The sequence below is a fragment of the Mustela putorius genome, unplaced genomic scaffold (assembly GCF_011764305.1).
Source record: "Mustela putorius furo isolate JIRA1106 unplaced genomic scaffold, ASM1176430v1.1 tig00000179_pilon_pilon_pilon, whole genome shotgun sequence".
Classification (NCBI taxonomy): domain Eukaryota; kingdom Metazoa; phylum Chordata; class Mammalia; order Carnivora; family Mustelidae; genus Mustela; species Mustela putorius.
The window spans coordinates 9,344,268-9,416,356 of NW_025421305.1; the positions used below are offsets into that span (position 1 = coordinate 9,344,268).

Here is a 72,089-nt window from a genome sequence, read left to right on the forward strand (position 1 = left end):
CCTTTTGGCAAAGGAATGAGCTAGAAGTTACTTACTCCATTGGTAGCATCCAGAACTAAGAACCTGGAGATCAGGGCTGGCTTCAGAGACAGTAATTTCTTTTTCAAAAACAAAAACAACAAAAAACAAAAAACAAACATATTTTAAGCTTTATTATGAGGGTCCTAAAATCATGGTATGTCACCATCTTGGGAAAACCCATATTTCCCCCTTTTCTATGAATTCTGCACAAGCTTCATTTTCTAAAAGATCTGATCTTAATCATCTTATGTTGGTAGGGCAGGGGGTGCCTGGATGGCTCAGTTGGTTAAGCAGCCAACTCCTGATCTTAGCTCAGGTCTCGATCTCAGGGTCATGAGTTCAAGCCCCACATTGGGCTTCACTTAAAAAAAATCTTCTGTTGATGGGATGAAATCTCCTCATGAAATGTACACATCTTTTGGAAGACAGATTACAAATCTGGGTGTCAGCTAGATCCAGGATTGGAGTTTGAGCTCTGCTGCCTGGTAACCTTGGGCAGGTGGCCCCTATTTGGATTTTGGTTTCCTACCTTATGAAGCAGGAGTCAATTACCTGCACTGACAGGTTGTGAAGATGGCACATGGGAGGGGCTCGACAAATTGGAGCCACTATTATTATCTCCCCATCCCATTTGCTACACCCTAACTCCCCAGAGTCAATCACATATTTTTATCTTTTTGTCTATATCTGCCATGCACGGTCATATTGAGCAAGGCACTTACATTACATTACACTGAGCAAGGCACTCTTATATTATAAGAGAACTAGGGTGGATATTAAATTAATTTCCTAGGGCTGGATTTGCAACAATTACACAGACTGAGTGGCTTTGAACAACAGAAATTTGCTCTCTCACAGTTCAGGAGGCTGGATATCTGAAATCAAGGAGTTGATAAGATCATGCTCTTCCTGAAGGTTTTAGGGAAGAATCCTTCCCAAGGATTCTGATGGGTTCAGCAGTCTTGTTCCTTGACGTGTGGGTACATTCTCTGCTTCTATTGTCATATGAACCTACTTACCCATATGCCTGTTTGTCTCCAAATCATCCTCTCTTCGTAAGGACACCAGTCATTGGATTCAGATAGTACCCTAAGACAGTGTGACCTCATCTTACCTTGACGACATGCGCAAATACTCTGTTTCCATATAAGGTCACATTCACAGTTTCTGGGTGAACATGAGATTTTAGGCAAACGTATTCAACCCATACATTATCGAGGGACCTAGAGTTCAAGAATGAAATAATATCTGGAAACCAAACCATAACTAAACTGAAGTAAATGAATGCCATAATAGAAGCATGAGCAATGGTGGTGTTGAATGTATCTAACACAGTGACGGGTTGTTTCTTTGAAAAGGGAAGGAAATCATACTTGGATTCGAGTAAGTATGAAGTGTTTGTATTAGCTATTGATTTTTTACGAGACCATGTTGGGATTAGAACAGGGTGCTCTGTGCCTGCTTGCACCTCTCCTTCCTGTGATGTCTGTCCCTCTCTGCTCCCCACCCTGCACCAGAGCATCTTGGTTCTGCTGATAGCCACAACAGGATTTGCATTTACTTCTTCCTTCCAATGGAAAATATGGTTTTGTTTAGGGATTAGGAATTAAATGGGACATGGAGCCAGATAGAGAAAACATTATTTTCCCAGTGTTTCAGAGCTCAGAGGGAGGCAGCCCAGCTTCATGGAGCCTTGCTCAGGGAAGCATGCAGGGCTGATGTTTAGTAAGAAGATCGGTCTGCATGCTGGGGGTGGGGGGATTCTGCTGGGGGCAGTCACATGGGTGATGGCAGGAAGGGCAGCAGGGATGAGAGATCAGAACCATATCCATGACCCTGAATTCTTTGCTAAAATGACCAGCATCCTTAGAAGTCTGTTTTCATTGCCTTTCTGCTGGAAGCCAGTGGAAAGGCAGCATCTGCCCAAACACAGTGAAATACAGAATGGAGGAGCCTACAGAAGCAAGAGCAGAGGTAGGCATGGGGTCTCAGTCACGATCTCAGGGTGAAGGTGCTGATACTTGGATTTGGCATCCTTAAAACTTCTCTGGGCAGGGAAGCCTGCACTGAGGACACAGAGGTCAGGTTTAAAGTAGTATGGTACTCAACAAAAAACAGGCTCAGATCTATAGAGGCAGAGAACAAACTGATGGTTGCCAGAGGCGAGGGAGATAGGAGATAAGCAAAATGCGTGAAAGGGAGTGGGAGACACAGGCTTCCAGCTCTGGAATGAATAAGTTACTAGAAGAAGAGGCACAGCACAGGGAATATAGTCAATGATACTGTGATAGTGCCATATGGCGACAGGAGGGAGCTACACTTTTGGTGAGCAGAGCAGAACGGTATATATTGGTCAAAGCACTATCTTACACAGCTGAAACTAACGTAACATTGTGATATTGTATGCCAACTACATTTTTTTAAAAGGGTGAAAAGACTTGTTAAAAAAAAATAAAAGATAAATAACTTGGGGGGCACCTGGACGGCTCAGTTGGTTAAGTGTCTGACTCCTGATTTCGGCTCAGGTCATGGTCTCAGGGTTGTGAGTTTGAGCCCTGTGCTGGGTAGGGAGTCTGCTTGAGACCCCCCCCCCATTTATCCCTCTGCCCTTCCCCCCAACCCCCATGTCTCTCATTCTCTAAAAAAATAAAAAATAACTTGGAATCTTCAAAAAAAAGAAAAAGTAGTGTGTTCAAATTTAGAAGGAAAACATCCTAGACCCTAATAGGTAAGAAAGACAAGCTTACATATAACTCTAGGGGAAGGACAAATAATGAGTGAGACTTAACAAAAATGCCTAAATGAGGATAAGTCATGAAATAGGGGAGGGGTCTCTAGAGGACTTTACCTAAATCCCCAAGTTCAGGGAGACATTATCTCTAACAGCGAAAAAGGAGATAACCATAGAGCATCAGCTATACCCTGGGGACAGAGGTAACACCTTCCATCCCCTTCTCTCCTACAAAATCACCAACACAAGTGGCCCATGATCCAAAAGACAAATCCCACCCAAGTTCAGGCACAGGTCAGTGATGCATGAGGGGTGAGGAGTATCTGGCCCATGGGAATGAAAGGGTAATGCACCCAGGGGTCAGACTCCAAGTCAGTTCAGAGATGGGATTTAGTGTGTGACCAGGGGCTCAAGCAGGATTCAGCTCTGAAAGAAAACTGGCAGGACCCCCAGAAGAGGGTCAGATCCCAGCTGCCTGGGAGGGGAGGTAGGCAGTGCCAAGGCACTGGGAAGCCCCAGGATGGGAAGAAGCTCTAAAGGCCCACGTTTCCCAGGCAGCATGGATCTGACAGGCAGATGAGCTCCCTTTGCGGGGAAGAGTTGGGAAGCTGCCATCTTCCCCTGACATCCTGTCAGGGACACGATGACATGACATGCCATGTCGCCCTGTCCCTGACAGTATGAAAGACCGATATACTGAACTGATGTCCTATAGGTGCTGTAACAAATGACCACAGACTTGATGGCTTAAAACAACAAAAACTTATTCTTACTTATTTCTGGAATCAGAAATCTAAAATCTAGGGATGGCTGGGTGGTTCAGTCAGTTAAGCATCTGCCTTCAGCTCAGGGCATGATCTCAGGGTCCTGGGACTGAGCCATGTGTTGGGCTCTTTGCCCAGTGGGGAGCCTGCTTCCCCCTCTCTCTGCCTGATGCCCCTCCTGCTTGTACTCTCTCTTTCACTCTCTCTCTCTCTCTCTCTCTCAAATAAATAAATAATCTTAAAAAAAAAATCTAAAAATCTAGGCACAAGCAGGGCTCTAAGGAAGAATCCTTCCTTGCCTTTTCTAGCCTCTGATGGCTCTGTGAGTTCCTGTTTTCAGAAGACAAGATGAGGAATCAGGACAGTTTCAAAGAAGGAGAATGTTTTCCTGAATGCCTTAAACCCCAGAGGTTCAGAGCTAATTTTTTTAAAGATGACTTGACAACTTGTTCACCTTGGTTTCTGCCCTCGACAAGGGAGTAAACTTGACAGACAGAGACAGGTTAATTGAAATGTTCCCTCAGCCTGCAAGCTGCTTGGGCAAAGATGGTATCCTTATAAACCGCAGGGATGTTTAATAAGTTTTGTGTTTTGGGTTTTTTGTTGTTGTTGTTGTTTTTGTATTCCTCCACTGTCAAAAGGAACTCAAAGCTGAATGTTCTTATTTGTGATATAAGGGCTGGTGATAAAGGCTCTCTTTTAGAATAAACACTATTGTTTTGAATCCTAGGAATTCTATTTTTCTTTTTTTTTTTTTTAAGATTTTATTTATTTATTTGACAGACAGAGATCACAAGTAGACGGAGAGGCAGGCAGAGAGAGAGGAGGAAGCAGGTTCCCTGCTGAGCATAGAGCCCGATGCGGGGCTCGATTCCAGGACCCTGAGATCATGACCTGAGCCGAAGGCAGAGGCTTTAACCCACTGAGCCACCCAGGCGCTCCGGAATTTTATTTTTCTAAATATTTATTTATATAAGAGAGAGGAAGAGCAGTGGGAGGGGCAAAGGGACAGGGGGACAAACAGGCTCCTGGCTGAGCAGGGAGCCTGACACAGGGCTTCATCTCATGACTCTGAGATCAATACCTGAGCTGAAATCAAGAGTCAGACACTTAACCGACAGTCACCCAGGCACCCCTAGGAATTTTTATTTAAGTCTCATATACTGGCCCATAGAAATCCATTTATACAAGTTATAATGGCAACAGCATCTCCTGGACTGAAAAGAGGAGTAGGCTTCTGGCCTAACACCATGGCTAAAGGGAGGAAAACAGGGAAACATGGCTAGAAAACATTTCTTATGTGTACGTTACAATCAAATCCCTCAGAATTTGTTGTGCATGGTTAATATTAATGTCTATAGCCTTTAAATTATTTTTTAAAAGTCCTATATGACATAATCTTGTTTTTATAAAGGACTTAGAGAGATCTGTGGGATCATTAGTGCACCTGCAAGGAACGAGTCGTTCAATACCTTGGTTTTACTAGATTGTATGTCCCACACCACAGGGGTTAGACAAATTTACCCCACTTTAAAAGAATATTTAAAAACATCTGTTCAAGTTTTGTTTAGGAAAGGAGAATGACGTATGTGACTGGGCAGAGGAGGGGCTGCTGGTGGCAGCATTAAGCCTTCTCTGGGCCATCCTGAACAGTTCTGATCTGGCCCAAACTTGCATAAAAGGATTCTTCAAGCTCATCACAATCCCTCCCAAATAGCTGTTAGAGTCAGACACTTAACCGACAGTCACCCAGCTGTTTTTTTGTTAGAAGAACCTGCCCATTGGGGCCAAAATGAATTCCTTCCTGGCATACAGAGAAGTAAATATATTCTTTCTATCTCTGTCTTCTTACATTTCAACTTTCTCCAGCACCTGCCCCTCCAGCCTAACCAATCTGGCTCTGTAAAACACAGCACTGTAGTCTTTAGTCTTCCCACAGTTAATACTGATGGATTGTATTACATCAAATTGTCAAAGATTATCAATAGTCTATTAATGCAGTTTCATGCATTTTTCTTTGCCTGGATTGATGGTTAAGAAATATCTAGATTTGTTTCTTCTCTTTTACAAAATCAATGCCAACATTCATCTCATGATTAAAAATCACATATGGGGCCATAGCAAGTCAAGTTTTTTAACCCTTCAGGTTTAGCCGGAAGGTTTGAGAACCTCCTATATATTGAGCATTATGCTAGGGCTGTATCCACATGTAATCTCTTTAATGCTTTTCCTTGGGAGCTCCTCTTGTTCCTTGTATTTTTTTTTTTTTTTTAGATTTTATTTATTTATTGGACAGAGAGAGAGAGATCACAAGTAGGCAGAGAGGCAGGCAGAGAGAGGAGGAAGCAGGCTCCCCGCTGAGCAGAAAGCCTGATGTGGGGCTCGATCCCAGCACCCTGGGACCATGACCCGAGCCGAAGGCAGAGGGTTAACCCACTGAGCCATCCAGGCACCCCTTGTTCCTTGTATTTTAATCACAGAATCTATGACCCAATTTCTCTTATCTCTTATCACCTTTAGACTACTTCCTAGGTCTTGGTCTTGCCTTCTAAGAGGAGTATGTGCCTTTCAGTATAAGAATAGTGTGTTCTGTGTGCCTCTATTCTATTCCCAAAGGTGCCTAGCAGATGATGGAGGAAAAGAAGAACTCAATACAGGCTTATTGAACACTCGACCAATGAATTTACCTGTGTCTTCTGTCAACTGTGAGCACCCACAGCCCAGTATTTGTAATGCAGATCTTAATTTTCACCTCCTTGAATTTTTGTCCCCATTCTCGTTGGGGTTACATAAAATTGGGTGAGAGGTAGAAAGGGCCAAAAAAGCCACTTGTGCATGATGAGTTTTCTCAGGTATAGTGTCTTCCTTACATAGAATCCCAAGGCAGGGAAGTATGACAAGGTGGAAATGTTAGCCAATTTGATGTTGGGAGAATAGAGATCTAGACTTGCCTCTTCAACAATTGTTCCATAACTTAATCTTTCTCCACCTCTTTATTCACAAAATTCAAATAATCATAGCACATCACCTGTCTTGTGTTCTTGAGATCTCAAGTAAAACAGATGTGCAAACATGTCAGGAAGAATAAACTGTAATATGGATCGGATAGGACCATTGTTCTTGAGGTTACTCAGACCAATTACACAATTTGACCTGATTGGCATCTAGTATCTTCCTTGAAGCTACTTTCCTCCTCCAGCTCATGCATACCCCTTTCTGTGCTACCCCCCACACCAACAAGCACGTCTGGGCAAGATTTTAGTGGTCATGGGCTCAGTGCATTCCCCGTTCTCAGTGGTAACACATTAGTCTTTAAATTAATTCTACTTGGATTTAATATTTCAATTTTTTTCTCCTATTGAACTCTGGTTTCACATTCTAGAGATTGAATTTATCTCTTCCAATCGCTTCTCGACCTTTTGGCTAAGATCAAGTGAATTTATCTCTTCCAACCTTTCCCTTTTCTAAAGTGAAAGAGAAAGGAGGAAGGCAAAAAAAGTACACCTTAATCACAGTTGGTAGTGGATCACTTTCTCTTTCTTGCAGGCAAGTAGCAATGAATTAGAGTCTCAGGGCTAAACCCACCTTGTTCTCCTAATCCACTGGGTACTTCTCTGCTTTCTTCACTCCTCTTGGTGGAGTCAATCAGCCTGTGGTGAGCCTAGTGGTGAAAGTGAGAGGAGTCCAAGAAGACCGTGGTCTAGATAATTCTTCATTTTTTGAAAGCAAGTCTTTAAAGACCAGCCCCATCCACTGGCCCCTTCCCTTAACCTCAAATCCTCACAGCCCCAAGGGTCTAGCATTTGGTAAAGACTCAATAAAATAGTAAGCAACATTTAAACTAATTTTTAGAAAAATGAAAATATTTAAAGAGGATCTTGCAGAGATATGCAAATATTGTAGAGAGAAAATTCCCCAGTGAAAAAAAGGGTCAGGAGAAGCATTTCAGACAGCGAGGGTTGGTTAGGGAGGAGATATTTTGTGTGTGTTGCCTATGTGTATTTGATGGGTATAACTTCGGATGCTTTTAGCTATAAAAAACAGATAACCTGAACTCAAAGTGGCTTGAATAATCAGGAGATCAGGAAGTTTGTTTCCTTGCATAATAAGAAATCCAGCAGTGAATCAGTCTCCAAATCTGCTTCTTATGGTTCCCTCTGATCTGGTCTCCTTTGTGTGTTGACTTCATCCTCTTGGCATTAGCAAAACGGTCACAGCAGGTCCAGGCGTCAAATTCCAATGAACAATGCTAAGGGAAGAAATAATAAGCATAATCGGGCCAGGCTCTGCTGGTGCCCTTGCGGGGCTCCCAAGGGCACAGAAAGTAAGTTTTCCAATTCCCACAAACCGCCTTCTAGACAGAAGTCAGACGAGAGCAGAGAGAGAGCTATAGGCTTAGCTTATGGAAAACCATATTGTTAAGGATTTTTATGCCACTTTCGTGTGCAGAACTCAAACTGGAAGATTTCTCTGCGCAAACTCCACTGGGCATTACCCACAGACAGCTGTGTGACCTTCACCTAAACCTTTGCCATTCTGCTGACTTGCCTTACAAGTACCACTTTGGGGCTGGGCTTCTCACATGCACACACGTTTCTGAAATCTGAAATCCTCTTTAAATTTTCTACTCAAGCCAAAACTGAGGATCCAGTATAAAAGCTTTCTATTCTCTTAACACAAGCCCTATTGAGGACTTGTTCTTCCAAATTGTTTGTCTACTTATGAGATCAGCAGCCACATTGTGTTCCTACATGACTTAACCACTTTGCATCAGCTGCACAACTGGCCCCAATGACTGCAAAAGCTGGTCATTAATAGGCTAAGAAACAATTTCAATGGGACAACTGTCAATTTTGGGTCAGCAGGTGCATGTGGCCAAGCCCTTGTCTGTTCTTCCCAAGCAATCTCCACCTCCGTGCTTTTCTCCTCCATGGTGTTGGGCAGAACAATTTTCTAAAACACAGTTACAGTCACATCATTCACTCATCCCAAAGCCTTATGTCACTTCTCTGCACCAACGGATTAAGTACAAAATAGCTACTGGCATTACCCTCTTTTTGCTAGTTTTCCCCCTGAAATCTCTGCCCTGTGCCATCTCCACACTGTGCCCCAGTCACACCAAAGCAGCAGCTGTTGCTCTGAGGGGTATGCAGGTGCATCCACACCTCTGCGTGTGCGCGCTGCTCTGGCCAGATATTCCCCCATCCGCATCTCAGATCTGCTCCTTATCCTTGAGGCAACAGTTCTGAAGCTTTCTGTATTCTCAAGGCCATCAACCCATCAGCCCCTTTCCTGGGCCCCTGTGGGACTTTCAGGGACTCAAAGCCTGAACCATAGTTATTTATGTACATGTGTGTTCCCCTCACGACTATAGCGACTGTTGTGTCTTATTCACCATTGTGGGCATAGGACCCAGCACAGTGACCAGCGATGAGGAGCTGCCCAAAAAATATTTAATAAGAAAAAGAAGGAATGAGGACGGGAGGAAGGGAAGGAGAATGAAGGAATCTTCATTCATGTCAAGTCAACGTGCTCTCCTAGACCCTAGTACTCTGTATCTTCCTCTCAAATCTTATCTTTGACCCAGAGTAAAAATTAAGGCTAAAGGTACTGAGGGTCGCCTGGGTGACTCAGTCGGTTAAGGGTCTGAGTCTTGTTTTCAGCTCAGGTCATGATCTCAGGGTCATGAGACTGAGCCCCTCATAGGGCACCCTACTCACCAGGGAGTCTGCTTAGGATTCTCTCTCTTCTTCTCCCTCTGCTCCTTCCCCGTTCATGCTCTTTCTCTCTCTAAAATAAATAAATAAATAAAATCTTGGGAAAAAAAAAGTCTAAAGGTAAAGAGACAACCCAAAAGGCAGCATCTGGAGGGTGTCTAGCTGTCCCAGGAAGCTCTTTCAAAGCCAGCCTAAAGACAAGCAAGAGCCTTATCTTCTCTGTGGAACAGAAGCTTCTTACTCAGTAAATGTTTTACTGAGAATCTCTTCTCAGGCGCCAAGGGTCACTGATATTTTTTAAAAGATGAAGTCGACCCAGTCCTCAGTAGTCTCAGTCAAGTTCGGTTATCTCAGTCTTCTCCTCTGGATCCCTCAGACGCCAGATTCTTTCCTCACGTCGTTAACTCCCCCTGCTTGTTAGCTCTCGGTTGTTTCTGAGCTCTGGATGTCACTGCTCAAGGTCTGGAGAACACCCCTGTTTTCACACCACGCTGAACCTGAATACAGAAGTCAAATGATCAGCCCCTTGTGAGGGTTCTTTTTGTTTATCCTCCCAAGCCTGCTTCTTCACGTGTTCTCTCTCTCTCTCTCTCTCTCTGCCCTTTCTCAGATGCCAGTTGTAGGTTTATTAGACCTTTTTACTGGTCCCACACCAAATGCACCCCCAGGCTCTTCCGTACTTTCCCATCCTTTCTGGTCCCACACGTCAGTCTGGATGTTTCCTCCTGACCTGTTGCCTAGCTCGCTCATCTTAGCCCCCACAGCATCCTACCTGCAGCTCACCCTTTTAATACACACATTTCAGTGATTTATTTTTGAGTTCAAGAATTTTTATGTGATTCCTTTTCATAAGTTCTAGTTTTTTGGCTGAACTTCTCCCCTCCCCTCTCCCCATTCTCTACTTTTTACACGGCTTAATCTGTGTTTGATAACTTCAAAATCGACACCACTGTTCTGGTTATCACTGCTACATAACAACCCCCCCCCCAAAAAAAAAAGTAGTTGCACAAAGCATCCCCTTGGCTGGAATCATTTAGAAATATCTTCACTTGTGTCTGGCAATGGATGCTGGCTGTTGGCTAGAGCATCTTCAAATACTTTCTCAAAATGGCCTAGGCTTCCTGATGGTATGGCCATTCCAAGGCCTTACACTTCTTACATGGTAGCGATACCATGCTACCAGATGATACTTAGATGCTAAGCAGAGATCCAGGGTGGGCAGGGGGGGAGGGGAAGAGTGTGGGGAGAGCAAGCAGAAGGTTACTGCGGCAAAGTGAAATTTCAGCATCTGAAATGCCAATGTTTAAACGTGGTAAGGACATATGGGAATTCATACACCCCCGCCAAGCTGCAAAATAGCAGAAGATCGTATTATAATGATAATTACATATTATGATACCATGATAATTAACATGTTTGAGAGATTTGTTGAGTGCCAACAAGTCTAACGTTTCTTCAAAATATCTACTATCATTACCCTCACCTTATAGATGGGAAAACTGAGGCCAGAAAGGTTCAGCAGCTTGGCCAAGGGCACCCAGCAAGTGGCAGAGCCTGAATTCAAACCCGGGCGGTTATACACTGGAGGCCACTCCTCAAAACTCTGTTATGTAAGACACAATGGCCAGATGTACTCGGTCTCCCATTTTCTGTGCATATCCTGGCTAAACGCCAATGGCAGAAGTTAATGAGAGCAAAATGCAGTCATTATGTTTAGACAGGAGAGGTCGGATGGAAGCCAGGCTTCAGCATCATTTATCAACATCAAGGGCCTCAGCAGATGTTGCAGTGGGAAGAGACGGGGTTTGAATTTGGATTACTCACAAGATCTGGTTTAGGTCTAGGCTCCATCATTGCTTCTGCGTGAGCCTCAACACACCATTTAACCTCTAGGTACAGTTTTTGCATTCTAAAATGAAGATCCTAGCACTTTAACTGAATGACGGACTTATCTTCAAGGCTGTGGGGTTAGAGGGATAGAGAGTGAGCGAACAGACAGGTCCGTCACTGCTGGGACAGACAAGAGAGGTGGCAGCAACCAGTCAGAGGAAGACAACATTCAGACCAGACCTCTCTGACCACGGACGATACCAAAATAGGAAATTTAGTGACTTGTATGAGAAGAGGGTGCAAGAGCCACAAGAACCTCCCACACAGGGGTCAAGGACAAAATGACAATGGGGCATGTTAGCCTGCTCTTCCCCTTCCAGGGCCAAGGGCCAAAAGTGGGCTTCCCCTCCTCCCACGACCTGGTCCTCAGGGTGGGGGTTGCAGCAGTCCCCGGTGGAGAGTGGGAGAGAATGAAGCAGCCAGAAGGGACAGGAGAGGGGAGGCAGAGGCAGGTGGGACCCTGGCTCAGCAGACACTCCAGGCTCCAGTGCAGGCTCCGATGATCCACCAACTGTCAGCTGTAAAACAAAATAATTGATCCCCAAGCCCAGGCAGGCTGAGGGCAGGGCCCCATGAGACCATGCTGCTCTCGGGTGCCCTGCAAGACTGGCTTGGCTGCTGGGGTTGGGCTTGGTGCAGCCCCCGACCTGTTCTAAAGCAGCATTCAAGCCAAGTCTCAGTGTACAAACAACGTTGATTAGGTTACCAGCCTCCCAACTTCTGTTCAGCCTCCTTGTCCCTCCCTTTGTAGGGAGACCTGGATATTCTTTCCATGCCTTGCTTTTTGCTGACCACTACCCTTTTGGCGCTGATGTTCTAAGGCTGAAGGCATTATGCTAAATGAAAATAAACACTGATAAATCCTGCCTTAGGCACTGGGGTCACATGCTGGCTTTAGGGAGCCATTTACAATCTGTCTGTTTTTTCTACCGAGGGTTGCAGTGGCAAAGTAACATTATTCAGGTGCCACTGTGTTTGATGTGCGTTTTATTAGACACAGGATGGCTGAAAAACAATAGCCTCTAGTCAGCTTTAACTCCTGTGCTGCCATCCAGCTGTTGGTAACTTCCCCTTCAGGGAGTGCCTCGTTTAGACAGGTCCATTTTTTAATTAAAAAAACATTTTTAGTCCTGATTTATTGTTAAAAATGGTTCCTCAAAATAAATTTCCATAGAAGTGGGTTGCATTTTTCCAGTCATAAGAAGAAACTTGTGTTTGACTGTAGGTGCAGCAAATGAGACATAATATAGTTTAGAAGCACAGACACATTGTATCTTGCATGAAACTGCGTGGTTACCTTTAACAGAACTGTGAGCTTCCACAGTTTAAATTCTGTAAATATTGCCTACGAGTAATTTCTTATGCATTGTATATTTTATCTAAAATTACAAAGTTGGCTATGAGCTATATTATATAAATTCTTAATTAATAGAACTGGGGAGGTTCATTTTATTTTTTTCTTTGTTGATATTATTAACATAGAACATATGTAAGCTTTAGGTACACAATATGATGATTTCATACAGATGCATATTGTGATTTGATTACTAAGACTATTTTAATTAATAAAATTACTTGGATAATTCAAATATGTTTTAAAAATTACACAGTCAAGGAGTGCCTGCGTGGCTCAGTCAGTTGAGTGACCAACTCTTGGTTTTGGCTCAGGTCATGATCTCAGCATCCTAGGATGTAGCCCTGCCTTGGGTTCTGTGCTCAGCATGGAGTCTGCTGGATATTATCTCCCTCTCCCTGTGTTCCCCCCACCCACCACCCCCAAGCAGCTCATGCTCTCTCTGTCTCTTTCTAAAATAAAAATAAATAAAATCTTTTAAAACAAACTGAGGGTTGCCGGGGGGAGGGGGTTTGGGAGAAGGGGGTGGGATTATGGACATTGGGGAGGGTATGTGATTTGGTGAGTGCTGTGAAGTGTGTAAACCTGGTGATTCACAGACCTGTACCCCTGGGGATAAAAATATATGTTTATAAAAATAAAAAATTAAAAAAAAAAATATTATTAAAAAAATTACTCCATCAAAATACATAAAGTTCTTTAAAAAGTCAATATCCTTTGACAGAGAGATTCTAGCCTGGAGTAATCAAAAGGGAAGATAAACATACATGTAAAAAAAAGATGGTTACCAAAGAATCATTATTTACAAAAAAAGAAAAGAAAAGAAAAGAAAGAATCGTTATTTACAACTGCAAAACACAGGAAATAACTTAGTTATCCAACAGAAGAATGATTATGGTATAATCATTATACTGATTGATTATGGTATTGATTGATTATGGTATAATCATAATAATGATGGTATTAGAAAAACAATATAGTCTCAAGGTTAAGAATAGGCTTTGGAGACAACTAGATCTGAGTGTGAAATGGGGCTGGCTTGCTTAATTTTGTGACCTGGAGTAATCAGTTTTCTCATCTAATGTGTTATTTAGCTATTGCTAAATAAAAAACTGCCCCCAAACTCAGTCGCTTAAAACAGCACTCATTAATTATCATAGCTCCCATGAGTGCAGGTTGGCTGGAGTTGGCTCTGTGAAGACCAGAGTGGGGGTGGGCTGGGCTGGGTGCCTCTGCTCCTCCCTGGAGATCCGTGTGCCCAGTGGTGGCCCCGCCCCAGGAGTCTCTCATCCTTGCTTATCCTAGTGGGAGAGACAAGCTGGTACTTTATGTGGTGCTAGAAGAGTCCCAAGAGGGAAACATGAAAACTCATAAGACAAGGTTGCACTGTAATTTCCACCTCACTCTTTTGTCTAAAGCGAATCACACTGACCAAATCTCAAATCAAGATGTAAAAAAATACCACACAGCTAAGATTAGGATTCCACAGCAGGGATTCTCAACCTTTGCACTACTGACCTTTTGGACCAGATAGTTCTTTCTTAGGAGGGGCTGGCCTATGAATTGTTAGATGTTTAGCAGTGAGCAACCCTGGCCTCTACAACCTAGCTGTTAGCAACCCATCCATAACTATGACAGCTGAAAATGTCTCCAGACTGCCAAATGTTCCCTAGGGGGCAAAATTGGTCCCTGGTTGAGAACCACTACTCTATAGGGAGGGATGAAGAGTTGGGTATAGTAATTAAGTCTGTCACTTTGAGGGTTATAATACTGCTGACCTTATTTGATTTTTCAAATGATTAGGTTTTTCAGTGATTAGGTTCAATTGCTGCTACTTTCATAAGTACTTAAAAATACAACTTCTGCTCATTTATAGCCCATATAATGTGGTCATTTGAAGATTTTTGAAGGATTTCTAATATCATAAAAAAAATGTTTAAAAGTTTTTAAGTAAAAAAGAAAGGATCTAAAACGATATAGGCATCGAGAAAATAAGTGTGTGGGGATGCCTGGGTGGCTCAGTTGTTAAGTGTCTACCTTCCCCTGAGGTCATGTTCTCAGGGTCCGGGGATCCAGTCCCACATTGGGCTCCCTGCTCAGCAGGAAGTCTGCTACTCCCTTTCCCACTCCCCCTGCTTGTATTCCCTTTCTCACTGTATCTTTCTCTGTCAAATAAATAAATAAAATCTTAAAAGAAAGAAAGAAAGAAAGAAAGTGTGTAAATAATATGAATATGAATGTAAGTATAAATACTCAGGAAGAAGAACAGTTGGACAATAAACCATTAAAAGGTGATTTTTCTATTGTGGTGTAATTTGGAGTGATTTCTCATTTTATTTATATTTGGTTTTTTTCCACCTAAATTTCTCATAATGAGATTGTATTTATTTTTTAAATCAGAGAACAAGTTTGCACACGGACATACACAGCATAAATTTATTTAAGATTCTCCAACCTGACTCTTCTCTCCTCCCAAAACATTTCCTTTGAAGAAGAAGAGCTCTTCAAAAAATCACTCTATTTGGCTTGGTCTTTCAGTGAAAGTATTATACATAGATGGTCAGTAAATATGTGTAGTTCAGGATTTCATTTTTTGTAGTAAAAAATCTCTTCTGAAAGCAAGAACATGTTAAATTGGGGAAGATTTTTAAAATATAAAAGTATTAGGTATTGGGGCACCTGGGTGGCTCAGTGGGTTAAAGCCTCTGCCTTCAGCTTGGGTCATGATCCCAGGGTCCTGGGATCGAGCCCCGAGTCAGGCTCTCTGCTCCGCAGGGAGCCTGCTTCCTTCCCTTTCTCTCTCTGCCTGCCTCTCTGTTTACTTGTGATCTCTCTCTGTCAAATAAATAAATAAAATCTTTAAAAAAAATTAGGTATTAGAAGTTATGTGGGGAGGCAGATTTATATCCTGCAGCTGGAATTACAAACTCCTGCAATCTTTCTAGAGGGCAATTAGTCCTTTAAAGTGTTCACATATAACATTTCCATTTCTAAGTATATCTCTCTTAATTAAATTATCCAGAGATGTATATGAAAATTGTTCAATAAAGATGTTCTCAATCTGTTTTGTAATGCTATATTTTGGGGTCTTTTGTAATAGTAGCTTAGTCTGAATCATAACAAAACATAATTTGGTATCAGAAGTAGTATCCTGCAGGGGTAACAAAAATGTAAATTCTATCACTTTAATAAGTATGTGATTTTTTAACAATTGTATTAGAATCAATTGTGCTTAAAATTGATCCTTTAACAGTCATGGGATAGGCAGCAAGGAAACGTTTGAGAAGCTGGAGACTTTTATCAAATCCCAGCACATTTGGCAAAACTGGTCTCTGTGAGGGGCGCCTGGGTGGCTCAGTCGGTTAAGCGTCTGCCTTTGACTCAGGTCATGATCCCAGGATCCTGGGATAGAGTCCCCCATCAGGATCCCTGCTCAGTGGAGAGCCCGTGTCTCCCTCTCCCTCTGCCCTTCCCTCTGGCCATGCTCTCTTTCTCTCTCTCTCAAATAAATTTAAAAAAAAAATCTTAAAACAAAACAAAACTGGTGCCTGTAATACTTTGAAGGTAGTTTACACACTTACCAGGCCTCAAGCTCTGGAGGAAACAGTGACACAAAATTAGTATATTGATTTCTGTCAGCTGCTCCTTGGTGCTTTTAGTAGGCAATGAAAAAGAGAGAGGTGAAGTCTAGTAAGAATTTTGTCAGCTTCTCGATGGAGACGAAAGGGAAAAGGGCTCAGATGGGGATGTCCCCTGTATGGGGGGACCACAGTCTGAACTGACTAGCAGTCCCTTAGACCTCATGGAGCTGGGAAACTGAACTGTTTCAGTACCATAAACAGAAAGCAATAATACTGGGTCTACGACCTTTCTCCAGGGCTTGCTGTTATTGGAACCCTAGGAGGCAATCCTCAGGCAAATACAGAATTAGGCATATTGTCTACTCATCCAACCCTGTTATTTTCAATGGCCTCCAAGTTGCTACTGAGTTAGAGAGGAAATAGTCCTAGTCGAGAGATGAGTAAACAAATGAGTGCTCATACACTTAAGATTTATGCAGAAAATATCTTTGGTTATCCTGACATGTTTATGGAAATGACTGGTAGCAAGTAGTCCAGAAAATGGCTAAGAACTTTGAAAGTACTATGTGATCAAAGAAACCACAAACCTGGCCTGCAAAAGCTTGTAATTTTCTGATCCCCAAAGCAACCCCCCGGGGAAAGTCGTGCATCCCCAAGGAAGACAGGCTCTCCCACACTCGCTGTAGCTGTGGCCACAGAACTTAATAGACAAGCAGAGTCTCTGAGAGGTCACTGGACAAAGGAACTTCTCCCAGAGAGGGGAACCGGTTGGTGTCTGTCGGCCAATGAATTTTTGTCATTCGCCGTGGCAGACTTGTCATAGTTCCTTCCCAGTGAGATGTCATCACTCTTAAGGACGATAACCATTCTGCGTCCCATTCACCCTTTTTTCCAAAAGAGGAGTTTTTATAGCAGCTCTGTTTCTTTGACTGAAGAGTAATTATGCAGAAGGAGGCGGAAAACCTGCCTGTTAGTTTAAATGTCTCCAGACCGGGGCACCTTCAACCCTGATGGAAAAGACTTGAGGTCACCCAGAACTCTTAAACTTTGAGTTGGATTTAATAACTGGAAGCCTGTTTAGGCTGTTTCCTTGGGGGCAGGAGTATATTCTTAGGGCACAGATTTGTAGCTGGGGGACTTGAGACAGAGGCTGGAACTGTCCTCAGTATTCAGTCCTCCTGGCACTCAGTAAAATCTCTCCCATGTTGTGGTTTTGCAAGCGCTGTGGCTGGGCAATGGGTGACCAGCATTTCCCAGCCTACCTTCTAACTAAGCGTAGCCATGTGGTTAAATTTTGGCAAATGACATGTGGACAGAAGAGAAGTGAGCCATTCCTGGGGCCTTCCATCCACTCTGTCTCTCCTTCCCTTTGGCTGGAATGGGATGGGGGCTGTCAGGCCTGCCTCACCCACCTGGACTAGGGAGCAGTTTCCCTAGGGCTGGGCACAGCCTGGCTCCCCAAGAATGTCTGTCCACCTCTGCATTTATCCATGAGGGAGAAGAAAGCTTATATCTTGATGGAACCACTATAGTTCGGGGTCTTTTTGTACAGTACTTTCAAACTACCCTAAAAACTCAATTGCTCAGGGGGCGCCTGGGTGGCTCAGTGGGTTAAGCCGCTGCCTTCGGCTCAGGTCATGATCTCAGGGTCCTGGGATCGAGCCCCACATCGGGCTCTCTGCTCAGCGGGGAGCCTGCTTCCTCCTCTCTCTCTCTCTGCCTGCCTCTCTGCCTACTTGTGATCTCTCTCTGTCAAATAAATAAATAAAATCTTAAAAATAAAACAAAACTCAATTGCTCAGGTAAAAACACAACAAAACAAAATAATAAGCACATAGTGAACTCGAAAAAAATTATTTAGGTATATTTTTTAAAAGTTATTTATTTGACAGAGAGAGATCACACGGAGGCAGAGAGGCAGGCTGAGAGAGATGGGGAAGCAGGCTCCCAGATGAGCAAAAAGCATGATGCAGGTCTTGATCCCAGGACCCTGAGATCATGACCTGAGCCAAAGGCAAAGGCTTAACCCACTGAGTCACCCAGGTACCCCACGAACTCAAAAGTTTTTAAGAGGCATGTGTGCATAGAAAAAACCTGAAAAGCTGAGTACTGAAACATGTATTTCTGAATAGTGTTATTATGAATAGTTGTATTTTCTTCTTTGTGTCTTTCCATATTTTCCACTTTTTTACTTTGCATATATATGATTTTTATAATGAAGGCACCAATATGTACTATTTTCTTTTAAAGATAAATAAGCATAGATTCCTCATTTTTCTTCCTCACATTTAACTGTTAATATGTTGCCTAATAGCCACAGTTTTTTTCAAAGCCAAGAGCATTAGACCACATAAATGCCTGAGGAAGCTCTAACTGCTTTTTCTTATCTTTAAATGCCATAAGACCTGTTCAACATGCGCTGGACATCTATCAAAATACTTCACATTTCATGGAAAACTAGAAGAATAATTACCAGGGGAGGCCTTCTTACAGCTGCTAAAGCACACCAAGACCAACCACGTGGGCAGTTAGAGGAGGAGAAATGGCCTCTTGAAGAACTTGCTTACATTTTCTCCCTCTCTAAGAAGCTTCTTTGGCAAGCATGCTTTTTACATTTTATATGAGGCTGTTATGATTAATTTTAAAAACAGTTACCATAATCTGCTCAAAATCCTCTTCTTCTCTCCCTATATCCAACCATCCAAAGGATAAATCTTGCTTTCTAGGCCAAGTCTAATGACTCACAGACCCTTCATGATCTGAAAAATGCCTATATTCCCAATCTCCTCTCCAGATATGATTCCCTACCCCTTCCACCCCTGCAAACACACCCTTTCTGGCACTCCGTAATTCAGCTCACTGAATGTCTTTTTTCATGAATAGACCTTAATTTTTAGAGCAATTGTAGGTTTACAGAAAAATTGAGCAGAGTTCCCATATACCCCTAACTGCTACCCCAACACATAGTTTCTCCTGTTATTAACATTTTGCCTTATTGTGGTTCACTTTTGTGATTGATGAGCCAATTTTGATATGTTGTCATTAATTAAAGTCTACAGTTTACATTAGGGTTTGCTGTTCATGTTGTATATTCTATGGGTTTTGGAAAATGTACAAAAACATGTATCCACCATTAAATTACCATATGAAATAGATTCACTGACCCAAGAGTCCTCTCATTCAACCTTCCCCTCCCTTAAGCTCCTGGCAACCAATGACCTTTTACTATCATCATATTTTCGCCTTTTTCAGAATGTCACATAGTTAGAACATACGCTATGTTGCTTCTTTGGCTTAGTGTTATGAATTTAAGGTTCTTCCAAGTCTTTTCATGGCTTGTCAGTGGGTTTCTTTTTGTTTATTTATTTATTTGTGTATTTATCTATTTGTTTATTTATTTACCAGTGTGTGGGTATACCAGAGTCTGCTTATCTATTCTCCTACTGAAAGACATTTGGTTCCTTTTTAGTTTTGGTGATAATGAATAAAGCTACTATAAACATTCATGTGTAGGTTTCTTGCATCAATATTTTTACCTACTGAATATCTTTTATCTTCTCAAATGTCATTTAGTTAGATCCCTTATCTTTGGTTCTCCAAATATGCTGTTCTGATATCCTAGAACATGCTTCCATCTTTTGCAACCTTGGTAACTCTTATTCAGTCATTAGGTTGCAACCAAGAGATCATTTCTCCCAAGAAGTCTGCCCTAATCCCTTGACCTTCCCACCTTCCAGGGGTTACGTATGTCTCCTCTGTGCTTCTGCAATATTCTATTCTACTCCTAGCATCACATCATGTATTGTCCTAAACTCTCTATTTCTATCCTGCATTAAACTCTGGGCTCAGGGAGGTCAGTGACCAGATATGCCTTCCTTATCATCAAATCTCAGCCATATAGCTGAGCCCTTGACATGTAGTAGTTGCTCAGTAAATATCTGTCAAATAAACAGCCACTTGGCTTGCATTGCCTAATCTCACAGGAATATTATATATATATATATAATATACAATATTATAGTAATGTATGTAATAATATATTTAATGTATGTATTACAATATTATAGTATGGTATATTTTCATATATGTCAGCATTACATATATATTACGCATAGGAGTAACATATATTATAAAATACATGTAAAACACAATATATTTATAAAATGCTATTTATTATAAAATAAGGGCATTTTATGTTGTTTGGGAACTGTTCTGAAGTCATCATGATCCTTATTTCTTTTATATTTCTTCCATCCTACATCCAGAGGCTTTGTACACATAAAGGATTGAATACTGTTGTTAACTAACCAAGAGTTGTTGGTACTTTCTAATTTTTTTATACAAAAATAATCCAGAATAGCTGTTCAGAATATCTGTTCTCAGAATCATTTCACCCACTGAACATTTTTATTGTCTTTGATCACCACCCCAAACCCAGAGATGTTCTCACACCTAGGAATGCCTTCACCCTTAGGTTATAATAGAATTGCTATCACTTACTGTGCTAGTTACCTTCAAAGGAACTCCATATGTATTATTAGTAATCCACTATGTTCATAAAGATCCCTTAAAAGCCAGAGAAACAGGCTGGTCCTTGTTTATAAATGTAGAAGAGAAAAATCCTAAAGTTTTAAAAATTCAAGTTATTTAAATACGAACAGTTCCCCCAGTTGTCAGGGATTTACTTGGACTCCCCTAGCTAGGAAGAGATGATCACAATGAATGACACAGGGCATGAGAGCTTTGGCTGGTAGAACCCATCACACTTCATTCATTCTCTCACTTGATCAGTTATGCATCCTTTTGAAAACCTACTCTACTGTCAGACATCACACTTGACTCTAACTCCTATTACAATTCTACTAGGTAGACATTATTTCTTCTATTTTTTTTTTTCAGATATAGAAATGGCATCTCAGAGACATTAAATAATTATAATGTCACAAAACCATCCAGGTCCCAAGAATTTCAAGGTTCTATAATTTAAAGGGCTATACTGTCTTTAAGTCTTCACCATCCCACTGTGTTGTGCTGCCTCAAAGGACATTATTCAAGGGGTGCCTGGGTTGCTCAGTTGCTTAAGGGGGACTCTTGATTTTAGCTCAGGTCATAATCTCAGGATCATGGGATCAGGTTCTGCACCTAGTGGGGAATCTGCTTGAGATTCCCTCTTTCCCTCTTCTTCTCCCCCTGCTCTCTCTCTGACAATAAATAATAAATAAATCCTAAAAATAGACATCATTCAATCTTCAATAACATCATGTATCTCATCAGGATCACTGAACTGTAAATCATGGCTAGGATGAAGAGTGAAAGGGGGATGCCAAAGCAATGAAGGCATTTCTTACTCTCTTCATGAATTGACCAAATGGTTCTATAGCTAGAAGTCACACACAGAAATGTCTTGCCTCTCCACTAAGCCAACTCAGCTATTAAACTTGGGCTTTTTGCATTTGTTTAGTAAGACCATTGTTTTGATAAGGATCATTTCACGTGTTGCTTGCCCTACAACACAAGGAGCAGGGCTCGCCTGGCTTACTTCCAGTGGTTTTCATTTGGTCTGCAGGAGCACACTCCTACGTTCTTAGGTAGGTCGTCAAATTTTATCAACCTTTTGTCAAAAAAATGTTCTGTGACAACTAAAAACATACCCTGTCGCAATGAGGACCATCAGTGGCTACACATTGGGCAGAGCATAATTTACTCTGGACTTACAGGAGTAAATTTAATTTACTCCTTATAATTTACAAGGTACAACAGAACAAGGCAACATCAGAGAGAGCCTAGTGCTTCTTGGAGTATGTGTGAATTTGTTCTCTTGGGCAGGGCAGCAACTGTTCTGTTTAGACAATGACTGACCCAAGGTTGAAGATCTGCCAGGTGAATGGTATTGTAACTGTGGGTACTCTCATTGGAATCTGTGACACATGGAAATAATCTAGTTTTGATATCTAAGTGACTTCCAACTTAATTTGTACAGTTTTAAATCTTAAAATGCCTTCAAGTTCCCTCCAAAAATTCTGTTATTTGAAAAAATACGTCACCAACACAAGAGAAGTGGAAAGTTATTGTTTCAGCCTGACAAAAAAGACAAAGATTTATGCTGGTTTGGAATATGGATTTTGGAGTCAGCTCAGATCTGCCTCGCTTGCAACTACTTTCTACACTGTGCACCGGTGTCATCAACACCCTCTGTGTTGCTGTGCGGATTAAATGACATAATGCACATAAAGCATTTCGTAACACAGCTGGCAAATAGTCAATGGCAGTTCTCAAACAGGATGGATTACCGAGTGAGTGAGGAATGAATGAAATGGGACGCAGTTATGCAAAAGCTCAAAAGTACTGGGAAGTTCTCTTTAGGCCTTGAAAACTCTGGTCTAGCTTGTGATCATCTCTTCCCAACTAAACGAGTTCAAGCAAATCACTGAATACTTTAGGATTCTTCTTTTCGACATTTAGAGACAAGGACCATGCTGTTTCTCTGGCTCTCCCAGAATCTTTACGAGCAAAGCGGACCACTACTACCACAAACTGAATTCCTGCGAAGGTATCTTACAAGAACGAAAATGTCTACAAGATTTCTCCTTAATGGCAGGAAAGAAAACTGGGAATTCCCTGTACTGCACGCCACACATCAGCCCGAAGCACTGTGTCTTTGACGAGAGAAAGCTGCAGGGTGTAAACGTTCTGTGTGAGCCACTTGCATGCACATCTAGAAATTCCAAGCAGAGAATAAACTTCTCACATGTGGTCCCTACTCTTTCATCAATAATTTTTGCTTTGGCCCTGTCAGACTCAATGGCCTAGCTGTAAGTGTAGCTTTGCAGGCAAGCTAGTTCTGGTTCAAGTAGCAATAAATCACTGATAAGCATAAGGGAACTCAGTTTTCTTCCCAGAGCCTGGTCTCAAATCATGTCTGAGCACACACCCCCAACCTGGCATCTTTTAGCTGACTGCCCAAAAAAGGAATATACCAGAAAGTCAATTGTCCTTTGACCTACACCCAGTGATGAAATCTCTGCCTCTAATGACTTTCATTTGAAGCTTGAAGAAGAAAATAAATGTGAACAGAAAATACAATAACATAAAGATTGGCCATGCAAGAGAATTCCTTCTCGACTATCTTTAATAGTTCATCAATCTCTCGCCACATGCCCACTATTCAGAGCAAGAAAACTATAGATTGCAACTTCAGGTTCAGTGCTTCCGGCTTCTTGTTTACAGGGGCAGAAGAGAACTGAAGAGGCCAAGCAACCACCTCCATTAGACAAAGGTTTATACAGACTACAGAAAAATTATTCACATTATGAGTTATTCACTGGTACATTCCAGACCCTAGAAAGGCTTTGTTCCCTGCTTTTGACCAGTCTCCTTTTGTTTTCCCCCCATTACTAGTGATGAGCTTAAAAAAGAGAGCGACACTTTCTAATACAACTCAATTATATTAGAAAAAAGTCTTCACGACAAATTTGCTCAAATCATAAGTCAATTCAACTGGTAGATGAGATTTGGGTGGCTGCTCTCTCCCCTTTCCCTGATCAATTGTCACCGGAATTGACCGAATAAAGTCTGTGCAAGTCACAGAGCTGGGGAGAGGGTGAGGCCAGACACTTCCTTGTGCCCATTCCTGCTTATCCCAGTCCCCTGCCCAACAGATCACGTCCCTGTGGCTAAACACAAGCCCCCACCTGCCCAGTGAATTCTCACTGGCTAGGCAGTTGACAGCAGGAGAAGAAACTTTGAAGGTGGCATAAAACTCAGGTTTCGGTCTGACTTCCGTTCCTCACTACCTGGATGGCCTAAAAGCATCCAGTTGTTCGAGATTTATTTCTTACTCTGCAGAATAGGAGATAATCCTTGCTCCGCCCAGCTCATGAGATTGTGAGAAATAAGTGAAACAATGGTTTTTATGTGCTTTGTGGATGCCAAAAGCTATAGAATGGAAAGGACGGGGGAGATGCTGAGTTACTGAGAACATATGCTCTATCAATTTTCAGGACATCACAGACTAGAGATGTGGAACACTTCTGTGCCCCTGCTTGCTCATTTCCGCAGCGGAGAATGACTGGTTTTTCATCAGATTGTTTTCCTTTTTCTCCTGGGCACATAGCTAGACTACATTTTCCATCCGCCCTTGCTCTTAGAGTAAATTCTGGCCAGTGGAATACAGATGGAAGTGATGTATACTACTTCTGGCCTTGACCTTTAAATATTTCCTAGCACAAGCCTCCACTCTCAGCTCATGGTGCTCCTGGAGTCTTAGTGAATTTTTTATGCTACTTCTTGGCTGAAGAAATATGTAACAGTTCCAGTTATAAAGAGGCTAGGCCCAAGCAACTTAATAAATATTTACGTCTTCATAACTTCATGATGTTGGAAAAAAATAGTATACCTGAATTCAAAGCCAAATAATATTAATTCTTAATTACTTTTTGTATTAATCAGTACAAATATAAATAATGTATTTTAATTATATATACATGTATAAGTATATAATTAATATAAGTTAATACTTAATTATGGTTACTTACTAATAGAATGTGTATGCCTGTTTGGGCACTGCATATCTTCACACGACGATGCTCATTTCCTGTTGCACATTGATTTTCATATGGTACTTGGTTTTTATTATAGCAATGGCTGAAAACCTAGATTGAAAAAGGAATAGCATTGTCAGTGACATCAGCATCATGGGATCATAAGACGTTCCTCTTTTTATTCCTCCCCTTTTAACAACAAAACAGACAACCGTCTACAGACAGAAATGCCTTTGTGGGTGTTGTGAAACCTAGCACCATATGCCTAGGAATGTGGGAGGAGTCTCATCTATCTCTGAATTTAAGTTTAGCAGACAGGCCACCCTATAGGCTGAAGCCAGCAAAACTACCCAGATACCTCTTGCTGCAGTCAGTAAAGAACCACAGGGGTACTGACCTGGGCAGATACACAGAAATCCAGCCATCCAAAGGTACAGCAAGACATTCAAGGAAAACAATATATGAATTTAGTCACAGGAAAGGTTTTGGCACAAGAAAGTTTACCAGTCCCCCTCACCCAAGGCAACACTGCACAGGGGTGATTTATCTGGTAATAATGACCCCTCCTCCAAGGGGGAAGGATAGTTGTAAGTGGCTAGTTACCCCAGCTATGCTGGTCAGGGCTGGAGAAATCCGTTTCTCTCCAGTAGCACCCGGAGTCCTGAGGCAGGAACTCCGGGGGTGGGGGGAGGGTGACTGGGAATGAGGCAGATAAGGACATGGTTCCAACTGACTGTGCTTGACAGAAAGTCTACCCATGAGTCCCTGGTAGTATCATGCTGGTGGACCTCCCAATGGGGTCTGCGGGCACTCCAATACCTCAGATGTTAAACCCACACCTCCTCCCACTCTGTGGTTGACTCCTTGTGCCTGCTCCCACGAGGGATGGTGAGAGTTCCCTAAGCGAGAGCACGCTCAGAAAACGGGCAATGGAGAAACCACAAATTTGCGTTATAGTGCCACCTTCTGGAAAGAAAAGGGAGGATTCCAGTCAATAATCTGGTGACTTGTGAGAACCAGAGATGTAAACGCTTAAGAATCCTGTTACTAGAGGAAGCAAGAGAAGTGGGGCAGGTACCCATATAAAGATAAAACCCCAGATAATAACATCATGAAATAGAATACCCTGTCTGAAGGTAATTAGCAAAGATTTAAGGAGGTGTCTGCTACTTCAAATGCAAAAGCAACAAGGCAAATCTATAAGGAACATGAAAAATCAAGGAAATTTGCTATCACAAAAAGAAAAAAAACAATTCTCCAATTGCTGAACTCAGAGCCACAGATTTTCATGATCTAGTTCATAAAGAATTCAAAATACCCATTTTTGAAGAACCTCAATGAGCTATAAGAAAATTCAAGAATGATAATTCAATGAAATCTTGAAATGAATACATGATCAAAATGGGATTTTTCCAAAGAGATAGAAATGATAAAAAAGAACCAAACACTTTCTAAAGCTGAAGATGAATGAAATGAAATGAATGAAATAATAATATCCAATGCAGAGTATTTGTAGGGAATAGAGCAAATAGAAGAGAGAATTAGTGAATTAGAAGATAAGAATTTTGAAATAACCCAGTTAGAGAACAACAAAAAAAAAAGAGTGAAAAGCAGCAAAGAAGGCCTACATGAGATCCCATCAAAAGAACAAATATTTGAATAATTGGTATTATAAAGGGAGAAAGGAGGAGACCATTTATTTAAAGAAATAATAGCTGAGAACTTCCCAAACTTGGGAAAAGAATTGATATCAGAGTTAACAAAGCTAACAGATTGCCCTATTATCTCAATGCAAAAAGATCTTCTCCAAGACACATGACAATGAAATTGTCGAAAATCAAAAATAAAGAATTTTAGAAACAGGCAGGTATCACACTTCCTAATTTCAAACAATGCTACAAACTTATAGTAATTTAAATAGTATGGTACAGCATAAAAATAGATACATGGACCAATGACACAGGCTCCAAAGCCCAGAAATAAATCCCTACACATATGATCAACTAATATTTGAAAAGGGAACAAAAATCAATGAGGAAAAGATAGTCTCTTCAATAAATTGTGTTGAGAAAACTGAACAGCGACATCCAGGAAAATGAAATTTTGGACCCCTCTGTTACACCACTCATGAAAATTAACTGCTGATGGATTAAAGACTTAAACGTAAGACTTGATACTGTAAAACCTCTAGAAGAAATCATAGGGAAGAAACTCTTTGACGTTGGACTGGGCAATGACTTTTTGGATATGACGCCAAAAGTCCAAGCAACAACACGAATATCAACAAACAGAACTATATCAAACGAAAAAGCTTCTGCACAGTAGAAGAAACAATTTTTAAAATGAAAACACAGCCTATAGAATGGAGAAAATATTTGCAAACCATATATCATATATGGGGTTAATATCCCAAACCATGAAGAACTCATACAACTCAGTAACAAACAAACAAAAATCCAATTACAAAAATGGACAGAGGAACTAAATATTTTTTCCAAAGATGACCTCCAAATGACCAACAGGTACATGAAAACATGCTAAACATCACTAATCAGGGAAATGCAAGTCAAGACCACAATGAAATGTCATCTCACACTTGTTAAAATGGCTATTATCAAGAAGAAAAGAGATAAGTGTTGATGACAGGTGGGGAAAAGAGAATCCTTGAGCACTGTTGGTGGGGATGTAAATTTTTTCAGCAACTGTGGAAAACAATATGGAAGTTCCTTAAAAAATTAAAAATAGAACTGCCATATGGTTCAACAATTCCAGTTCTGAATATATAGCCAAGAAATGAAAACAGAAGTCTAAGAGATATATGCACTCCCTTGTTTATCACAGCATTATTCACAATAGCCAAATTATGGAAAGAATTAAGTGACTGCCAATGGATGAACGGGTAAAGAAGCTGTAATATATATAGATATCAATATCAGTATCAATATCTACACACGCACACACGCACACACACACACACACACACACACACACACAGGAATATTAATCAGCCCCAAGAAAGAAGGAAATCTTGCCATTTGCAGCAACATGGATGGACTTTGGGGGCATTATGCTAAGTGAGATAAGTCAGACAGAGAAAAATAAATACTGTATGATATCATTTGTTTGTGGAATCTAACAAAGCTGAATTTGCAAAAGCAGATAAGAATGATGGTTACCAGGGACTGGGGCCGGGGGTGGAGGGATTGGGAATATGTTGTTTAAGGGTACAAACTGGGGAAGCAGTAGATAAGTAAGTCCTAGAGAATTAATGCAGAGCACAGCGATTACAGTCAACAATCCTCTATTATAAACTACAATGTTGCTAAGAGACTAGATCTTAAGTATTCTCACAACAAAAACTAATTATGAGGTGTGACAATGGTACTAGCTAATTCTACAGTGCTAACTAGATTGCAATATATAAATGTATCAAATCAATATGTTGTACACCTTAAACTTACATAATGTTCTATGTCAATCATATTCAATAAAATAATGTAGCACTGTAGAAATGAGTGTAGCCTGATTTAATGATCAAATTTCAATTAACCTTGAGCTAGTTGTTTTTACAGTATCCAGCACAGGCTGATTTTTCCTGGGTTTCCCCAAACATTTTTAAATAGCTTGTGCCCCCCTTGTGAATTCACTACCACACACCCAGGGCATGTTGGTACACAAATTGGAAACAAAGGCTCTCTTGTTTTCCCCCACCTGTCAGTTGAATGGGGAGAACTCTGAGGATTGAGAGGCTGGGGAAGACAAGGAAGAGACAGGATTCCTGCGTCGTCATTGAAGAATAGTCATCCAGGAGAAATACTTGACAAGGAATTCTGTTTCAGCCCGGAGCAAGAATGAGATACGACTTTTTCTTTTCACATGCCACTGATTTTTTCATTTTTTGTTTGCGATGTAGTTGGTCAATGCTGTCTCATTCAACCTCCAAATTCAGGAACTATTCCTAGAACTACTTTTGTAAATCTAAGCTTTGCTTTACATGCTTCCGGATGGCTCTTCCCCATGGGGAATGAACATTGTACTACCCGGTCTATAGCCTTCGTGACTTGGTTTATCAAAGGCCCTGGGGAAATACAGACAATATTCTGAGGAAGAGGGTCTTTTTCTAGAGACAGGTGTTCTCTGAGTCAAAGCAATTACTTGTAAAGTAAACAAGAGTATTCCTCAGTGACCACATTATCAACCAAAATGCAAATGTTCTTGGGGGCTTTGAGGAGGTTTGTTTTCCAAGAGAATACAGTATTGTTAGAAAATAAACAGAAGAGAGCTGGTCTGGCCTTTGTCCATTAGCATGGACATGCACTCAAAGTGGTAAGATATAAAGTGCACCTTCCATGAAGCAGGTTTATAGCCCAAGACCCTTTCCCTGAAAGGGGGAAAACAGACAGCTCACTTGGAGAGTCAGGTGTTCAAGGCCAGTGTACTAGGCTCCATGCTGGGACCTTAGGGGCCATTTTTCTCTTTCCACATTTTCTATGTAGGCCTTGTTTCCTGACCTACCTAAAGAAGATGGTAGTTCACAAATCAGGTAAACATTCCTGGGAAATTTTCCACATTATTTGTAACATCTCTGAAATCCCATGCCCCTCTCCACCCCCTGCCATCTGTTTCCCTGAAGAAGCACAAAGCTGAAAGGGAGCGGTTCTTCTCCTTCTCATGAACAAATAAATGTCACCATGCTTCTGGAACCTTCCTAGCACACACATGTCCACATCAACTTTATGGTTTAAGTGAAGTGCTGGGGTTCTTTGAGTCCATGTGTTTAGCTCAGATCTTCCCTTTTCACCTGTTTCTCAACTTTCTCTACACTCAGACTTCTTACTGGTTAAACAGAGGTTACCATGCTGTTGGTTGTAGATGAAAGAACCAGGAATGTGGCTTCCTTGGCCCTATGGCTTTCCTAAAATATTCCAGAGAGTGTGTGGTTCTCTTTAACCATTTACATGAAGAGCAGTTTGAGAACACTGCCATAGACTCTGTCACAGGACTGAAATCTGTCTCTAGCATGAGTCTTTGAAGAGAAAATACATATAGTTTTTTTTTCAGTTTTCTCAAGGTGTGAGTAACAAATAAAATTGTATATGGTGTTTTGACACTTTTTTTTTTATGTTACAAAATCATATTTAAGAAAATAACTGAAATTTTTTTCTTTTTTTTTTTTTTAAAGATGAGTAGTTTATTGTTGATCCATGAAAGGCTAATTCATTCTATTAGTTATCTATGGTCACAGGACGAATTGCCCCCATAATTAGAAGCTTAGTTTCACACACCACGACATTCCTGGCAGCCACTGGAGCTCCACGCGGATTCCCAGAAACCTGGTGCTGTGGAGGAGGTATTAGGAGTGGGGGTGAAATGAGGGATCCGGAGAAGCTGCTACAGCTGGGAATATGGGTGTTTTGGCCAGAAGAGGCCTGGGGTGAGCCACCCCAGCCCAGCAGCACAAGCCCCTGCACCAGCACAACTTGCCGTGGGTCCTGGCTCTTGTCCATCTGTGGTTGCTGTGGCTCCAGCCAGGCTGGAGAGCCGCCTTCTGGAACAGACGTGGCAGAGTGAGGAGACACAATGAAGGAGTAGATTTCTTGTCCTCTGGTCTTCTGCACACTCTCTATCATGTACTCAGAGAATGGGCTGGTCTTGACTGCAGGCATTGAGATTTTTTATTTCCTGAATGTTATTTTTCTTGCCATTGAACTTAATTAAAAGACGGCAGGTAAGAAAGCAGGTGGCTGATGCTGAGGCTGGAAAAATTACTGAGGAGAGAGTAGGATCCAGAATGTTCGGTGTGGAGATCACAAGGCTATCAGAAATATTTAGAGGGAAGTCGGGCTATTTGGTTCTATTGCTGGATGGTTAGGTGACCATAGTTGTTTTATACCATTTTCCAATTCCCCATTGGTAACAGATAAAGTGGATGGACCTATATTCTTATTCTGTATGACACACCATGTGTTCAGCACAATTTTGGTCCCCATGACCTTTATCGTCTGGTGTTTCACACTTGAATATGCTATGCTACGTGGCAAAGGGACTTTGCAGGTGTCAGGAAGTTACAAATCAACTGACCTTCACATGGGAAATTACCCTGAATTAGTTAGACCCAGTGTAGTCCCATGAGCCCTGGAAAGCAGAGCTTTCTTCCACCTCAGTGAGGGAGACCTCTAAGAGATCCAAAGCATGAGAAGGATTTTAGGCAGAGCTGCTGGCTTGGAGATGGAAGGATTCATGTGGAAAGTGTGAGAAGGAATTGAACTCAATCAACAACCAGTGGGCTTGGGAAAGGACCCTGAGCCCCAGATGTGAACTGTATTCAGCTTTCCTAACCCCTTTATTTCAGCCTGGTGAGACTCTGAGCAGAGAATCCTACCATGTTCAGCAGATGCCATGTTCTGACCCACAGACGCTAAAGTAATACATCTGTATATTTTAAATCACTAAGTTTATAGTATTTTGTTAGAGCAGCGAGAGGAAACAATAAGCATTATGAAATCCTCTGGGGTCAGAGATTACAATGAAATATTAAAAGTTCGGAATGTTGCCTCACAGGTTGATGATAAGTCCATGAATGTGAAGGTGGAGTGTGGAGGTGGGAACAAATACATAATATTCTGCTTTTCTATTTCTTCACTAAGGTTCAATAGACATTTATTATAGTGTACACTGCATAAAATGTTTCTTTCATTTAATGCTCATAAAAATAATTTGCTTTCAACCTAAGAAATGGAGACTCAGAAAGTCCAGATAATTTGTCCAAGTTTCCACCACTAGATTTGTGATATTTGAACCCAGATATTCTCACTACAGGCTCAGGATTATTTCCTTTACTACACCGGGCCAACTCCTCAATCTGCAGGGGTGACTTAAATATTAGTTGACGGTCCTGAAGATTAATAGAAGGTCACAAAAAAAGAACTATGTGAGTTTTATTTTAATGGAATATGGTAAGTGCACCAGATTAAAGATTCTGAGATTCTTCCGCTTGTATGAAAATCTGGCTCTCTGTCAGCAACCAGAAGCTGAGGAAAACCCAGAATTCTTACTTCTCAGTTGTTGGCTTCCAGCTGTTATTTCCATGGAAACATATCAGATCTTCAAAAACAAGTTAAATGCCTTAATATCATCACTACCCAATGGCTAGAACTTCCTGTGTTCCCATGTAACTAATACCTATTTCCAAGGGAAGAGAAAAGAGAAACTACTGTCACAGACTTAAAAGGATGTGAATTTATTTCATCTCAGTGGTCTATGACTGGGCAATAATGGGAATTCTCACTTTCTAATGGTCATTTAATTTTAGGCAAAGACTAGAAAGGTATCTGTGAACCCTGCTTTAGAGGATAATTAGCAAGAATCTCCTACTTCTTTGTTATTATTGGTCATTGTTATCGAATGGCATTATCTACTTATTGCTATAAATATCAAAGATCAATTTATGTGTCCCAGGCAATAGACACAACAGCAATTTATGGAAAAAAAAAAAAAAAAAAGGAATGATTACCATTGGCCAAAGAGATCAAAGAAGGCTTCCAGGAGTAGGGGAACAATAGGTTTCTCTCTCAGTGGTATTACGAATGTCATCAAGGACACATATAAAGCAGGCTCCATATCCTCTGTGGCTGCTCCTTTTCTGTAGAGGGTTAGAGCACTCCAGAGCCACAATTGGAAGGCTAATCAGACAATATGTCTAGAAGGCTTCAGATGCTACCAACTGACTTTCTCTTAAGAAGCCTTGTAAACAAATACTGTGTCATTATAAGACCATTACAACATCTTGGGTGGGCTTTGGCTTTCTGCCCAGAGTTTGGGGGTTGAGACAATCAGCAGCATGATTACACCACTCTGTGGTCCATTGGCTCATCAAGCTGTTGAAGCTTTCATTATATCCATCAGTCAGCAGCAACTCTGGGGCACCCACTGTGTGCAGAGCACTGAGCTCTACAGGGAACATTAAAGCAAAGAGAGAAGACACTGCTCCTGCTCTTAGAAGAGTTTTAAATTTACTGGGGAAGTCAGGAGCACACACATGAAAACATGTAAGGAAATAAATGAGAGAAACAACCATTCCACCACACCAAACCAAAAACTCCTCCATACTTCCATTTTGCTGACATAGTTAGCTGAGTAGGGTCTGTTTGAGGGGTTGGGGGACTGGAGTTGGATGGAGTCAGAAATGGAGTTAGATGGAAGTTTTGAAAAAAAGAAAGAGAGGGAGGAAGAGATGAGAAGCAGTGGTATTCACAAAAGGAGGGTTAGCCTGGGGTTAGGGTCGGGGAAGCTCCAGGGCAAGTAAGCACAAGAGATGAGACTAGGTGAGGTCAATGAAGGTTGCTTGAAGGTTGCTTAGATTAGAGCCATGAGTCCAGCTCTGGGGCTGAACATGATTTAGTATCATGTGGAGGGTAAGTTAATATAGCCCAGCATTCTGAAATTCAAAATCAAGAGTTCTTATTTGCTTTGAGAAAATTAAAAATGCCAGTATTTCTAAAGGTTTCTGAGAAGAGACCATGCTTCATAAAAACAGAGCCAAGAATAGAAGCAGAACATGGAAAGGACACCATATTCCGGATTACCCAGTGGAGAGAATTTGAGCACCAGTCCTTCTGTAAAGCCAACCATGCCTTGTACATCCACTGAACATTTATAGTACTCGGAGGTTATACCACATAATTTAGCACTTGACTATTAGTTGTTTAGTCTGTTCAAATTTTATGAAATCAATGTTGGAACCACAGCTGACACAAATGTCACACAACTCGATAATTACCACTGTCAAGGCGTTTTCTAGAGGAAAGGAGCTATGTGACATTTTGGTTTTTGTTTTTGAGATTAGGGAAGAAACTTGAGGTTGAACACCATGATCACCCTGTTGCTTTGGGTGTGAATGTAAACTCAGGTTTACAACGCTACACATTAACTCGCATACTGGAGCAGAAAAGCAATACTGGTCTTTTGTTATTTACTTTGCTTAACAGTGGCATTTTTAAAGTTAGATATGGTCACTGTTGTTTTCTGCTCTAATGCCATGCTACCTGAGAAGAGCTAGGATCCAGGACCGAGATTCCTTTGCCATCTCTGCTTGAGTCTTACCTGTGATGGTGGTTCAGGAAGAAAATACATTATCCTAGAGAAAGGTATTTACACTACGAGCTTGAATCAGGCCCTGCAGAGAGAGGGGAGTATGGATGAGAGCAGAGGGGACTGGCCCTTAGAGAAGGGAAATGGTAACACTCCAGGTCTACTAAAGAGTCTGCAACTCACTCACCTCCCCTCCTGCAGCAGGTAGATTTGGGCCCCAAACAGTTCTGGCTGAAATACAAACAACCAATGGAAGTATGGAGACTCAACCTTATCAAATACCCAATAAATGGAATTTAAAACAACATCAGTGTATTTTTGTAAGGTTTTTAATGAGAGGGACATAGTGACAATGCTTTCTAAAAGCACTGGGTATTGTATGTAAGGGATGAATCACTGAACTCTACTTCAGAAACCAATATTACCCTGTATGTTAACTAAGGAAAATTTAAATTTAAAAAAGCTCCAAAACAAAAAACAAAAAAAATTAAACAATCACAACAGCTGTGTTTGATTTGAAATTTTAACTCAGTTTTGGGTTCTCCAGGTATAGCATGTAATTCAGATTACAGATTTTTAACATGTTACAAACACTACAAATCTATATTTCCATGCTGAAAAAACAGCACAGTAGACATGAACGCCCAAATCTGACAATGACTGCTTCAGCAGACTCAACTACAATCTGGCACAACTAGAATGGGGACTAATTAATACCCCTACTGTCTATGAGAAAAACATCTGACACTCAAAACACAACAACAACAACAACAAAACCCCAAAAAGCCCAAAACAAAACAAAATCTACCACTATGTGCCAAGCACTGCACTAAGTTATGACATCTCATTCCATTTTCATAGCAATTCCACTAGAAGAAACTAGAATTTAGAAAAATTTTTCTAAATTTTACTTTTACTTTTCTTCTAGAAGAAACTAGAATTTAGAAAAATTAAGGTTGAACTATCTGAAATTGCAAATATTTGATCATTTTTAACTTACAGATGCAGCAGTTTCATATGCTTCAACCTGATAATGTGCCTGAGGTCATACCATGGGCAAATGGTGGAGCAGAAATTATCCAAGGCCTCTCACTCCAAACTCCAGGGTCTTAACCACTAGGCATATTGCCTGTATTTAATTAAAAGAAGAGGGTGGGTGAGTCTGGGGTCAAGATTTTAATAAAACTGATAAGCCACTGAAGGCATATCGTATCAGGACAGTTCAGAAAAATATATTTGTATAAAATCTAGGGAGGCAAGGTGATTCACAATGAACTAGCAACAGGGTTGGATAAGCAGAGCTCTGACCATTTGGCTTCTTTGTATTTGCCATCAAGTTGCTGGAGGTGACTCCTCTCTGAATCTGTTATATTTTTGTTAAATGACTCTGATAGCTATGCTCATCTAGAAGGGCTTTGGAAGGGACCCACCAGCTGAATGGACCAAGACATGGAAGCCACTCAACATTTCCAACAGGGAAAGTCCCAACAGTGGGGGCCCTTTCCAAAAGGTTGGCCTTAATTGTGTGGGATAGAGCATGGGGCCAGGCTCCTATCAGTATTCTGCAGGGTGGATGAGCAACCATTTTCCATTTCTAGATTGTTTGCTCTTTCAGAGCTGGAGACCCACAATGATTCAAGAGTTCTGACTCATTTGGATGAGCTGGCTTGTCGTTAACATAAATCAGATGAAGTTGAAAGCCCACCTCAACATCATGGGGAAACATTGGCTGTTGTCACTGGAAAAACTCCCGAGGCACTTGCTTTCATAACCGTTGTTTTTAAGAAGAGGTTCAAAGAAACATTTAGGCAAAAGGATCTTTGTACTTCCCACGGTGTATGCAGCCAGGCTGCAGATGAAAATGATAACAATTTATTTTGAAATTTGCTCTTTAATTCTGATGGATTTTCTAAGCAAATGATTCTGAATCTAACAGCTGCTGGGCTAGCAGTATGTACCAGGATAAATCAATCCCTCTGCTACCTCCAGAGTGGTGAATAATATGTCTTAGTTAGCGCAGTAAAGATTCTTGCTTTCCAGATACAGAGCCCAGGCACAACTCGCGTGTGATTGCAAATATTCAAATGAAATGTAGGGATCCTGCAAAGACTGAGTAATAAATCATTTGGCAGGCAAGCTCCTTCCCATTTGCATGGATTTTTGTTGAGTTAAAAGAAAAAAAGAAACAAACTAGGGGCCAGCGTAATGCAAAAGCCATCTCGGGATATCTATTACTCTTTGTGACCTGACCTGGTCTTGCAAAAATTTAAATATAGGTTAATGTGCTGAGTAGAGAACAGCTTGATGAGAAGCGGGTCATAGAGTATGCACCCTACGCCCATCCATGGTTAATACTGCTGCCCCTGGATGGGGAGAACAGGCACTTGCATTTAACATGCACGTGGCCAGTGGAAAAGCAGGAAGAAAGAGAGGGGAAACAGGGAAAGGAGATAAATCTTTAATAGACAGACATCAAGTTTTCATCATGGAAATGCTCGTAAGACTAAAGGGAAGGTCTGGATGACATAGCAAAGCATTTGTTTGTTAACTTATTACCTTTGAAATCCCTCCAGATTTAATATATTTTTAAGACCCCCTTTTTTTAAAAAAAAAATTTAATTTCTTTTCAGTGTCACAAAATTCACTGTTTATTCACCATATGCACCAATGCTCCATGCAATATGTGCCTCCATAATACCCACCACCAGGCTCCCCCAACCTCCCACCCTCCCTTCCATATTTAATATTTACAAAGTTTAAAAAGTATACCCAGCTATTCCTAGAAGGTCCACTGCCTATGAACAAAAGAGTGTTCTTTTTTAGAAAATCCGATTCTTTTACCCCTCTCTGCCACCTCTTCTGTTATGTAACAGAGGATGAGTTGAAGGATCAGAAGAAAAAGTGTAGGAATCTGGAAAGTAAATGAAAATCAATGTATGCATTTTAAATCTTTGGATATCTTTGCAAGAGTGATCCAGATGATTGTAAACTCACAAAACACAGTATATGTCTGTGTTAGAAGTGAAAACATGATACATTATTCTTTTGGAAACCTATCATTCCAAGATCTGGGTGTTTCAAGTGGTCTGTGTGGCTTTGGTGGTTTTCCTTTCTGGCTCCCTCTTCACATTGACTGGGTGATCATGAAATGCATCGTCTTGTGGCACGTAATGCAGTCTTGTTGTGGCAGTAAGGAAAAGACTTGAAAAGGCTCCTACACGTAACATGAAGTCAAGAATCCCCATCTTACGTTTCACGCCACTTCAATCAGATTGCTTCAGGCAGGCACCCTGGTCCAAAAGTTAGACCTAGCACACGGTCAAAATAAAGATTCAAAACAAATCTGTCACATCTATTAACAAAATAATATAAAGCACATCCCCAGGCAATGGGACGCTAGTGCTACTCTTGCACATTTAACTCTGTTCAGTTGTGCTCAGGACCTGTCTTTTGCTGAAGAAGATACAAACATCCCTGTATGCATGATGAGATGGTGTTGGAAAGTTGTAGCTACCCCATGTTAACCTAGATTTGGTCTGCCCCTGCAGGCTGCTGGCTCACCCAGAAATTCTAGCTGTTCTACTGCTGGATCTTTTAGTTTCTAAGTCAGACTATTTGTGGCCTTGGGGAAATCACTCACTGGGTCTTGGTTCCCTCATTTATAAAAGAGAAAGCTTGGCTTTGCAAAATTTAGACAGCATGCTAAGGAGTTTATAGTAACCCTTTATACGGATTAAAATTTTTCACCAACTGTGATTACTGTCAGGAAATGTTCACCTCGCGATGACTCTGTCACCTTCTTGGCTCCAGTCTCATCCGTAAGAAACACAGATACTTTGCCCCTAATAGTTCTGTGACAATACAGCTACCCATTTCCACCATGGCCACAGGCACCTTGAAGTTTCCTGCAAGTGGATCAGGCACTGGTGCTCAGGGTTAATACCAAGTCGAAGGGGTTCCAAGTGTGTTCTGAAATCCCACCAGTAAATGCACCTGTCTCATGCTTCAGTGTATTTGAACCAAGAAGAAACCTCCTTCAACATTCTGGCAAATAGGTCAATCATTTCAGCCTACATTGAAATCACTCCTCCAACCACTGGAAGAGATGCACATCTACACTCAAAATATCTCCTTAGAAAAAAAGCCATCTACCAGAAAGTCTTAAGCTTTATAATACAATCATTTTTTTTTTCAAAGACTCTTGAAAAACATCACCCATTCAGCTAAGAATCACACTTCCATTCCAATTGAAAAATAACACCCAGCAATTCAGAAACCATTCAGAGCCTCCACCAAGCATTTCAGAAAGGTCTCTTAGGTGTCTAACTCCATATTCGTGCAAGAATGTATACTCTGTGCATTGGCTTAGTACTGATTAATTGGCTTCACTGTCATTCCTCATGTTCTCTGAGAGTATGACATTCAGACATCTAGAGAGATGCAGAAAAGGTAGAAGATAAATGTGAATAATAATGATGATTACAGAGCTGGTAACTGAGGACTAAATCTCCTTTTTCTATATTTAAATTAAATAATCTTCATGAGAGTAGTAATGTGTAATTCCTTTCTGCACTGGGGTGCAATGAACTAAACTGATGTGACAGGTGGCCACACCATAATCCACCCTAATTAGCATTCATTAGCATACCAGGTTGTAGCTTGCTCAGGCGCTGAACATGAGGTTGTGCACAGAAACAGTGTCTCTAGTAACTTCATCCAGAAAAAAGCATCTCTTCACCTTGGCAGAGGAACTTGGTAGGAAAATACCACGACGATCAATGCTGAATTCTGCTACCTGCCAGAGGGGTTTCAGGCTTGGGCTGAGCCAACCTGGAAAGAGGCCACTATTCCTAAGGAGAAGCTGAGCTGTGGGGGACCCTGGGGACTGTGAACTTCAGGAGATGCGAAGACCCCCAGAGCTGGGAGAGGATTTAGAAGGGGGCTGAGGGAAAGTATTGTTCTCGCCTTTGTCCTTGAAGGAAAGCTATTCCCTGATATTGAGAGAATAAATGTTGTTTATCATTTTAGTGTGTCTGTACTGTTTTTGCTGTTAGTGTAAAAAGTCCTTTACCTGAGCTGAAAAGAAACCAGTAGAGAGAGAAGAAAAGAAGGGAAATAAGTACACACCACCTGCTTTCCTGGGAGGATGGAAAGCATCAAAAGAAAATACATGTAAGGTGCTTTGGGCATAATAAATATATGTAGTTTTTTTAAGCACTTCCTTTCAGGGTGCTGTTGAAAAAACACTTTCCTTCTCCTAGGGCTGTGTGATCATCAATTTAAGGAAAATTGCTTCCACTAGCTGATGACGCCCAAATCCATATCTCTAATTTCAGATCCCTCTTTAGAGCTTGGCACCTACATATCTGGGAGTTTATAGGACACTCATTCATAGAGACGTGCCGCAGCCTTTCTTAGGGTGTGCCTTGTGGCAGGAACTGTGTAGGGAGAAATCCAGACAGTTTATTGTTTCGTTTAGAAGACAGAAAAGTAAAAAGAAACTCTAATACAGCTTAGGGACAGAGAACAGAGTGCTGAGGAACATTTAGCAAAAGGCTTCCTGCCTTCCTTTCTTCCTTCCTACAGAGGAAATGACCCTGAGACCAAGATCTGACCTGTGGGGAAGGATTACCCAGGGAAAGCTCAGGGAGGGGAGGCCACAAAGATGCAAGAAACAGGTATGGGCGACAGCCTTTGCAAATGCCTAGAAGGGATAGAGATTATGGGGTGGTGAAAGAACAGTAGTGTTCGGCATAGCAGGGCCATCATCCATGCCTCAGTAGCCCAGAACCAAACCTGCCCTTCCTCTGGTATCTCTCTTCTTGTGAATGACACTACCATCTTCCCAGTTATTCAGGGCACTAAGCTGCACATCTTCCTGATTTCCTATCTTACCATTCCTCCTTCAAATCCAGTGAATGACCCACCTTTCTTCCAAGAGTCTTCCAAAAGGGTTTCCTCTTCTCCAAACCCAACATCTCTCCCCTGGATTGCTGTGACCATCTCTGTACTTGTCTTCCTGCCTCTACCTTATCCCCCTCCTCCAGCCCATGGCTTACGTCACTGTTCTAGTGCTTTCCTGAGAGCATGGAATGTACCACCTCTGTTCCCATCAACAGCCCTTCTATATCCACACGTGGCCCTCAGGATTAGCAACTGCTCCATCACAGGCCAGATGAGGGCTGATAAGACTTGCCCTCTTTGACGTGGGTGGGCCTCATCCATTCACTGAGGGCCCAAGTAGAACAAAGAGGAAGCAGGAGGAAGAATTTAGTCCTTCCCTCCTGATGGCCTGAACTAAGCCATGGATCTTCTCCTGCTCTTGGTGTTCCCAGGGCCCTGGCCTTCAGACTAGGGCTGAATTCCAGCACCCCTGTCTCCCTGTCTTGGAGTCTCCAGCTCCAAGGAAGAAGATGGTGGGGCTTCTCAGCCTCCATAAGTGCATACATCCCATCGGTTCTCTTTCTCTCTTTAACCTGACGAGCACTTCAGGTATCAGATCCTGCTCAATTCTCAGGGTTTGTGCTTTGTGTTTATTCTTTCCCAGGGTGCCCCCACATTTCCTATCTGGCTAATTCTATTCATTTCTGTATAATTCTCAGTGGAAACATCATCATCTCTGAAAAGACTGCTTTGAAACTTTGAAGCCTTGTCTCAGTGGGGAGCCCTATGTCCTTCCGGGCACTCTGTGCTTACCTCTCCACTGCACAAGTCGCAACACACTTCTTCACTGAGTCTCTCTGACTTGTCCTTAGGCTCAGAGTGCTTTGGGGGTAGGTATCAGTTATTTTGTCCTGTACTCCTCTGAGCCTAGCACAGGGTCCCCAACCATCCTCTAGCTCTCATAATCATCACAAGACATGATAGTATGTTTCTGTGTATTATCTGCTCCATTGTGAGGTGGGCTTTATGATGCTGGGAGTCTGTTTTGTTCAATCCCCGGCTCCGACAATGATACCTGGCATAGAAAAGGCGCTCAAATAATTGGGTCTTTGTTGTATAAATGAATTCAACATTCAATGTCCTTATCCTGGCTTGGGCTCGTTCTCTCTTCACTATGGCAACCACTATTTCTCCAGCTTTCCTTGACATGAGATCTCACAGTAAGCGGTCACGATGTGACTTTGGGCAAGTTACTAATGTGCTCTGTTTCTGTTTCCCCATCTGTAGAAGGCTGATTATAATAGAACCTACTTCATTAAATTTCCATGAGGGTTAAATGAATTTATACACGCACAATATTTAAACAGTGCCTGCACATGGCGAATGCCCAGGATATGTTAGCTGTCATCATCATCACCATCATCATCATCACCATGGAAATCACCTCCATTTTCACTTTATACTACCTAATACTTTATAATCACACCTTTGAAACATTTTTTCCTACTACAAAGCCTTCAAGTAACAGCTGTCTCAATAATTTTAGGGGCCATAGGCCTGTTTCATACACAGTTCCTAGCACAATGCTAGGCGGTCATTAAATGCTTGCCAAGAATGACAATTTGGAATTCCTCTTCTTAAACACTTGTATCTTTATGTATAGGTCACCTTTTCAGATGGCCCACTACTGAACTGATCTGTGCTATTCAACAGAAAATGAGTTTTGGTGAAGCAGGCTTTTCTTGTCTGTTCCTCCCACACTCGTCATGAAGAACAACTATGAGCAGGATAACAATAGCATTTCTATTTTTATACATGACATTCATCCACCTGCTTCTTAAAACCTGACACCTGAGCCAGATACATTTCATTCTAGATTTAGAAAGGAAATTAAATTGGAGGAGAAAAATGTCCTCAGGTGCCCCAAGAAGCAAATAAACACATGGCCAGGGTAGCATTTCCATGGAGATCTTAAAAAGTTGATCTGATCGTGTTATTCCAGGTAAGTTGGACAGGAGCAGGTCACACTATTTTTAGGTATGATGGCTTGCATCCCTATGGTGCCAGTAAAAGCTTTCATGCCCCAGAAATTTACTAATGATAGAAATAAGATCTTTCTGACATCTGTGATGGCCGCTTGTGGGTGCTGAGGACGTTAGCTGACAAGGTCTGTGTACACATGAGTAAAGTTCAGGCATCGTCCAAAAGATGGCACTGTTTATTTGTGTTTTTATCGTGCTTAATTGCAAACTTTTTATTATACAGCACATTAATGAACGAAATTAAGACGGAGCAGAGATATTATCCTCCACACAAATCAAACTGTCATTTTATTATAGGCCTTTTCAAACTCTTCATCATGTTTCTCAGCAAATGAATATGCCCAAGCTGTTAAAGGTAACAACTGCAATGTCAGCAAACCTTTTCACTTATTAAGGGCTTCTGCTTTTCCTGCCTTAAAGGGGATTCTGGAATCGATTTCTGAAATCAACACAGATACACTCCGGAAGATGGGTAATTCAGACTATATTTAACTTTCAATCTTGAAAAGCTACATTTTCAAATGTAGATGGTTCTTGATGATCTCTTAAGTGTGACCACACAGGGAACACACAACTGACAGTGGGAGGCCCCTGGCTATGAAAAACCACAGTGCTTTGAAATCAGTTGTGAAGCAAAAGGTGAAAGCTCGGAGATAACTTTATTAGTACAAATAGGAAATGAGGACTGATCACAGTGGCTCAATCCCAAGATGAACCAGGGGATACTTCTGTGCAAAAGTAGGACATAGTGACAGATGGCTTTCTTAGGAGCCTTCTGACATTGTGGTACACATAGGTATTTTTGCCAGCCCAGCATGCCTTTAGGACATCACCTGTCCCATTCTTAAGTCATTTCTATTCATAAGTTTTGGGCTGAAGCAAGTCAAATGGCATCCCCAAATTCAAGGGGGGCAGGGAGGTATAGGGTTGTGTGTCCCTGGAGGGGAGGAACACCAAAGATTTAGATAATGAGCATTATTACCCAAATTTGGGGTATGGTTCTGCACAAGGCTTGGCAGAAGCCACTGAGTGGTTTCACCAAGTTTGGGGGGGGGGGTTGTTAAATAAAGACAAATGTCAGGAATAAAATTCCTGACAAAAAGATGGATCATCATGGAGAAATGACACTGAATGTGCATTAATGCACATATCGGTGTGGGTGGGAATGATTTTTCTCTAACTCCTCCTAAGTCCCTGAGAGCTAAGGTTAGATCAGAGCTTTATAGAACAGAAAATAGTTCCTCTTTAAGCAAAAGAGAAAAGTTAGGGAACCAGCATCCTTTCTGATACAACAGAAAGCAAACAGCGTTAAGATATTTTTGTTACGGTAGGTAGCATTTGAAATATGTCAATTATTTCCAGCAATGTAAGAGAGCAGGTAGGGGGTAGGCTGCTAAGAGTTTTGAGGCAATTAAGAATTTCCAAAGAACCAATAAAGATTTCTCTTATGCATATTTAATAACAGCTGAAATTTTACGGCAGAAAGTGCCAGAAAACTTAATTGTGTCTACGTGTCTGTTTTTCTTTATGTCTTCCTTCCTTTTGCATCCTTCCCTATTTGTAATACTTCATGCTATTCTCTCCATGGTTCCAGTAAACAACTTGTGAGGAAGTTATCTGTTCCCATTTCATATTTCCTGAAGAACTCGATGTAAGGAGATAAGAGTAGGACTCACTGACAAGGGGGAAGTGCTTAGATGCAGAACAAGCACTGGAAAAAAATCTAAGAGACTAACTGGGGTATCTTTGTTCTCTATTAGTGTCTGGGCATCTATGCCTTAATGCTCCTGAGAGTTTGGTTTTCCCTTGATGCTGTATATCAAATGAGAAGTGTTCCATGCCTTTATAACACACTCTAGGTGATCATTAACAAGTGAATTTGGTCATATGGTACATCTGCCTCCAGCTACGTAGTGAATATGAATGCATACTACATATTAATATATTTGAATACAGAAAAGAAGTTAAGCCACAGACTTCAGAGTCAGCTGAGCTCAGCTGGCACCTGGAGCTGCTGTTTACTTGCTGTGGAAACTTGCCCAAGTTACTTCTGAGTCACAGAAGTAACAATGGTTTCCTCCTCCAAAAAAACAAAGTATCAATCTCATAGGATTGTTTTTATAATTAAATAATATAACTTATTAAAGAACCTGGCATAATGCCCAGAGTAAGTATGCAATAAACATTAGCTATTAAAATATGAATTTTTTTTAATTACATACCTTATTTCCTTGAACCTCCTGATAAGTAGGCAGACAAGGTGCTGTTAGGACCCACCCGAGAAAACTGAGGACAGAGAGTCTAAAGAATATACTTCCAGGTGACCTGGGCAGGTGGTACAAAGCCCAGTCTGCTGACGTCCAGCTCAGTGAAACTTCCCTGCCCTTGTTGTGTAGCTGATTAAGAAATACTCCTGAGTACAAGCTATCTTCATGCATGTGACATTTTGTTTTATGTGTATAGATAGCTAGGCTGTACGACCCAGTTATTTAATCAAACACTAATCTAGGTGCTTCTGGGAAGGTATTTTGTAGATACTGTTAGCATCTATAATCTGTTGACTTTAAGTAAAGGAAATTACCCTCAGCAATATGGGTCAGACTTATTTAATTAGCTCTAGGTCTTAAGAGCAAAAACTGAGGTTTCCTAAAAAACAAGAAATTCTGCCTCAAATCTTGAACTTGCCTGTCCCCACAATCATATAAGCTAATTCCTTACAATAAACTCTCTCTGAGTCATGGATTTAAATCCCACATCATTTCTGGTTAGCGTAGTCAAGGGTTCTCCAGAGAAACACAACCAACAGGATAGAAGCGTATTTCCAATGTGTCTATTGTTTATATTACATATGTGGTACATTCTTCTGTATACACGCACACATATGTGTTTGTGCCTGTGTGTGTGTATACATATCTGAATATAAAATATCTCAATGGCTCTCTTTCTCTGAAGAATATTCACTGAATCGATGTACAAAGCAAAGTCTCCTAGAATGCTCTTCCTGGGGGCAGAGCTAATCCTGATTACAGGCTCACTGTGTAATTCCAAGCTCTAATACATGTGGTCACTGCAGGAGATGGGGCTAGTCTGCAGAAGAGCTCCCTCCTCCAATTAACTGCATTGCCTCAGACCACTTATGAGTTAGAGTTTGGTGTTGACTCCTCAGAAGCATGGTGCTTGACACTAAATGATGACACAGACTGGCAAATAAGAATACGTAAGTGCTAACACAGACCCATAAACATGTACATCCTTTGCTATCTCAAAACATGGAAGCAGATTCCTGACTTTGGACACAGATGTTCCATGGTTGAGATGATCTTCCCCACTGCTGGCATACAGAATTCTTCGGTACCCTAGCCCCCACAAGTTATATGTTAAAGTCTCAGGAAATGAAAACTATGGTAACATCACTGAAATGAAACATTAGGAAAACCAGGTAGAAAATCATCTTATCATTTTCTTCCAAAGCAAGAGGCAGCAGGCTTGTCTCTTCCCTCCCCCTTGGGTGAATTTTCTAGGTTTTCCTCCAGCAGTATCTCATGGCACCCAATCAGAGAGGAAGAGGTGACTTTTTTTTTTTTAAGATTTTTAAAAATTTATTTGAGAGAGAGAACTCAAGTGAGGGAGGGAGAGGGACAAGCAGACTCCACGCTGAGTGTGGAGCCCGATGCAGGGCTCAATTCCAGGACCTGGAAACCATGACCTGAAATGAAATCAACAGTCGGATGCTCACCCCATTGAGCCACCCAAGCACCCCCTCACCTGTTTTTTTATTTTTTTTAAGATTTTAGTTATTTGAGAGAGAGAGAGAGAGAGAGAAGAAGAAGAGATATCTTCCCTGCTGTCTCAGCACAGCCCCTCTGCTTGCATTTTGGGTTTTACTCCCTCCTGCCCCTTCAGGAGACTCATTCTAACAATTATTCCCTCCTTCCTTGACAAACTTCATTACTAATGATGATGAAGATAATATTCACCGCCATGTATAACAATCGCCTGAATCAAGCTGCAAGTCCGCAAAGCCATTGTTAGCCTTTGGCTGTGTAAGTGAAGGTTAGAGAAGCTATAGGAGTGTCCACAGCTACTCTAACCAAAAAATATCTAGAATGCAAAATGAAGTCCATTTGAATTCAAAGCCTGCACTGTTAGTTCCTTTACACCCTGCTCAACTTGTTCAAATGTGCTCCAACAGTAATCGTAGCATCGGCCATGGAGTGTTGGTTTCTTCAGCCTGTTTTAGTTAAAGAGCTTAGCCTTCTATAAGTCTGATTTCCAGAGTGTTAACAGTGGGGCTGGTCATATCCTCCTGAGTCCCTGAGCCCTGCCACTTCATGTCTGCAGCCTGGGGAATTTTCTCACCGTGGGCTGCCAAGAGCTCTCAGTAAGGTCATGGGCAGAAATGTCCCTTCCCAGGACAACTTCCTCTTCTTTAAAATGTGATGGTTGCTACTCCGACATCTCCTATAGGAGCAGAAAACTCAGGCTTGGCTGTGGGAGTGATTGGAACTGGAGGCTTGTTGTGCTTTGTAATCCTGTTATTGTGGAATGCCTGGTATGGGGATGCCAGTCTCCATTTTTCTCCACAGTGGCCCTGCATCCTGGACTCCTCCTGTCCCTGTCATAATCACTGTCCTGTCCTATGTTTGGGAAGTCCATCCACCTAAAAAACCCCAAATGTAGAGTGAAGAGCATGAACATTTGTCATACAGCCTGGCAGTGGAATCCCACTTCAACCGTCTGCTCCACGTGTGACATGGGATATATTTCTTGACATACCTATGCTCTGTATGGCCATTGGAAATATGACCCATCTCTGCCTTGGTGGGCTAGAGTAAGGGTATGGAAGATTACATATGTAAAGAAATTTATGTCACTCAGTGCACGGTACAGGGTAAAACCTTATTATGTGCTTTGATTTTCACGCATTGAATCCAGATGTTTGCACTGATTCTATGTAATCACCACCTTGCCACATACTGTCTTCATAGCACACGGTTTATTTTCACATTTCCTCTGATAAATGGGCAGGCCCAATAAATTATGAACTGTGATCTGAAATGAAGCCAGGAGAACCTGTCCTCAATGCTGCAAGCAATGGCCTGAGGCCTCTACCTTCTTGGCTCTCTGACTCTCTTGACACCAATGAGGTGATGAAGATGTCATCTGTTAAGTATTGAGGGATGCTACCTCACTGAGCCTCACAGTTGTTTTTATCTGTAAAATGGGCTAATAATAGTGCCCACAAGAGGACTGAGTTACACTGTGTTAAAAATGTCTAGCACATGAGGGCTCTGGCTCTTAGTCTGTCATGGTATTCTTCAGCCTGGTTGTCCTCCCCTAGATTTTAACTTGCTTCCTCTTCTCCACGTGGCAGGGATGGTCTTGGTCTTGTTTCATTCGGCGTCCCCTGGACCTAGTAGTGTGTGGCACATGCATGAATGCTCTAAAAAAGTAGGACAGATGAGGAGCATATCATAGTATACATTATGTCATATGATATATACTATATATCATAGTATATCATATGTAGGACTACCATGTGAGCAGCATCACAGCTTCTTCCTAGAATGGTTTTCTCCATGCAGTATACGGAAGTTGCTCCATCTGCTACAAAAGGCTTCTTCAAACACCTATGTTTTCTACACTTAAAAATTCCTATTTTTAGGGTAGTCCTCAAATATTTAAAGATAGACCTATCATGTGATCCCTTAACTTCACTCCGGAGTATATTCCTGAAAGCATTGAAAGCAAGAAATTGAACAAGTATTTCCACACCTATGTTCACAGCAGCATTATTCACAACAAAAGTTGGAAACAGTTCAAACGTTGAGTGTAGATAAACAATAGGTGGCACACCCAGCCAATGGAATATTAGTAAGCCATAAAAAGGAATACAATTCTGATACATGTTGCCATATGGATAAACTTTATGAACATTATGCTAAGTGAAAAAGTCAGATATAAAGTGACAAATATTGTATGATGTCATTTGCGTGAGGCATCTAGAATAAGCAGATTCCTATAGATGGAAAGGAGAACAATAATTACCAGAGGCTGACGCGAGGGCAGAAAGAAGAGCTCGATAATGGATACAGAGTTTCTGTTTGGGATGATAAGAAACTCCTGGAGATGGATGGTGGCAATGCTTACACAACTGTGCAAATGTACTTAATACCACTGAACTGCATGCTTAAGAATGATAAATTGTAGGGGTGCCTGGGTGCTCAGTCACTGAGCATCTGATTCCTGGTTTCGCTCAGGTCATGATCTCATGGGTCTTGGAATCAAGTCCCGCATTGGGCTCTATGCTCAGCAGGGAGTCTGCTTGGGATTTTCTCTCCCTCTTTCTCACCCACTCCCCCACGTCCCCCACATTCTCTTTCTCTTTCTCAAATGAATAAGTAAATCTTTAAACAAATGGTAAAAAATTTATTTTAGATTTTATTTATTTGAGAGCGAGAGAATGCAGGGTGAAGGGCAGAGGGAGAAGCAGACTCCCCGGCAAGCAGGGAGCTCAATGCAGGACCCAATCCCAGGACTCCAGAAACATGACCCGAGCCAAAAGCAGACATCCAACCAACTGAGCCACCAAGGCACCCCAAAAATGGTGAATTTTATATTATGTATTTTTCATCACATACCCTAAAATTTTTACTTAGGACAGTTCAAACCATGAGGAGAGTCTGCTCTCCTCAGTCAGAGCAGGGCCAGGGAGGGAGCTACCTGATGGAAACTTCCACCCAGTCAGCACTCCCCAGTGCTGCCGGGCATTTTTAATTACCATAGCACCTGACTGTTTCTCACAGTCTCAACGGGGGGGGGGGGGGGGGGGGGGGGGGGCTGTGTCAGTTGGCCCCTGTCAGATCCTGATTGCCCTGCAGAAGCTGCCTTCCCAGGTTGTAATTGTCTTTTCAGATTACCATGGTGCAAGGACAGTAATCATTTGCTTGAACCTGATTGTGTCCTCAGAGCGTGAATGGAATTCAGCTGACTTGAAATGTGGTCTCACACCAATGGGCTTTCTCCCCACCCATTCCATGGGTGATCCCTCTCAACTTCTCTGACATCACTGTGGCTTCTATGCCTTGTCAATCCCGGCCAACTGTCAGGGTAGAAACGGCATCTTGTGCTCATCTGAGTTTCCCATTGATGACCTCCCTATCAAAAGAAGCCTGTCTAGACAGCAGATCAAAATTATTTTTTCCCCTCCTTAGCTACCAGGACCATTCTTATCTCTGAGAATCAAATCTGTTCTCTGAGCTCATATATCATCATTACCTACAATACAAATTCTGAAATCAAAGCAGACCTGGCAATTTTATTGATGCACGGAGCGGAACAGAGCCCAGGTCACCCTGAATCGGTTGCGCTGGCTTTGCCTTGCTGACAACAACAAACATGTCACTGACAAAAATACCAGCAAAAAGATGGCTCGGTAAGTTCAGTGCAGAAGGTAACTTGTCGGTGACAAGGGTGGGATATTTTTATCCTTATAACTCAATGCTAATCCAATTGGTGGATATAACACCTGACTGAAAACGTGTCCCCTGGGGAGCGAGGAGAAGCAGAAAGCACTGGAGTCGGCTTGTTTTCAAAGTCATTCTTCTCAATAGAGCCATAATTTAATCAGATGATCTTAACAAGAGCCAAGGAGCTGGGGACCCAAAGCAATAACCAATAAGCCACCTTTGTCACTCCTAAGCATGGCCCCTGGATCGGCTTTGTAAGGCACAGATAATCTGTCACACCTAGGTCGCAGTTTTTTCATTTGTGCAGTGGAAAAATTACATTGTATGACTCTGCTATTTTGAAGGTCTGATACTGTTTGTTAAGTGTCTGAAAATCTAACAATAGAAAGAATTATAAAAATGGGTGTACCTCACTCTATCATTTTATAGTTGGTAGCAAGGTTTGAGGTAGGGAAAGAAAGATGCCTAACCATGAGAGGTTACTGTCTGTCCCTTTAAGAGAATGCAGCTGGGGAGACAGGGGGGATGGGAAATCAGAAAGAAGGAGGGCGTCAGTTGGCTGGAGGAAGAAGGCAAGGAAGAAGAGTAAAGACATGGTGTCAGGGGACCCTAAAGCCTACCCTCAAGTTTGATGATTTACTGGAAAGACTCCCAAGGCTGAGAAAAGCTGCTATATTTATAGTTATGGTTTATTAGAGCAAAAGGACACAGAACAAAGTCAGCATTGAAGTCAGGAAGGGGAAAAGCACATCGGGTGGGTTCTGGGAGAGACCAGTGATGTAGTTTCCAGTTGTCCTCTCCCAAAGGAGTTACACAGACCACACTCAATTCTCCCAGCAACGGCGTATGACAGCACATGTGAATTATCCCCAACAAGCCTTCACGTCTAGAGTTTTTCCTGGGGATCAGCCAGTCACATAGGCATGGAGCACCCACATGACTGACCTTGGCTCCTCAGTCCCCAGCCCCCTCAGAAGTCAAATTGATATAGGACTTCAGGAATACAGAAAAGAGGCCTTCACCATAAGTCACATGGTTGGCATAAACTGTCATGGCCCAAGGCCCCAGGTATACAGAGACGCTGCTATCAGACAGGATATTCCAATGGCCTGGAGCAGTCAAGGACCACTCCTTTCTTTAGAACGTGCAATGTTTGGACATCCCCAGCCGGCTCAGTGAAGCCTCTACCACAGAAATGGAAGAGTCCAAATTCCTTCCACCTGCCCATCTGGCTAAATGTGCTCAAGCCTACATGCTCATACTACTTACAAGTCAAAGTTATTGCAAATACACAATTCATCCATTATGGCTCCTCTCATTTAAGAGTCTTCTGATAGCCTTTATTTTCAGATATGATTCACCAAATTTCTTTCGGAACTCAAGGCTAGGAAAATGTTTACTTCTCATGTTACCTTCTCATGCACTTCTTCTAAAAGCCAACAAACATGACAGTAACACAGCAACTTTCCCTCTCCCTTGGCTGCCAGGACCGTCCCTGTTTAGGTTTGTGCTCATTGTAGCAATTTCTCTCAGTCTGTTTTCTGCCCTAATCACTGTCTTCTCTACCCGTCTTCCTTGTGACAGAGTAGAAAGAGTACACTTTGGAGCCCAAATGTGTGGATTCAAATGCTAATCATCAACATGATGTGTGGCCTTGGACAATCACTTAAGCCCATTACACCTGTGCCCTCACTGGTAAAACAATTTTTTTAAGGTTGTTGTGAGGACTAGAGTTAAGGATGGGAAATGTCTGGTGTTGGGTAGGTGCTAAATTTAAAAAAAAAAAAAAAAAAGCTAAATAAAAAGTAGCTTTGCTTCATGTGCACTAACGCCACCTTCCCATGGGCTGCTCCCCGATGAGTACACAGGAATACCAAGGTAGGACCATTCCGGGAAATAGTACCCCTCTAACAGAAAACTTTGACCCAATGGCCTTTCCAAACTTCTTTAGAACTACATTGCAGTCTAAACTGCCTCCACAAGAACCCCCTACTCCCACCCTCTCTCTCTCTCAAGTAAAATCTGCATCACAGTCCAATGGTTCACCCACCCTATCCTGGACCCCACATCGATTTCTCTCACACAGGTTTTCATAATAAGTTTCTTGCATATTTAATCTCATTTGGGCCTCTGTTTCTCCAAGGCTCCAGACTGGTCTGTAGACTACTGGCCTAAAATGTGGTGACTGACAGAGAGAAGAACTTCTCTTCCCTCCTGAGTGGTCTTCACCCTTCATGGACCCAACATGGTACTAGTAACTTCCTTATACTGTGATCCTAGTCCCGGCTCTGCAGCAAGCTACACAGATGGTAAATGGAGACACGTCCCCACCCACCCCCCCACTCTTTCTGGGTTACTCAGTTGCACTCTGAAAGGATGGGCTGGTCCCCACAGCTTCCATCTTGGTCAGGAGATGTCCCAGATGAAGAGAAACATCACAAAGAGGATGTCAAGTCCTCAGGGGGTGGATGGGACTGTTTAAAAGTTTTGATCTGCATGTTTATAGGCAGCATTTTCTTTCTTAAAACCAAACACCTCCCACCAAGGAGCATTCCTCCTTGACTGACTAAATTACATTTTAACGCAGATTCTCAGCTGTTTACCTTGCCTACCTGAATCAATAAGGCACCAAGAGCAAATAGCTTGACATCTATTAGCTGAATCAGTGTGAAAACATTGTTGAGCTTATTGTGCCTCCAAGTCTGTTCAGGGAACTGAAACTATTTTAAGAGTCCATGAATTTGGGGCAGTTTTGATGCTAGCTAGTCTCGGCCAGGACTCTAGTTCTTTTGAGTATGTCTGTATTATTAGAACATCCACTTGCAATGTACTTACACTCAACTGGCACCATTTCCCTCTTTCTAGATACAAGCCCCAATCACAGCCATGGCTCCAGCATGGAAGAAGAGCTTGCATCAGCCCTGAAGCCCAGAGGACCCAGCTGAGGGGAGAGGGGACAGAGTAAATGGATGGCCCTGGGCAGTCACAAGTAGGCAATCAACAACAGGCATACAGCAAAGCGAGATCTCAACCTACAGATGGAGCCCTTAAACATGGCATCTGGTAGCTGGAAATGGGCAAGTATTCCCAGCACAGAGGTGGTCAACCCAGGGAAGTCCGTCAGGAGGTGGAAAGGCACCATTCCCTGATAAGAAATGATCCTAGGCAGGGAAGCACAGCAGGGACACAGGCTGGGACAAAACCAACCAACCAACCAACCAACCAACCAACCAAGAAGCTAGTTATTAGCAGGAGACTGGTGTGGAAAATATAGCAGGAGCCCAAGCTCTGCAAATGGTTTCCAAGGTCAGAGTAGGAGGAGTGGCAAGGCAAACAGTGCTCCAAGGAAACACTCCTCATGATCCTAAGGCCAGGGAGAGGATTAGTGTCTGACCTCCTGTAGCTTCTAGAGCAAGGCTGAATTTCCTACAGGCCTTTGAAGTGGGGCTGGGAAAACAGAAAAGGATCGGGGAAGAAAGGGTTAAATAAAGAAAGCCCCAGAGACTGAGATATAAGCAAAAAGTGAGGCAAAAAGCACAAAAGATCAAGATGTATAATAAGGGACCCCCTGTGACACTCTGTCCTCAAAGCTATCATCAGGGAGGATTTGGGCTTCTTTTCCCTCTGTTTCCCAGGCCTCAGAGCCTGCTCAGGCGTGGCTCCCCACACAAGGGACACAGAGGCTGGGTGGTCTTCTGTCGGGGCCCAGCACGTTCAGCAGTTAACTCAGTCTCTGTAACTTGGCCCTTCTGGTACCTGGGTCACAGGCCCAAGACAGGCCCCCTGCTGCCCCACCAGTTGCCAAGAGACAGAATGGAGTTTCCACAGGTGCCTGGGCCAACTTTATCCAAAGGAGCACTGATCTCAGGAGATCTGCATATGGAGGGACATTTGCACCACTGATATACCCTGTTGGCTTCTCTTCCCTTTGGAGTATGTCCAAGATTACCTGTGCATTCTTCTTTCTCCTTAATAAGGAAATCAGAGGTGGTTCCCTTTGCCGCCTGCAGCTCCCGAAACCATGAAGCCCCTGAAGCCACGGGCTCTTCCACCCTCCAGCCCATGCCCCCTGCCCCAATCTGTTCACTCTGCCTTTCCCAAGAGGTGGCGCCAGGTGTTCAGCCTCTGCTCCTCCACTGACACCCCGTTGTCAGAGTTTTGCTAACTTTCCTCCTTTCTGGGAACTTCCATTTTAGCTGCTCATTTGCTTAATTACCTCTATTGCTGATACTCACAGAAAGACTGAAGATGTAACAGATGGTGCCTTGGGATGGATGGATGTTATGGATTCAGAACTGTCAACACACCTATCTCGATCCCATTTTAACTTTCACTTTATGTCCCCCTGTGGACTGCTGGCGATGAGCTGCGGGCGCCTGGATTCATGTGGAGTTTAGTAATTCTCTTTCCCTCCCGTGCCTCCTCCCCCAACCCCTCTCCCTGTATTCAGCTTCCCAGTGCTTTTGTAATGATCTCTGTAACGTCTTTAAAAACCATTCCACCTCATTTAAAATGGGGCAAAATGATGGGGTTTTGACACATTAAGTAATAGCAAGAAAACATTTTCAATATTCTGCAATTTTCCATTAAGCTCCAAAAAAAATAGTGATTAGAGGAGTCCCATTCTCTCTCCACAGTTAACGATGTGTTAGCCCTGGTTTCATTAAAAACCTCATTATTCAAAGATTTACAACTCAGCCCAAGAAATCCCCCCTGAAGTTGAAAATAGATCCAATCTCAGTTTAGGAACTTTTTAAAGAATCCGAGTGGCCAATGAAGATACCGGTTAATAAATAAATGTGTCGGGATGTTGAAATGATGGCCCCAAATCAGCAGAATAAAACTTAACACTCGTTATTGCTGAGAGCTAACATGAGGGCTGAAATATCGGAAAACAGAATGGGAGTTTGTTAGAAGACAACAAGGGAGAGTTAGAAGTGGGAGTTAGAAGACCTGACTTTAGTCTTGGCCCTGTTTCCGAATAGCTGGCTCTTAAAATATCAACTGATTAGAACGTACACATTTGATTCCCCACTCACAGGAACTATGACTCAGGAGAAGTAGCTGATTCCTGCGCTGGCATGGTGTGCGTGAGCCCAAAACATCTGGCTCTGCCAGAAAGTAAGGAAGTGCTCAAAAAAGGGATGCGAACAAGGCAAAAGGACATAGGAGCCACGCTGAAGTGCTCTCACTGCCTAAATCTGGCACAATGTGAGCAACAATATGTTTAAATATGGTAATAATTTATGAGAGACAGAGTCAGAGAGACAGAGATTGAGAGCCAGAGTGAATAATAAAGAAAATTGGGTAAAATGTTAACCATTGTGAATCTGGATAAGTGATTGTGCGTGTTCTCGGTCTATTATTCTTATTGTTTGGAAATTATTTTTAAAAAAATTTTTTTAAGTGTGCAAACTTAGAGCTACCTGGCTTTAGCATTCAGATAGAAAAAAAAAAAAACCTGGTGATAAAACGTACAATACGAGCTAAAAGTGCAATTAGAGTTAAAATACCCTATTCCAACGTTAGAACACATCTGGAGTGCTGGGTTGGCACCTGCTGAGTTTTTCTCATTAAGTGAGACTCTGAAAAACTTTAGGTGTATTTGTGGAAAGGTGACTGGAATGGTAAACGATTTGGGAAATTGAAGGAACTAGCAAGAGAAAACTGAGCTGGGCACGGGGAAGGTGAAAATTATTATCAGATATTTGAAGAACTGTAATGCTCCAGAGAATAAATGTATTCACTCTAGCTCTAGGGGACAGGCCCGTAGGTAGATCTGGCTCCACATGAAGAATAATTTTTTACTGAGATTTTTCGATGAATGAAACAGCTGACCCAAGACCAAGTAGTGATTTCTTCTTACTGTTTTAGTCTTTACAGTGATTAATCAGGAAATGCTGTCCAAAGAATTGCCACCGTGAGGGGTGGCTAGTCTAGATTGGTGTTGTCTTACCCATTGGCCAGAAAACTTTGGAAATCCTTAGAATTATTTCAAGAGGTGTTCAAATCCATATGCACTCCAGGTATATTTAAGACCAATAAATAATGTCTTTCACTTGCATTCATTACTGTTTTCCAAATATATAGATGTTATTTGATTAACAGTTTTTCTTTGAAACCTTTCAGAATACACACACCTTTATGATTTTACCTTTTGTTTCAGTATCCATCTTAAAAGAATAACTATAATCATGTGAAATCTGTTTTTTTTTCTTTCCTTTGTTCTCTTATAAAAGAAGGCTTAAAGAAAAAGAGACAACCCATTTTCTTCAATAGGAAGAACTAACATTGTAAAGATATGTGTTAATCCCTTAAGTTATAAGTTTAATGCAATTTTAATTAAAATTGCAACTATTTTTTTTGCAGTGGGCAGTTGCACAGAGATTTGAGAAACTGTTTCTAAAATTTGTTTGCAATTTTTTCAAGAATGTTCTGCCTCTCCCCCTAAAGAATTTAATAAAAGGATTCACGTCCTACCAGATAGAAAGCTCGAAACTGCTATAATGGAGTTGAAGAAGACTTTGGATGAACTGAAGAAAAGAAAGAATCTCAAACTAGAGCTCAGGGATGTGAGAATTCAGCATATAATCAATATATAACAGCTATGTGTTGTAGCGAAAATAAAAGACACTTAAGGCATTGTAAACACAAGGATTCAATTCAGATATGTACTTACAGAGTGTTGAAAGGGCTTAGAAGCAATTTCAGGACAGGGCCTCTGGAATGACCATAAATACTGCAGCCTGCCTGCCAAGACCCCTACTATTTTAGCCCTTATCAGAAAGGGAGGGGACTCTGAACGCCACTGCTGTACCAAAATTAAGAGTGCATACACTATAGAAGCTGTGACACAGGGAGCTGGAAATTACCATCTCCACTGCCTTAATTTCTAGCCAAAGAATGAACACTGGACTGTTCTACAGAAATGGTCCATGTTTCCAAGACCTTCACAAACCTGCCTGAGTGTGCCTACCTTGGCAGCACCTAATTTTTACCGAGAATTCTAGTTGCAAAAATCAGTGCTTGGTTAGGAAAGAAGGCCGAGTTAGGAAAGAAGGCAGATGGTCAGTACCAGAGTATGTAAAACAAGTATTATCAGGAAAAATTTATAACATGGAAAAACAATAGCTACTGATTATTTGAAAAAAGGGTCATGGACACTTATATATAAAAAGAATAATAATGATGATAATAATAATAGACCATGGATCTAGATCAGAGGTTAGTTAAACCTGTAAAGGACCAGATAGTACTTTTTATTTTTTATTTTTTTAGCCATAAGTCTCTGTCACAACTACTCAGTTCTTTCACTATAGCAGTAAGGAAACAGAGAGAATACATAAATGAATGAGTGTGGCTATGTTTCAATAAAACTTTATTTATAAAAACTAGTGATGGGCCAGATTTGGCCCATGGACTGTAATTTACCAGCTTTTGGTCTAGAAGATAATCACTGAAGTGCCTTTGTAAATTAAGATATGCTGATGTGATTATTGATAAGTGCTTACCTATTACAATTGCTTTTCTTGCAGTCTCTTAGTTTGGAAACATCATTTGTAATAATTTCATTTGAAAATGGAATACTTTGCTCTGTGTGTTGTCTTTTTCAAAAAAGAAAAGAAATTCTTAAAATGCCAAGTCATTCAACTTTAAACTCTCTTTGCGCCAGAACAGTTCCTTAATCCAGACACTTTCACAGGGGTATGTGGCAGATCAATGGACACCTTGCTTATGTCTTTGCCCTGAAAAAAGAGGACAGTAATCTAAAATTGGTATATGTGAACAAAATCACTACCTTTTATAAGACAGCCACAGCCTATCAATATTGCCAAAGAGTCTGAAAACGGCTCTTTTGAGGAAGGTTCTACTGTTTCTCGTCATGTCTATACCACTATTTTCATCTTCCTCCAAAATCACAAGCACACTTACCCATACACTCACACACTTACTGCCATTTTTTTTATGACTCTAGTTTATCTATCACCAAGTGCCTTCTTTCTCAGTCAACTTCATTTAACCAGTTCATAAGAGCTCCTAATTATACTTCTATTCCATTAAGCTCAAGACCCCTAGTTTAGAACTACAGTTTATTTGGCTAAGAAGTAGTTGATGTTTCTATTGATGTTGGCTGATCTCAGTTCACATATACCTCACTGATCAGAAATTTTACAGCAAAAAAAAAATTAGAATCAGATGTTTTTTGAACTGGGACAGATAGACTCTTGAGATTATCAGGGTCAATGCTTCCTTTTTTTGTAGAACAAGAAACTGAGGTCTGGAAAGGTAGACTCATAGATTGTTGTACAGCTCAAATCTGGAATACCTGCTCTTTGGGGGGATTAAGTCTTCTAATAGAGTTTTCTTATACTGTAAACCACTTCAGAAATGTTTTTAAAATATGAAGGCCTGAGGGAAAAGCTCACCCACATTTGTTTGGAATACTTAACTTTATAAAAATTAGTTTTCAATATAAGCTGTTACTCTTCTCTTATAAATGCCAATTAGTCTTTTAATTTCCTTAAGTAGATTTCTCTTCCAAATTTCCTGTAATGTATTCATTGTTTTAGGACTTATAATAAATAGCGTCTATAATAAATAGAGTCTCAAAAAAATCATACTGCCAATGTGAAGACAGAGCAGAAATATGTAAAGAACAATTTTTCCAGACTTTGTGTGTTACATAGACAAAATACAATTTCGTTTATTCAGGAAAACCATACTAATCTCTTACTTAACCTCTGATCATGCACCTTGGGTATAGGCACATGTCTAACAGGACAGGGATCAAAATAGCTCCTGTTCTGAACATTAGGAAGGCTGATCTTCAACCCCAGTGTCATCTTCTCCTCAATGAGTTTTGCTCCTCTTTGGTCTGAACATTTGAAAAGGATCTTGTCAGCAAATCTGGGCACTAGTTATCTTGGTGAATAATGGGAACATCTTGTCTCAGCAGAGGAGATTAATGCTACTTCTATAGAATAGGCTCTGATATCTGGACTAAATTTAATACCCGAGGCCAAAGTTTCAGTAATGGCTTGAAAATCTGTATTGCCCAACCATGTGATATAAGATACAAAAAAATCATCCTTTATCACAGCACAGAAAAAGGTCTAGCTCCTCAGTTACATTAAAAAAATTACTAATCTTTCTAAAAGTGAGAGGAATTATACTTGAGTGGTTTGAAATATCTAGCAAGTGGTGTGATAACGTGGAAATATCAGAAATCATTTAAATGAAGAATAATGAGAAACAAACACTAAATATATATCCTCAGGAAAAGCTGGGGAGTAAAATTCTTAAATCCCTAGTCAGGAAAGGGATTTGGGCTTAATTATTACCACACTGTTAAAGAGAATGACATAATAGGTCTTTCTTAGCATAACTTTTTAACTGAGTGTTTTGAAAACACGTATGTTATCACATGACTTCTCAAAGTCCATCTGAATCCAAGAGTTCAAGATCAACTATTCTTCATTTACATTTATCAGGAGAACACAGGCTTAGTTGAAACGCATAGTTTTCAAAAGAATTTAAGAAATTTCTTTCTTTGAATAAAGAAAGCAGACTGTGCAGTTTTTTTTTTAATCTCTCTCTCCAGTTCCTCAAACCATCATGTTTCTAAATATAAGAAAATGGTTTAGCAAATCAGGAATACTGTCAGATTTATGGAAGATACAGTGCACATAAGAACGTCATGTCACCTGTATGATATGGTAGCTGAGGAACATAGCCAAAGAATCACTTCTGTAGGAGGTCAAGATATTTTCCTACAGTCAAAGCTTCTTCACGTACTCTTCCCATATTTTTTATGAAAAAAATAAAAATTACTTGAGAATATAGCCCAGCAAAACAAAAAATTAAAAGGAGGGGTAGTGTGGGTTCATACAAACAGTGGAACCAAGCAGAAATTAACTAAGAAGAAATTCCAGTAAAAAAAAAAATCTGTGCAGCAATCACAGAAAGAAATGAGACCAAGTTAAACGAGACAAAAGGTGCCATGCTACTTTCAAGAAGACAATAGAATCTATTACGTTCTTTAAATAATGTTTTAAATAATCAGATAAAAGCATATGTCTCTGTTGTTAATAAGGAAAAAGAGACAATTAACATTTCCAGGAATTGAAAAAAAAAAAGGCTGCATAAGAAAGTCAGGATTCATATATAAAAACACTAAATTTGTTACAGAAGTAAGGAGCTGAAGTAATGGATACTAAAATGTGAAATTTGCTGAGGAGAGAAGTCATTCAGATGGAGGACAGAGAGAACCTGTTTCCAGCTGGGGCAGTTGGTGGTTCTTCTTAGGTGAGAGTGAAACATTTTACCGAACTATGAACTTTTGCACCTTAAACTCAGACCATTTGCTAAATGGAATTATGACACTAAAAAAATGGTAGGAAAAAGTAAAGTATTTCTTGAGGCCTTTAAGTATGTCTTGTAAAAAAGACCAACATAATCTGAAGTTGGTCTATCTTAAAAACAGAGCAGAAGGAAAATACAGCTTTGCCAAGCATGGCCTTTTCTGTTTGTGGCTTGCAGTATAAGGTAACAGTGAACAGCATTAGAAAAGCTGTATAGGGGCACCTGGGTGGCTCAGTAGGTTAAAGCCTCTGCCTTCGGCTCAGGTCATGGTCCCAGTGTCCTGGGACCCAGCTCCGTATCAGGCTCTCTGCCCGGCAGGGAGCCTACTTTCCCCTCTCTCTCTCTGCCTGCCTCTCTGCCTACTTGTGATCTCTCTGTCTGTCAAATAAATAAATAAAATCTTAAAAAAGAAAAAGAAAAAAGAAAAGCTGTATAATCATCTGCACAGGTGGATGGACCCCCACCTGAAGTCTGATTTAAATGCTACACTACACACACACACCAAGAGGGTATAAAAAGTTTATTACTACACAACTGAGATCTCTGGGGAGAGCAGGGTGGTCCTCTTGAGCAGGTCCAGGATGGCGTGAAAGAGCCAAGATAGGTGACTGGTCTGGGTTTTTATTGTGGTTAGGGGGTGGGGCTGGGAAGAGGGTTTGTGCTTGGCAAGGGAATTGCATTCTTTGAATCTCCTACTGGCGCCAAAGAAGGAAACACCTTGTTTTCTTATCAGCTTGTCCAGATGTGGGGGGCACAAGGGAAGAAGTTGAGGCTTAAAAGCTGCGAGCAATAACACTTTTAAAAAATGGATTATTCTCATTAGAAAGGCCAGCACTTAATGTTCTACTCCACATAAAGTAAAATGAGCAAAGGCAGGAAAGCAATAGACTTAGCAGAAGGTAAGATCAGTTAAACTGGGTCCCTAAGTCCCTCCTAAGAAATTCTTGTAAGAATTCTCTGCTTAGCAAAGGGGGGAAATCTGGCAGCACTGATCACATTTAGGATGGGGGTTTCTTCCCTTCTAATAAGACTTTTGTTTTACTCTGTCTTGAGGAAGGATCATAAACAAAAGGCAGAAGAGAGAAGACAGGATTTCTCAACAGTGATGTGTAGACTAGGGTCTTACCTTTTATTATTATTTTATGAAATTGCTACAAACAGATACATGGAAGCCTACTTAGCTAATAAGGGAATTGTATGGCCAAGGAAAATTCAAGCATAGTGACATCAGCCTGAGACTGTTCAATTTTTTTTTTAAAGATTTAATTAATTAATTTATTTGACAGAGATCACAAGCAGGCAGAGAGGAGCTGGGGGAAGCAGGCTCCCTGCTGAGCAGAGAGCCCCAAGTGGACCCTGGGATCATGACCTGAGCCAAAGGCAGAGGCTTTAACTCACTGAGCCACCCAGGCGCCCCTGTTCAATTTTTAAGGCAATACCAAGATTCTTGAACTTCCCTGAGGGGAAGTGAGCTGCTACATCTTTGTAGCTTCCAGAACTCTTTAGGGACCATCTGAACTGTAGCTTTAGAGCACGATTAACGAACACTAAGGAAATCGTCAGGAACATGAAGGATGATGGACAGAGAAAATCCTTCCAGAGAGCAGAGTTAGCAAGCCTGCAGGATGTGGGCCAGTTCTCCTCTTCTTCAAATAGGATATTTAAAAACTGAAGTTACCCTGTCCTTCTCCACCATTATATATGTTGGGTATATTTAGGATGAATAATTATCTTTTGGACAAAACTTCTTAGACAACAAGGAACCATATTAATTATGATAGAAAGATTACAGTGTAAGTCCAAAGATACAGAACTTTGTAGAGCTTCATATAGTAACTGATGATACTTGGAATTTTCTCCTTTGAAGATTGGCTAAGTGTGTTCTGTGTAGGATTGGGGATTTCTGAAAGTTCCTGTGTGGGACAAAGTATTTGTATAGATGTTGGGTAGCAAAGATAGACCCTGTTTGTTGCCTACTCAATAATTTCTCCTCCTGTATCCCTTCTAGCAATCCCAAATCATATTCAGCTATCACTATGCATTATGTGGGCTTCACCCCAACTCAGGGCATGAATGGTGATTAGTTTATTCAATCATGGAAAACCTATTCTCTTCACCAGTGGTTAAATGACTTCCTTCCTGACTTTGTATGTTGTTTTATAAGGATATAATGCAAGGCTGAGGGGATGCCATGAAAATTGTAGAAAACCACACCCAAAGCCTAAACATTCTTTAAATTCAAAATTATTCATTAGGTAATAATAATTAATATATTTTTTTGCAATAGGATACAATCCTGGCCAAGGAAATGTAAGGGAAAAATCTTGGGAGGGTTTCTAGTAAAAAATGTCCTCACTCTTTAAAATGGATATAGGTAATAACTTGTTCCTTCTTGACTTTGTATGTTGTTTTATAAGGATATATCAGAAGCTCCTATTGTTACAATGCAGTGCTGAAGGGGAAGCCATGAAAACTTCAGAAAATCAAACCCAAAGCCTAAACGTTCTTTAAATTCAAAATTAACTTACAGAGTCTCCTTATTATGGGAGGCAATAAACCCTTCACTGTTTTAGAGATTTTTAGCTAGATTGTCTGTTACTTATAGCCAAAGGCAATCTAATGGAAACCCACTGATAAAACTTTATAAATGCTGTTTGTTTCTTAAATATTCAGAACATATTGAAGGACACAGAATATGTAATAGTTATAAAACACGGTGTAATTATCAGAAACTTTTGATGTTCTTTCAGCATTGGTGGGTCAGTGGAATCAAGAAATAGAAACTTTAGTGCATTATTTCAAGAGTGTGTCAAGAGTCCTTTTGTATTTCTACTTGTTCTCTTTTGTGCTTCTGCCATCACCATAAGAACATGGCCAGCCTAGCCTTCTGGAGGATTACAGACACGTGGAGCAGAGATACAACCTGACACCAAACTAGATGGGCTAACACGAGCTGCCCCCACCTCCAAAGAGAGAGCAGGGTGGCATAGCCACCTAACCAATCACTCCAGAAGCATAAGCACTAAACACTAATGTTGTAAGCCACTGGAATATCTCAACTGTTTCTGATGCAGCATTATTGTGGCAACAGATAGCTAACACAGGTTGCTCCCATGCATTCTGAGTCTCCTTGGTTCAGGCACATGGTAGGATTGCTTTCCCTTCATCAACTGAAGTGAAGCATGGCCGTGTGACTTGCTTTAACAAGGGAAATGTAAGTAGATATAATATGCCTCTCTTCTGGGTAAGGGAACTTAATTACCTATGTAAGAACAAGGCAGTTCATCTCTCCTGTGCGTGTTGATGGTACAGGCACCGATTGAAATGGAATTGCCATTAGCCTGGGCCCCTGAGTGACTGCAACAGCCAGGAACTACCTTGTTGACCTGTACAGGTACATGGCATGAACTAGAAGTAAATGTTTGTTCTGCTGAGGCATTGAGCTTTGAGGGTTGTTCATTATCACAGTATAACGTAGCCTATGCGGACTGATGCAGGCTGTCCTAGCAGATTTCATTGCATAGGTGACATTTGAGGTTGGACTTGAAGGTGAAGGATCACTTGTGTGCTATCCACAAAAAAATGGTGTAGTCAGTGAGAACAACTAAAGCAAAGACCCTAAGCCAGGAGTGTGCCTTACATATTCAAGGAGACCTATGTGTAGAGTGGAGAGAGGGGGAAAATAGCAGGTGGTGAGGCTGGAGATGGGAAGAGGGTTTTCAGGTCATGTAGAATCATGTAGAACTTCAGTTCATTCTGAAGACTTTGGCTTTTAATCTGAGTGAAATATGGAGAACTTGCAGGAATTTGAGCAAATAATGACATCTGACTTGAATTTTAACAGTATAGAATGGACCACCAGGATCAAAGCAGGAATAGCAGTTAAAGCTGGAATCTAGCAAAAAGATGACAGTGATGGCTAGGACCACGTAGCAGCTGTGGAACGGATAAGAAGTGATTGGGCTTTGCACAAATTTGGAGGTAGCATCTACAGGATTTTCTTAAGGGTTGAATGTGGGATGTGAGAGAAAAAGAGAAGTTGAGAATGCCTCCAAGACTCATTGGTCTGATGCAAAGGAGATGCGGAAGCAGAAAAGGAAGGTCTTAAAAGCCAGGCAGGAAAGTGGGCATTTTATGATGTAACCAAGGAAAACTATTTTGGGGTTTGTGATAGCAAGACTTGCAGATTATGTATGAAGTGAGGAAATGAATATAGTAGGGAGATTAATCTATAGCATACAAAGAGGGTGGTGATAGATTAGAGGGGGCATGGATACAAAAAGGTATCCCAAGATGGTCCCAGAAACATTATCCAGGAATGGCTCCAACTAAGTGTGACAAAGGAGAGGGCAGGAGGGAAAGTCAAGAAGAGGGCAATGAGGAAGGAGAAAGATGACAAAAGGGCACATTCTGTTCAGAATGAAAATTAACTTGCAGTGAAGGAAAGCATTGTTGTGGCCCTCCAAAAGATCCACGGAGAGGGCTGCTTCTCTCTTGCTTTAATCAGATGAGGCAAATATCTCCAGAAGCGAGGGACTAAAATAGGCAACACAGACCACTGCAGGGGTTCCCTCCTCTCTTTGGCTTCATGCTGCTTTAGTTTAGATACTGTTTCAGTGGTAAGCAGAGGAAGAGTAGAGTAGGCTTGAAATAAATTGACTATGTTCAGCAATAAAGAAATAAATGTAGTTAATCCACTGATAAAGAAGTAATGCTTTGACCTTATCAGAGCAGTGATAATAATAATCCCTTATCTTTGTAAGGTACTACATGATAGAAATAAAACTGTCTGAAGATTCCAAGACACCAAGATATATTTTAATATCCAAACCACATTTTATTCTAGGTATATATTCTGAACAAAGTCTTTCATGAAAAGAGTAACAACAATGACAACAAAAAAACATTGAAAAGAATACAAGAAAGCTCATCCATTTGGAGAGACACAAAAATTCCTAACCCATCCTGGCCTTCTGTCTTGCTGGCTAAAGACGGAACTTATTGAACTAGCAGGCAATTTGTCTTATTTATATTGTAAGTGTGAGAACTGGTAAGCTCATGCATGATATAGAATCCAACCTTCTTAGATGGCCTCAAGGTTCTTATGGTCTGGCCTCTGTCACCTCTCCAGTGTCACCTCACTCTACTTCCTCCCCTAGGATTTCAGACACACAGCAGCCCTTCTCCTAATTCTCAGTCACATCAAGCTCTTGTCCCCACGAGAACCTTCACACGCGTTGTTTCCTCTCCCTGTGCTGCTCTTTGCGAGGTTTTCCACACGGCCAGCTCCTTCCAGTCAGGATCCAGGCTAGAAACAGAATTCACTCCAGATGGTCCCTGTGGGGGGACTTCAGAGGTGGCAGCTGGGTTAGGGAGCTAAAGGTGAGGCTCCCAGGGATTAACAACACCAGGAAGCCATTATCATACCTAGGGTTGAAGAAACAAGAGGAGAAAGTGGTATTATCTGAGCCTAGTATAAGCTAGACCCATGAGGAAGGAATGTTCTAGTGGGAGCAGTAGTTGTAAGGACATCAAAGCATGGAGGCAGGGCAAGGAGAAACCTTAACATCTCTATCCTTCTTCCTCTCAACCTAGCCAGTATCTCATTAGGCAGAACTGAACGAGAAGCCTGAAGGCAAGGAGCACACATGATGTCATCCATTGGGCACAGACAGGGTTGAGAAAGGCAGAAAATGGTCAACGGGGTACATGGGTGTGGGTGGGAGAATCAGAGATAAATCAGTACACTGTTCTCGAGTTCTCTGTTTAATTATCACATCCTCATAAAGACCTTCCTTGACCATCCTTTCTTTGGTCTTGACTAGGTCCCTTCTAGTACTTTCAATTCATTTCTTTCTTGTCTATAACTATAGCTATCTCTAATTCTTTATTGTTCAAATGCTCTTTTCTCATAATAGATGGTAAAGCATCATCAGGGAAGGCACCTGTTGCTTTGTTCTGGGTAACTGGTACCTGGTACGGGTGCTTGGTACTTAGTAGACACTGACATATCTGCACCAAGACAAAAGGAAGGAAGGAGAAAGGGGGAGTGGACGGAGGAAAAGGAAAGTTCTCCTTTGAGAGATTAAAGTGTGTGTGCACACAAGTGTGTGCATGCTTACACATGTGTACACATGCATATCTTCAAAATCTTCAGTTATTAAAAACAAAACAGAAACTGTTTTTAAAAATTAAAAACAGAAAAATACAACAATGAGTTGAGAGGAGATGGTAAAATAGAATTTATTGATGGTTTACTTGGTACCAGACCCTTTTCATGTTATTTCACTTAAACCTTGTGAAAGTTCTGAAAGACAGGGAGTGTTATTCCCATTTTTTATGTAAGCAAACTGGAGTTCAGGGACTTTAAGTGACTTATTAACATGGTTAAGTCACAAGGGGTGTTTAAACCCAGTTCCCACAGATTGAAACCCTGAGTCCTTTCCTTAACTCTTGGATACACTGGGAATTCTGTGGAAAACATTCAGGACAGGGTATCTTTTTTCTTCTCAGAAGACCAAGCATAATCATTTTCAGGCTTTGATCTTAAAACAATCCTTCTCTCTCTCTCTTTATCTAATCTATCTAAAAGTGGTTTTTGTGAAAGGTCATTTAGCAAGGTGCTTTGTTTATGGGAGAAAAAAACCAATTGTGCTATAAAGATGTTCATCCTTGAGAACAAAGGTAGACAAGTAATAGATTGGATGTTAATTGAGGCAGATACCTATGAGAATAATTTGAAGTAATCTGGGAGCAGTAAACGGTAGTGAACACTCTTTCCCCTCCTAATAGGCCCTACTGCAGTTGTAAAAGCAGCAAGAACCCCATAATGGAACCTCCATTCTGTTACAAAAGAGAGTCCTTCAAACAGATCAACTATTTGAAGCAGACTCTTACATGCCATAAAGTAAACAATGTACACAATAATTATCTCACTTCATTGTCATTTAATTTTTACAGCAACTATCAACTATCCACAGCATTCATGGGTTTAGGAACCGGGAGTGAATACACAACTGATGCGCAAGAAAGATGCAAATTATATATATGGAATGACTGAAGTAATAACTTGCATAAGTAGCACACTGATATGAATTCAGAAGAGAGGAATATGTTGGAACATTATAGTTTATCTATTATCTTTTCTGTTCCATTTTAAATTATCCTCCATTCTAGGACATTTATTATTAATAACATTTTCATTCTATTTCCCTTCTTTTGAAATGTTTGGGTAGTCTAATGCTGATATCAGAGAATTTTCTCTATTTTTATCTTGTGTTTTAAGCATAAAACAACTCTTTCATTTTCCCCTTTGAACAAGTTAAATGTTAGGCTCTTGCCCTGCACTGAAAACTCATGGAGTATAAATACCAAAATGTAGGAAGGGTTATACTGATTTGTTAACCAATGCTGATGAGCTAATTTGAGTTTCAAAAAATACTGCCTTTACTGACTTAAAACTGGCTTTTAAAATACTATCTCAAATTAGAATTTTATTTTTTTTTAATTTAATTTTATTTTTTCAGTGTTCCAAGATTCACTGTTTATGCACCACACCCATTGCTCCATGAAATACATGCCTCCTTAATACCCACCACCAGGCTCACCCATCCCCCCGCTCACCCACCCCCCACCCCCCTCCCTTCCAAAATCCTCAGTTTGTTTCTCAGAGTGCACAGTTAAACTGTTATTTATTTCTAAATAACTGAATATTTGAAATAAGACTGTCTCAAGAGCAAGTCTTGTGCCATGTCAAGCAATTAATTTCAGCTCCATCTTTCGTTATCATTATATTTGGTGACAGTTCTCTAGAAAGATAAATAAATTTTAAGACCAGATTCTGCTTCTAGTAAAGCTATCAACAGATTTGTATGTTCCAAAGATATATGTACCACTATCCTATCCTCTTTTTCTCTCTCTGAGAGCTGGGATTGTGTCTCCTTTCCTTAAATTTGGGTGGAGCCTTGTGATTGTCCTGATTGTAAACCAATACTACAGAAGTGAAGCTATTTGGTCTCTGAGTCTAGGACATAATAGAGTTGGAGCTCTGCTTTATTCTCTTTCTTGGATGTGTGCCCTCAAAACCCAGCCACTCTGCTGTGAGGAAGGCCAAACTAAGCCATGTGGAGAGACTGCATGAAGAAGGCCACATGTAGAGAAACTGAGGCACCAGCCAGTGGCCAGCATCAATGACCAGACATGTCAGTGAACAAGCCTACAATTGACTTCATCAGTCTTTGAGCTGCCTCACCTTACACCCAGTGGAGTGGAAATGAGCTGTCCTCATTGAGCTCTGGCCAGGGCGCAGATTCATGAGCAAAATGGATATTAGTCTTGTTTTAAGCTAAGTTTTGCTGGGGTGTGTTGCAGAAATAGTAATTGTTCAGTCGTATTACCCACAAATTAAATGGATAAAAGCCAACTCGCTTTTCTTCTAAATACAAAGATAACTAAGTATTTAACATTTGATGCTTTGCCACCTCTCATTAGAATCTCAGGCAATTAGGAAATACTCTTTAGGATCAGCATCCGTAAGATGATCCAGCTCTGGGTTGTTTTTTTAAACAGTGATAAGGAGATATGGTGTAAGAAAGAGTAAGATATTTTCCTTTCAAACAACTTCAAACATTTGGTCTAAAACATTTTAATTTCCCTGCCAACTGCTTTTATTTTTAAGACTTTATTATTTTTAGAGCAGTTTCAAGTTCATAGAAAAATTGAGAGGAAGTGCCAGAAAATACCCATACACCCTCTGCTCTTACACATTCATAACCTCTCCCATTATCAACATCCCCCACCAGAGGGGTACATTTCTTACAAATGATGAACATACACCGACACATCATAATCACCCAAAGTCAATAGTTTACCTTAGGGTTTACACTTGGAGTTGTACAATTTATGAGTCCAGATAAATGTATAAAGTATGTGTCCATCAACACAATATTGTAGAGTATTTCTGCCACAAACACCTTCTGTGCTATGCCAATTCATCTCTCTCTCACCTCAACCCCTGGCAAACACTGATCTTTTTACCGTCTCCATAGTTACACCTTTTCCAGAATATCCTAGAGCTGGAATCACACAATATGGAGTCTTTTCAGATTTGCTTGTTTCACTTAGTAATATGCATTTAAATTTCTTCCATGTCTTTTCATAACTTGATAGCTCATTGCTTTTTAGCACTGAATAATATTCCATTGTCTGGATGCGCCACGGTTTATTTATCCATTCGCCAGCTAAAGGACAATTTGCTTGCTTCCAAGTTTTGTCAATTATGAATAAAGCTGCTCTAAAGATCTGTATACAGGTTTTTGTCTATTGTTTCTAACTCCTTTGGAGAAATAGCAAGGAGTATGATGCAAGTCATATGATAAGATTGTGTATAGTTTTGTAAGAAACCACAAGACTCACTTCCAAAGTAGCTGTACCATTTTGCAATGAATGAGAATTCTTATTGTTTCAAATGCTCACTAGCATTTGGTGTTGTCAGTGTTACAGATTTGGGGCATTCTAATGGGTGTGCAGTTGTATCTCATTGTTTTAATTTCCCTTTCCCTAGTGACATATAATGTGGAGCATCCTTTAATATGCTTGTTTGCCATCTGCATACCTTCTTTGATGAGGTGTCTGTTAAGATCTTTGACCCATTTTTTAGATAGGTTGTTTATTTTCTAATTATTAAGTTGTTTTTTTTTTTAAAGATTTTATTTATTTGAGAAAGAGAGGTGGGGAGGAGCAGAGGGGGAAGGAGAGGGACAAGCAGACTCCATGCTGAGCGTGATTTTGATGCGGAGTTTGATCTCACAACCCTGAGATTCTGACCTGAGACAAAACCAAGAGTGGGACACTTAACTGACTAAGCCACCCAGGTGCCCTTATTAAGTTTTAATCTTTTGTATATTTTGGATAATAGTCCTTTAGTAGATGTATTTTTTGCAAATATTTTCTCCCAGTCTGTGGATTATCTCCTCATTGTCTTGGCATTGTCTTTCCCAGAACAGAAGACTTTCTTTTAATTAAGTCCAACTTATCTATTTCTTTCTTGCATAGAAGGTAACTTTGGTGTCATATCTAAGAAGTCATTACCATACCCAAGATCATTTAGGTTTCTCCTATACTGTCTGTAGTTTTATAGCTTTGCTTTTTAAATTTAGGTCTATGATCCATTTGGAGTTAGTTTTTGTGAAGAGTGTAAGGTCTGTATCTAGATTCCTTTTTTTTTTTTTGCATGTGGATATCCAATTTTTTCAGCACCATTTGTTGAAAAGACTATCTTTATCTTTACTTCATTGTGTTGCCTTTGCTCCTTTGCCAAAGATTAGTCAACTATATTTATGTAGGTCTATGTCTGGAATATCTATTCTGTTCTATTGATCTATTTGTCAATTATTTTGCCAAGCCCACAATCTTAACTACTATAGCTTTAGTAACTGTCAATTATTTTGCCAAGCCCACAATCTTAACTACTATAACTTTAGTAACTACTATAGCTTTATAGTAACTACTATAGCTTTATAGTAATTACTATAGCTTTGAAGCGGGTAGTGTGTGTCCTCCAACTTTCTTCTCCTTCAGTATCATGTTGACTGTTGTGGTCTTTTGCCTCTCCATATAAACATTTGAATAAGTTTGCTGATAGCCACAAAAGATAACTTGCTGGGATTTGGATTTGGACTGCATTGAATCCAAACGTGAAGCTGGGAGGAACTCACACTTTAACAGTATTAAGTATTAAACTTGCTTAATTATTCCTTCAGGGAAAAAAATTTAAAAACCAAAGAATTAAATTTGTATTCCCCATTTAGAAACCATATAGTTTTTCACTAAATAAGTTCTAGTAGCTCTATTTTTAATTTCTTAAGGAATCTCCTTGGAGGGGAGGGGGATGGGGGGTTGGGTAAGCCTGGCGGTGGGTATTAAGGAGGGCATGTACTGCATGGGGCACTGGGTGTGGTGCATAAACAATGAATTTTGGAACATTGAAAAAAATTAAATTAAAAAAAAATGCTATCACCAAAGTGAAAATGGGGAAAAATCCTTGCAAACCATATATCTGATAAGGGGTTAATATACAAAACATATAAAGAACTCATATAATTCAATAGTGACCCTACTCTTTGCTATCAGTCTACTCATCTGTAGCATAGAAACAAAACCAATACTTTTGTACTTTATAAATCCTAGGGTCCCATCTGTACTCTTTTCCACGGGTATAAGCCTCTCATTGGGAAGTCACAATGGTGGAGCACTGGGGTCATTTATAGTGAAGATTATAAGTTTTGGCCAATACTTACATGAATTCAGTTAACTTTGTTCAAAATTTTCTTGGAGTAGTGCCACCAAGTCAGAGAGGGGAGTGAGGAGGTTTTGCAGTGAACAGATCTAGGTTCACATGCTGATTCTACCACTTGGGTATATTGTATTGTAGACACCCTATACTGGCAACTGGTTTTTGTTTGTTTGTTTGTTTTCCCTACACTAACTACATAGATTAGGCCTAGAACATGCTGTGTAACAATGATTTTTGAATTGGAAATATCAACTTTTCTGATCCAAATGTTAATATGGGAGTGGGTATTATGCTAAACTCATCCTTCAGTGAATTATTTTAATAGTGGCTTTTTTTTCTATTCCTAGGCTGGACTTGCCCTTGGACTTGCACAAATAAATAGCAATAGTGATTCCATCTGTAGTGAGGTTAGAATTAAATCCTATAAAGAAAGGTGCCCATCTGGGATATCTAATGTGTAGATATGGGCTCTATTTTGTCTAAATATTTGTCTACAATAATATCTGAAGGGACTGGAGCTTCATCAAACCCATGTAAAATTATTAAAAAGAGAATTCACCTTATTAAATGTATGCTTCATGTATTCTAGCATATAGTTAATTTAAGAATAATTTATTTAATAAAAGAGAACCTTATAGTGTTCTAACACTAATTTTAAATGTTCTATTTCTATAAGTTGGGACCCATATGTGCTTAAAAGACTTTCCTCTTTCCTAGTTTTGTTGGATTTCTCTTCATCTTGAGTCAATCATGTTCTAATAATGCTTTTCCATTAACTTGTTGCAATTTTTTCAAGGCTGACATAATCACATAAGATTTTTTCAATAGAATTCTTGGATAAGAATTTTTTCTAATATTGCCTATAAGAGGGAAGTAACATCACCAAGATGGAGACAGACATAGCTTATTCCTCACTTTGCTCTCCCTCATAAAAAGAATAACCAACAAGTATTCAAAAATAAGTCATCACTGAGAGAATTCTAGAACATGGGGGTGAGGATGAAGTATCCCCTGTAGCACAGAGACCAAGAGAGAGTGCATCAGAAGGGTAAGAAAAGCAGCTACATGTTGATCACATTGCCCCTCTCCTAAGCCAGTGCAGCACCATGCAGAGATCTCCCTTGAGCCTCCAGTTTTTTCAGTGGGAAAAGAGAACCTAGGGGAGACAATTGGCACCCCCCCACCAGCATTATGCTCACTTTGGGAGAGCCCATACTCTGATCTTGCACCCCTGGGATTGCAGGAGAATCTGCAGGGCTCAATCGTGGGGAGCCTATGATGGAGAAGGTGGGAGGGGCTGCAACAACCAGCACATGGATTTTTGGAAGCTGAGTTCACACCTGCAGTGCCCA

At 41.0% G+C, this 72,089-nt stretch overlaps 1 long non-coding RNA gene across 1 annotated transcript; it reads right to left on the reverse strand.

Annotated features, from left to right (window-relative positions):
* Positions 1–9,275: 9,275 nt before the first annotated feature.
* LOC101682610 lies at positions 9,276–25,284 on the reverse strand. The gene is made up of 3 exons (XR_199950.2): positions 25,202–25,284; positions 24,593–24,709; positions 9,276–9,730 (listed from the first exon to the last, which is right to left on the reverse strand). It is a non-coding gene; the product is annotated as an uncharacterized LOC101682610 (long non-coding RNA).
* Positions 25,285–72,089: the final 46,805 nt, after the last annotated feature.